This window comes from Anarhichas minor, unplaced genomic scaffold (genome assembly GCF_050575085.1).
Source record: "Anarhichas minor isolate MPS153535 unplaced genomic scaffold, ASM5057508v1 ptg000018l, whole genome shotgun sequence".
NCBI classification, from domain to species: domain Eukaryota; kingdom Metazoa; phylum Chordata; class Actinopteri; order Perciformes; family Anarhichadidae; genus Anarhichas; species Anarhichas minor.
Genome location: NW_027466464.1, coordinates 4,658,942 through 4,711,574, shown reverse-complemented (window position 1 = coordinate 4,711,574; position 52,633 = coordinate 4,658,942). Strand labels below are relative to the sequence as shown.

The 52,633-nt window shown below is 42.3% G+C and overlaps 1 protein-coding gene across 1 annotated transcript; it reads left to right on the top strand.

The window, feature by feature from the left end:
- Positions 1-18,833: 18,833 nt before the first annotated feature.
- Positions 18,834-43,410, top strand: LOC142953034 (double-stranded RNA-specific editase 1-like). Its single transcript, XM_076095102.1, has 10 exons — positions 18,834-18,933; positions 31,885-31,959; positions 34,920-35,854; positions 37,335-37,449; positions 38,172-38,340; positions 38,658-38,812; positions 39,784-39,952; positions 40,765-40,946; positions 41,251-41,429; positions 42,172-43,410. Exons 1-10 carry the CDS (start codon positions 18,834-18,836, stop codon positions 42,346-42,348), a joined length of 2,256 nt encoding a protein of 751 aa, XP_075951217.1. The 3' UTR covers positions 42,349-43,410.
- The last annotated feature ends 9,223 nt before the right edge of the window (positions 43,411-52,633 follow it).

Below are 52,633 nucleotides of genomic sequence, written 5' to 3'. Positions count from 1 at the left end.
TGGATTTTTAGTATCATAAATGTGATTCTTAATGACTTTCTCACATCTGGAACAGAACCCAGTAATTCTGATGTCCCTATGGGTCTCCACTGTAAAGTCTAATCTTTAAATCACACTGATGTGTCTCTGCCGTACGGAAACCAAACACTACTCACATCTCATGGATGGAACAAAAGACAGCATGCAGGAGCAGACAGAAAGCGGCCCACTTCCTGCTTATCTCCTCATTCAAAGCCACCTCCCATCACATGTTATCAGTATGTAACAGAGATCTCACAGGAAGTTAGAGTGCTACTTCAGAAACCACACAACCACAGGTTGGAAGGAACTGGAGTGGAAAGGAAGAAACACTGTGACCAGTTCTGGTAGCACAAAACTCCCAACATCCTTCACTCAGATGTCTGAGATGTTTAACCAGCATGCTTTAGTGCTTTATGATATCTTCAATCTTCTTTGTTCCCCTCACACACGATGTTTCCTTCATTTCTTTCACATTTGAAATATTGTCAGTAGTCTACAGCTTGATTTTGACTGTGCGACAGCGTTTAAGTCACTATGTCATGAACCAGAGCGCTAAACTTGAGACTTGAGCTTCATAAAAGTGACTTCTTGAGACTTGGACTAGTCATAGACTTGACTTTATAACAGACTAACACGTGTCATCACCATGGACAGTTACAGTAAGGGATGACTGAATGCAGCAGAACCACAGATAACATCTTTTTTTATTTCACACATTCTCCTCGCTCGTCAAAACCTGGTTCGCCTGTGCGCCATCTCAGTTTAGCGTGTTAGCATGCTAACAGTTGCTTATTAGCATTAGAGACAAAGTACAGCTGAGGCTGATGGGAATGTATTAGTTCTGGTTCATAAAGCAAAGACTTGGACACATTCAATCGTTGACCTGATGATGGTGCTAGATGAAAAGGGTTTTAATCTTTAATATAATGACCCAAATGAAGCGCTCAGTGCTCAGGGACATTGGCAGAAGGGAACCACTTTCATTTAAATTGAAAAGGACATCAAATGAAATGAAATGAAGTGAACGTCTTGATCGATATCCGTAAATCGTTCAGACTCATCTCCTTTTCTCCGTCTTCAGACCTTTCTTCGCAGCCGCTTGTGTCGATACGCGTTTCGCTGCCTCAGTTTCTGAGACGCTGATGTGAGTATTCCCTGAATCCTCACCTGAGTCAGCGCTACTTCTTCTGCTTTTCCTGCCTCTCTCTCTTTTCCCCCCCTATTGTTTCCTTCTTCCCTTTCTTCTTGCGGGAGGTCAGGCCCCGCTCTGTGTTGCTCCGTGTTGTGCTGCTGTCAGGCTCACTTTAATATTTCATAGGTCGCCACTTTGATGAAGCAGAGGGAACGCCGGCCCTCATTAATAGGAGTCAGGCTATGGAGATGCCTGGCTGCTGAATCATTTATCACTCCGGTTTTCTCCTCACCTGCTCTAATGCCTTCAGGCTCACCGCAGATACACCGAGACAGGCTGCTCCCTCACGCTACTTCACTTGTGTATTTATACACGTGTGAAGAATGCAGCAGATTGACACTGAGTCAGTAATAGCAGCGCTGTGATGCATCAACAGTTTATGATCTGTGTTGATGATTTCATTAGGTCTCAGCTACAATAATTGCACAAAGCCAGCTGAGCAATACCTTCAGCTGCACATCATTAATCACTTCAGAACGTTAACACCCTCTCAGTTGTGACCAGGAGGCTGCTGAAGTCCTCAAGCTAAACACTGTCTTTAGAAGCATTACACAGCCTTTTATTAATATATCTGCTGAGAATTCTTGATCAATACTATTGACCTGACCATTACTTGCTCACACTTGATGCTTTCAAAATTCACTTTTGCCTTATTTCCACTGCATAGTACGGCTCCACTCAAGTAGTGTACGTAGTGCAGGGCATAGAATATAGCGTAGTATACGGTGTAGTGTACGCCGTAGTGTAGGTAGTGTACTGTGTAGTATACGGTGTAGTGTACACCGTAGTGTACGCCGTAGTATACTTCATAGTTTACGTAGTATACTGTGTAGTATACAGCATAGTATACGGTGTAGTGTACGCCGTAGTGTACTTCATAGTGTACTGTGTAGTATACGGTGTAGTGTACGCTCTAGTGTACTTCATAGTGTACTGTGTAGTATATGGTGTGTACGATGTAGTGTACTGTGTAGTGTACACCGTAGTGTACTTCATAGTGTACTTCATAGTGTACGTAGTGTACTGTGTAATGTACGCTGTAGTGTACTGTGTATTATATGGTGTGTACGCTGTAGTGTACTGTGTAGTGTATGCCGTAGTGTACTTCATAGTGTACGTAGTGTACTGTGAAGTGTACGCTGTAGTGTACTTCATAGTGTACTGTGTAGTATATGGTGTGTACGCTGTAGTGTACTGTGTAGTGTACACCGTAGTGTACTTCATAGTGTATGTAGTTTGGTCCAATCAGTGGTCTGCATTGTTCTAACTCCACCTTCTAGTATCAGCTCACGTAGAACCTCGAGGTGGAACCAGAACAAGTAGCAGCTACTATCAACAACTTTGTGTCATGTGAACGAGAGTAATGAAGTAACCAACGAATGAAATAGCTCCTCTTTGGAAGAGCTCAGCGTGGGGAAAATGCACCGTGTAGTAAAAGTTGAACTTAGTAAGATTCATAATTCTTTTAAATATTTAACAACAGTGGGGGGGGGGGGGGGGGGTTGTAGTTACATGTTCAATCAACATGAAGATGTTCATCTGGTACCATTACATGATCAGAAGAGGTTTAGAGTGACTGATCCATATTCAGGTGTTGAGATTGATCTGTTTGATGTTTGTGTGATTCGTTGTTGTTACTGACTGGAGATCAGTAAGATTCATATATTAGTGTGTTTTATTTAAGTTCAGCCATGATAATGATATTACATGTTTACAAGGCTTGAAGTTGTAATATACTCTATTATGTATTCTCATATATATTCAAACTAACATTCAGTAGCTGAATAAAGATGCTTTTCACATCAGCCTCATTACAGCAACATGAAGGAGCAGTTCATAACTGTGTCCAATGTTGTGTTGCTTGTGTATAGTGAATAATACAGAAGAATACGGAATGGCATTATTGATTAAAAAAAGGTTATATTATTTTCACAGCTCTTCTCTCCTCTTATCAGCTCACCAGGGTTATTGTTGCTGGAGCAGCTCACATCAGTATATGAATATATATATATGACAATTAACATTGATCACATTTATGATGCATTTTCATTTCCTATTGACTTGACATGTATATAGCGAAGCTGCTGTAGTTCTTCTTGTTTGGTTGCTGTATTTTTGTTCAGATATTGTACAGGTGATGTATTACTAGTATTTAATGTGTGGTTATTTGCTTGGCTGTATAAACACACCAGTGAGAGGACGTTATCTCTGTCGGTGTGAGATCAATATTGTCTCCATGTGAGGAGAACACGTTCTACTGACGGGAACACGGGACCACTCGTCTGTGTGTCTCAGTTTGTGCGTTTAACGTGAAACCACCCACTGTAGCTTATAGATTTGAGTGTCTCCTAAGGGTCCATTTGGTGGAGAAACAAATGTATTAAAGACCAGCTGTGTGTCCACTGTGATAGAATAATGCTGCTTATTATTATGTTATTATAAGGCGACTTTCTCTTTGCAGATGAGACAGGAAGTAGTCACATTAAACTCCATGAGAAATCTTTCTTTTAGGTTTAGACAGAGACATGTTGCTTTCAGGTGCTCCACGGTGAATCGGACGGCTGAGTGACATTATTAATATTAATAATAATAATAATAATGATAACTTTATTTAAATAGCACCTTTAAAAACATTTACAAAAACAAAGCAGCAAAAGCAAGGCAATAATAATAACAGAAAGCTCAGTGAGACAGTCGAAACGATAAATAAAATAAATAAAATAAATAAAATAAATAAAATAAATAAAATAAATAAAATAAATAAAATAAAATAAAATAACATAAAATAACATAAAATAAAGAACTAACAGACAGCAATGCTGAAAAAGAATTTCAGCTGTCCCGAAGTCAGTGTGATGATAATTCAATACAAAACAATAATACAAAATATTTTGACGGTTTTCTTTCACTACATTATTAATTTTAATTGTACTTTGTTTTATTTTTATTGAAATACTTGCTTCAATTAAAATAAAATGTTGACATCAGTATTTTTAATGTTGAATGTAATCTGCTGAGAGCTAGTGTGAGGAAGTTTATAATTCATTTCTAATACCTCATTTAAAGAATAAACTAGATGAATTCAACTACGGAGCCAAAAACGTCTTCAATTTTACAAGATTACATTTGAACACATCATGATAGCATTTTAATTTACCGTCGCCCATACTCATTTTTACTGAATAGAGCCTGAATGCATCATAATCAAGTCAATGCAACCTCTGACAATATTAGCTGTTTAGCTTCGTGGCTCACTGTGGTTACTCTGAGCAGCATGATGGAATGACTTACAGTATAACAAGTTGTTGCTCTACAGCTTATTTCTTTTTGTCTTCTTCACTCATGCTGAAGAACTTCCACACGATGATGTGTGTGTGTGTGTGTGTGTGTGTGTGTGTGTGTGTGTGTGTGTGTGTGTGTGTGTGCAGCTGTGTGTAAATGTGACCAGCATGGAAATAATATGGGACTGATCGGCCGGTTTTGCCCAATCGAAACACGAAAGGGTTTCCAGCTGATCGGTCATGACTGTAACGTCTCAGCCACACACACACGCACTCACACACACACACACACACTCACACACACACACACACATACATACAACACAACATGTCAGTGTGGAAGCTCTTTAGAATTATAACCTGTTTAACTTCCTAACACTACCTCGCAGCAGTTTATTATATATAATTTAAACTGCTAATGCTAAGATTTTATTAATCAAAGCACATATTTAAATGAAAATACAATCATTTATTTACTAATCATTTGAATTGTGCGTTTTAATTCAAATAACCGTTATAGATGACAATAACAAAGTAAGAAGATTACATTTCAAATCCGTCTTCGGGACGGTTGAGATTATCAAAAGTGTTTTTTAGAAAGTTAGAAATTGGATGGTCAGACTTTTATAAAATCAGAATCAGAATGGGCTAGTAGTTCCTGTGTTCAGCTAATCGATCCCTTCAGTTCATTGATCCATCACTATCACAAAGGTCCCAGCACCCTCTGGCCCTGAGAGCCTGCTGGATCTGATCTGGTGCTCTGCAGGCTGCTGCTTATGCATTTAGAGATGAACCCGTCTGCATCTCCGTCTGTCCACGTGAGGTTGTTGATCCTCTGCCTGCTCCATGTCTTGAACACGCTGCGCTGGAAGTGGATTAAAAAGGCTGCAGATCGAGCTCGGCAGCGAGGACGCGGTTAACTCAGGACTCTGCCACAGGCTGCTTACGCAACCACTGCAGACTGAATCCAGCTTTTTGGTGTAATCATTTCTGACAACACACGGTGCAGTTGTGAGGCGTCTTCAAGTGGTGTGTTGTCACCGTGTGGACTGATGACTCACGGACGGTACGGTCCGTCCACCTGGGAATTAGAATCTTCTTCCACTTCTTTAAAGGGATGAAATGCTGTGAATCCAGACACATTACACATGTATTCCTCTATATTCTGACAGATGGAAAGCAGTCGGGATTAAAAAAGATGGATTCTAATAACTCCTCAAGCATCTTGTTCTGTTGAGGAGTCGAGACGAAAGCCAAACTCAGCAGAGTTCACCCTGTCAGTGTGACCTCGGCATCAGAAAGTGATAATAAATCAGATTTGGACACACTACAAGGAATCCAAAATCTAATTATCAGTTCTATCTCTTTGGAACGATGTCAGCCACAATCACATCACAGCAGATGCTCTGTTGCTTGTTTTCGGAGGGGGGTGGGGAGCCGGGCTCTGTGCGCAGTTCTGTGTCAGTGCGTCAGATGGGGGCCAGCAGGGGCCACGCTGTGACAGGGAGGGCGGGACTGGACCCCTGGGTGCTGCTACTGCAGGGAGACAAGGTGACTTTGTCAGTGCTGTACAGTGGAACAGAGAGGACGCCGTTCACTCTGTGGCTCCCGCTGCAACAGACGCACTGAATCATCTCTGACAGGTGGAGTACTGCATGGCTGTCATTTCTGCATTTATAAAATGGGATGCGTTGCATCGTGGAGTTGTGACTCCTCTTGTCATGTGTGCAGTATGTCTGTATGAGTATGTTCAGTGGGTTTCAAGAGACTACCAGTGGATGCAACGCATTTTACAGTGAAATAGAGCACTCAGCAAATAAACTAGCGAGCCGTTGTGTCAAAATAAGTTGTTGACCTTTATGACTGACCAGTAGTCTGTTCCTTTCCTAGTTCTACACACCAAGGGCGTGAATAAATTACACAAAAATAAGAGATCTTCGCCTACGAATATTTAGCATCAAAACTATTCACACTGTCAGCGATGTTAATTTGTGACGGTTGCAACACTTTATCAATAAAAGGCTCCAATAGATTGGTGCAGGCAGAGAAACAACTAGAACTAGCTACTGTTCCTTCTGGCAAAAAGTTACACAATACGTGTCGGGCTTTTATTGTGAAAGGTAGTAACAATAGGAGTGGATCTGGTCCGCGCTGCCTTTGTCAAGGTTGAACAGAGCAATAGAGTTTGCTTCCCTGGTTGGGACAATGGGCCTCAGTGTTGTTGTGTACTATAGTGTACCATTTGAATATGTTGATGCCTTTATTCCTTTAGTCCACCTTGTTACAGGAAGAAATGATGCCGCTTTTTGGCAGCATAATATTTGCGTTCTGTGTGACAAAAAAACAACAGTTTGAAAACATATATTGATGAATATATTGATGTTTTAATCACAGGAAACAATGTTTGCGAATGCCTTTACTTTGCATCAAGTTACATGTGCAGAACATAGTGCACGCTATGGACTACTTCCTTTTTGAGCATTTAAGTGTATTCTCAACCTGTTTGAGTGAGTTTGGTTTAGTTTAGTTTGGTTTGGTGTCAGCGAGGCGTCGTTCACTGTGCTCCAGCACTGTGGGGTTCTGTGATGTCCCCCCCCCTCCCCGTCAGAAATTCTTTGACTCTCACAAACGCGCTCAGTAAAATCCATTCTGCATCACAGTGATGTCATGTAAAAACCATCACCACTCTATATATATATATATATTTTTTTTTCTCTACAACCATCTGGAGACTAGAGATGATCTCACGACCCCTCGGAGGTCCAGACCCCCAGGTTGAGAACCAGTGATAATGTTTTGTTGTGCTCGGTGCAACAGAAAGCCAGCGGTTAGCAGACATTGAACGAGCTATAAAAGCCGAAGTTCTGGAACCTCCACACATGTGTCTCACACCTCCAGCCTGTGACTGTCGCTGTCTGTACTGCAACGCCTCAAGGAGACAAGCCTCCTCCTCCTCCTTCTCCTCTGCTGGCAGATGACATGACCAGCGGCCGCTCAGAGCAGACAGGCGACTGAGACCGCGTCCATTCTGTCTGCTGCGGACAGCAAAGGCCATATGTAGTTGTGTTGAACACAAGTGTGTTGGTGTGTGTGAACTTTATTCAACTTGAAGCAAAGCTGAGGCTTGTTTTTCTTCATATGTGCATTCAAGTCATCCCCAAACCCCCCTTAACATTTGAACATCTGAAATAACCTGAAACCCTACTGCGGGGGTAAAGCTCACCAGTTGATACGTTCTACCTCAGTTATTTCATCAATACTGAATCAGTCGTGGCTTTAAGGGGAGTTCCATGTTTGAAATATTTCTTGACTGAGTGCGGTGACTTCCTCAAATCTAGTCGGAACAAAGAGAATAATGGGATTGAAGGCAGCCAGCAGGGTCATGTGTCACCTTTGTGAGTGAAGACTGATTGAAGAAGTGAAAAGGACCTTCTCTGGAGGGACGGGGGCTTAATTGGATATAGCTGCTTCAGAGAGAAAGGGAACATTAGAATTTGGTGGAATAATTGGAGACATGAGGGTTGAGGTCAGGGTTTTGAAGCCGCGGTTTGGTCTCTGCTGCTTTTAAAGACATGAAATCAGCAGGTCCTGGGTCAAGTGTCAGACAATGGCGTCTTAAAGTTAGAGCGTCTGCTGTTTCACACCTGTGTTCCAGGTTCTGGTTTTGCGGGGATCAGGGCCTAATTAGCTAATGCAGCGATAATCTCACTGATCCACCCAGTTTTGTGATTAAATCAAAAGGCTTGTTTATTGAGAAGAGAGAGCTGCGTGCAGTGGGGGGTTCTGAGTCATTTCTGCTACCGTGTCGAATTGAAGCTCGGAGTTATCTTCATTGGCATCAGTTCTGACAAACCGGTGACGCTGGAAGCAAAACAGCTCCTAATTCCTCTCTGAGGGTGATAAACTTTGTGGTGATAAGCTCTCCGGCTGCTGACTTCAGTCATTTCGTGTCTTTTCCCTGCAGTACGAGAGCAGCTTGAATTTCTCTTCATTTCTTCCCTTTGACAGCTGAACCTACACTCTTTAACATCAACCATCGCTGAGATTGTTAAAAATAGCCCAAATGATGATTCTACGACTTGTTTTTGTAGTTTCGTCCATCATTCCTGTCTGGGAATGCAAGTATATCACTAAAATGGTGTTCTGTGCTATGAGGGATTATTAGCAACATTTCAGGTTTGTTCTTCTTCAGTTTGAACTCCAAATACAAGAGTTTTTAAAGCCAGGGCACCATGTCATGACATTATTTTTATGGTACCCAATTATAGTTATGTACACGAATTGGCTAAATCAGCCGGATTTGACAGATAAGTGAAATGACCACTACTGTTCATAAATCCTTCATCATGGAGGACACACAAATCCCCAGGTTCAACGGAACTACATGTTAATTCCAGTAGTGATGAGGTCAGGGCGGACGGATGGGTGGAACACAGGACTTTTACCCAGGAGACCTCTGTTTGTGTCCCGTATGAAACCAAAAGCCAACGTTGACTTGTTTGTAATGACGTAGGCTACACAAGTTCATTCACGTAAGAAACATACTTATTTTACACCAAACCAGGATCTTTTCTTTTTCTAGACCTAAACAACTTTATTGCCTAAACCTAAATTGTTTCCGTGTTGATGGAGACACGTGATATTAACGCATTACATGACAACAAGTAACAGATGCTAGCATCTGACAGATGTTAGCATCTGACAGATTTTATTATTGAACGCTGTATACATGGCTGGATTATGGACTGGGCCCCAAGGCTTCAGACTGCCAGGGGCCCTCTGAGCTTCAGGCGGCACGCGGTGCGTTGCTTAAGACTTCCAGAGGAAGTTGAACACCAGGGCCCTCGGAGTGCACGGCACAAGCTGACCACCTCTGGGTGTTATAGTGTGAGATAACCACTGTGGCCCCCCAGACCCCTTGGTGTTTAAAACGTAAGCCCCTCAGTGCTTATGGTGTGAGGGCCCCAAGGCCCTTTGGTGTTTATTTAAGTGTGATCTGACCACTAGGCCCCTCTGCTCCCACAACAATGTCTGGTCTGAAGACTACATGTCTGAGAAACAATCCAGTTAGAAAGAAGTGAGTTTACCAGACCCATGTGCATCGCTGCTGCTGTTACTGGCATAACACGCCGGAATATCTGACCAAGCTAGTGGTGGTTGAGTTGAATTGTGGGTAATGTAGGCACCAGATTTTGACAAAGAAGACACACGTGTGGAATAAAAAAGACTCTGGTTCTGCTCCATCAATCTGATCCTTTTTAACTGTCCATGTGAGTGTGATGTGAGTGACTGGTAGATCAGTGGACCACTCTCAGAACATGGGGAGTGTGATGTCTGAAAACATAAAAATAACTATGAAATTAATGGAAATCTAATATTTTTTCTCATGCATTCTCAAAGTTTCACCGCACAAAAACAACAGAAATGAAGTCTCGTGGCACCTTCTTTGTTGTAGTGATGTCATCATGTTCCCAGATCTCAGCAGTTACTTTGAGGTTAATATTATCAGAACCGATAGATATGATGGATAAATCAATGCACATAAGTTATAAAAAACCGAATCATTCTAAAAGCAATCTTCCCATTAGATTTGAATATTTCTCGTGTATCCGTGAAAATGTAGGCGAGTCTGCGATTGATTTGTTGTAATGTTGAAGGTCACAGGAATGTGACCCGTCCGGTGCACAGTGTCCCCTGGGGGCCCCGCCCCATTTTCCCTTTCATTTTCATCTCAATGTCAATAAATGGGATCCAGTTAATGTGTTAGCGTGTGTGTGTGTTTGCGTGTCAGCAGAGTGTACCCTCGGCCCGGCTGCTCCCATCAAGACAGACGTTTTCCAATACAGTAAGAGACAGCCAATCGAACGGCCCGTGTGCCGGCGTAATTCAACAACGCTCTGGGGACTCATTCAGCAGAGTGGCTGCACAGATAAAAGCTCCCAACATGAAGGAAAAATCCTAAAAGGATGAGAGACACAGAGGGGCTTGATAACGATACCTTTATTCTGAAGGGTACCCCACACACAGAGTCAGGAGAATAAAATGACCCAGCACAGGTAATCTGGGAGGGAAATACAGAATTATGAATTGGCCTTAATTTATCTTATTTTATTTGGCCTATGTTACGGTACATTTGTGTGCTTTGACCATCAAACTAAATAAGTAATTCATCACATTTAAATACCAACACTGAAGATTTCTTTCTTTTCTTAGTGGAATACTGTGGACTTAAACTATTGGTGAAACAAAATAATAAGCTAATGTGCTGCTTGCTTTCCAGTTATGATCACATAGTGCTCACTGAAGTTATTGTGTGATATAACTACAATAAAGTATGACTGGGCAAGAAAAAGGCAAACAGGATTCATTATCGGAGTTCACTGAACATTTGACCAAGCCCTGACTCTGACTTAGTGTTGTTTCAGACTGGATCCAGGGCATCCACAGGTGCTCTGCAAACCTGAGAAATAATTGCCATAATTTGACCTTTCAAACACTTGAACACCTTCAGAGGTGGCAACACGAGTGCTGGGATGAGATCAAATGAGCTCTCCTTGTGTAAAAATAGCACAGCTGACAGCGTTGTGTCAGACGGCGCAGAGGAGGGAAAGAGGGAAGCTGAGGCGAAACAAGGAGAACGATTAGTCAAGGTGACAGTGAAAGCAGCAACATATGGACCAAGATCTCCTTTACAATGAGCCGCTTATTGTTTACAGTCCGATTAGCAACTTGAGCTAATAAAAGCTAACTCATCGCCAGATGATAGCCGATGGGTTCCCGGATTACATCTCCACACCGGCTGTTAGCCAAAACAAGCAATCTGAACACGTCAACTTCGCTTTGGGAAATTGGGATGGGCACTCCTTTTACTGTTTTCATTTACGATGTTTAATGGACCAAACAGTTGAGTGATTATTTGCTAGTTGCAGCCATAAGACAGACAAAAAGTTAATAATAATAATAAGCATGTTTTACTCAAGGGACATGGTCTACCATCATCCCCTGTAACTGTCTGCAAACCCTGACTCTTACTATCGGTGGAGCAGTTTACACTGAGCAGTTATGTAAAAGTGGCAATGCACCAAATACACCACACTGGTATATTTGGATACTGTGGATCAGACCTGATACTGAACTATGTTAAATGCATTGGGCATCGGCCATGACACATTAGATCCAGTTAATGTGTTACTGTCGATATTAAATGTAGCGTTTCCTCTAATGACGGCATGCAGGTTTGTCAGAGGTCACAAAGGAGACATCATTTAGAACTGTTTCTAAATGCTCAGTAAATTGACCTTGATGTGTAAAGTGAGTGGAGCTTTAAGTCAGTAGGCTCTGTGTCCTCATGGAAAGGTGAAGAAGTCCGAGAGGTGATGTTAACACACTGAAACAGGAACACACTCCCCCTGCAAGGTTTGAATAGACATGAGATCTGATTTAGACCTTTAGGACCACACGCCTGATGTGTGTGTTCGTGTCCTCCCCATATTGTTCTTTGGAGTCCCATTATTTCCTCCTCCAGCCTCGGTCCCCTCTCTGCTGCAGATACACTCCTCCGTCAGCAGCGCTCCGACCCGATGAAGGGCATTTTAGACAACGGATCAGATCAGACAACGGGGGAAAGAGAGGCCAACGGGGGAAAGAGAGGCCCCTCCCCCCATAGTTACCAGCTACTGCCTAAATTATGGGATCGGCTGCATTTTCCTTTTCACATGCTGATCCGTGATGAAATATTTACCACTGTAGGAAAATGGTTATGCGCCATTGAAAAGACAACATTCATGAATAAGTGAAGAAAAATGAAGAGCTCTAATTTGAAGAGGTGTTTGGATTGGAGTTTGGTGCTGTGAATACAGTTTGATGTGGTTCCAAATAGATTTATTACACAGCGACCTCGAGGGCTTTGAAATGCTGACTTTGTGTTTCCAGCCGACCTGTCTTGTCCTTGTCAGGCCCCTAAACTCCCCCAACCCCCATCCCATCAACCCCCCTCTCTAGAACTGCCTCTTCCCTCTCTGAATAATATGCAAATGTTTGAAAGTAGGTTACAGACATCCCTTTGCGTTTGCTTCTCATCCGTCTGTGCTGTGGGATTTTGGAAAAAGGAAAGAAAGATGCATCCTCCAGCCTCCGCTCCGTCGCTGCTGCTCCTCCTCTGCACACCCCTGGATCACATTTGGACATTTGATTTCAGTCGACCTCACAGCTTCACTAGCCGGTGGTGTATATCAGAGCGAGGCTGAGGTTTGTGGAGGACCCTTAAGGTGAAAGGAGGCACGAGGAGGCTGCTGCTGCCTGAATGCTGCCTGGACAGACGACAACTGGTTGTGTCCCTTATGAAACCAAAAGTCATTTTACCTTTCTTTTGTTACGTACTAACGTAGTCTACTTGAGTAACGGCAGTTACGTAACAAACACACTTATTTGAGCCCAAACCCCAATGTCTTACTAAACCTGAACAAGTAGTATTGTAGCGTGAGTACCTAACAACTCAGTAACCCTACCATGGAAGTTCATTTTAAAAAGAGACTATGAGTGTCTTTGACGTGTCCAACACTAGAGGGAACCTCGTGTTGTCTGTCGAGGTGCTGCTGTGGCAAGTTCATACGTGCAGAGTCCTGCTGGTTCACTTTGTAATGTGAACACTGTATTTCTACTGTGGTTGTACCAATGAAAGGTACAGGATACAGAACCATTGGTTGCAAAGAACATTCCAGTATGTCAGAAGCACACAGACAGGACGAGACTCAATCTCTTCTCAAGGCCAGTTATGGCTCTAATATTATTCTAATACACTATAACACATAAATATGATTAAAGGTATATTTCTCATGATATGTTCTAATATAATGTAGTTTAATGTAGTTTTAGGTGACAAACACAGTTGTTTGGTGGAGATGTTTTCACAGCAGTTTAAAATAGATATTATAGATATAGCAGTAAACACAATGAATGAAGTGGGAAACAGTGAGTGGTGTGACTGTGCTGGCGTTGGAGGGTAATGGACAGTAAAAGCCTGTGTTTACTCGACCTCGGCTCCTGCTGCTGTTCTTCACCTCCCTGTCCAAACAGATACGTGTTCACGCTTCATGTTGTCTTTGGCTCACATCTGGCTCGTCTTTATCACGTCCGTGTTCTAAGTGACTTTAAAGCCCCGTGGTAGTGACAGGGATGGTGTGTTGTTTCAGGTTGAGTGCACGAAGTCCATCCAGTGTGGGTACCGTTGATGGAGGGTGCTACATGTGTTAGCTTGTGTTAGCATTTCACTGTGACCCGGTGTGTCTTCTAATGGAGGCCTGGTACTAACACCCCAGTGAAAGCAGTTTTAGTTTTGTTATTCCAGAGAGATTATATAATATTAAGGGAAACAAAGTAAATGAAATTCATTCAAAAGCGTTTTCAGAGGGAATTTAATAATTTACAGAACTTTGAGGGAAGATAGGGAAAACAAACAGAATGCAGTTTAATTATTAAATGAAAAAATAAAAACGACAAAGGAGTGTATTGGATCCCATTAATGGGGTTTATTAAAGATTATTCCAATTTTTGTCACAGCTTATTAATCATGACCCTATTTAATAACTTCAACTAAAGAGAGGTTTTTAATTATGCACTTGGAAATATACAATTATTATTATTGTATATGATCTTAAAGGTCTTTGAATAAATGTAAAGGCTCTAACTTCAGATCATTTATGTCGTCACATCATCTTTTATATTCTAATGAGTGGGTTTTTGTTTGAACAATCCCAATGAAAATGAATGCAGTGTACTGTATGTGATGTTTCACTCATTCATACATTCTTCTTCATCCTTTAAAATAATATTCAATTTGTTAGAGAAGAACGTGATACATGACCTATTTTAGATTTTAAAATTTAAATATTATTTGTTGAACTATGAAGCCTTTTGTAAAAAATAAAAAATAAATTATTATAAAGCATTTTATAATGACTCATAAATGTAATTCTCACAATTCTCATAAATCTGCTGGTAATAAATGCTGGTCACTCACTGACTGTAGTGTAATTCCCACAGTGATACATTATAATCCTCACTATATATAATCACTGTTATGTTACATTTTAATGTGATTATTCTCAGTGGTGTCATGCTTTAATGTGTTATGACTATGTTATAAAGCCTTTATATAGATAGATATAATTATACAATGCTATAAAGGGAGGATAACTCATTATCAGTATGTTTATAGTTCATTATAGACATAGAGTCATAGACAGTGTTACCTAAACATCATATTTTCACTTCTTTGTGACTCCAGATCTTGGCTCTTCGTATCTGTGGTCTTGTATTCGTGTTACTGAAGTTTGAACAAAGGGACACATCTTTGTCTCCTGGCTCATCTCTCTCTGACCACTCCTTTAAAGAAACACCGGTCCGTGTTTTAATCCTAGCTGGAGAGGTTCCCAGTGCCTCAATACACCTGGCATCACACCTGACCTCTGACCTTCTCCTCACAGAGTCCTGATGCCATGTTGGGTCCCCCTGGCTCCCGGAATACCCTCTGTGTCTTCTCTAGTATCTTCATTTCTTCACTTCACATCTGAGACACTACTTAAAAGAACGATTTTCCTTGACTTGATAAAACTGAATGAACTAATTCAATGAAAGGATTCCGAGAGGCGTCACTGTGAGACTGACACCAGAAGCTCCTGTGATTTCTGTGTAATTGTAATCTGTGAATATTCTCTCTGCCTGTCAGCACAGGAGCCACACAGTCAGATCACGTGACTGCGTCGTCTCCTCTTCTATGTGGAGTTATTGGAATCTGCTTCTTGCTAACGCCGAGCTCCTTCAGCTGAGATGCATAGAGGAGTGGGAGGAGAGGGAGCAGTGTGTTACATGTAGCTCAGTATCTCACAGTGTGGAGATGTAGAGGACAGCTCCCCCTACAGGCCGCTCTCTGTAACCTCAGCTTTTACCGCTTGGCCTTCAGACGACAGACACGGCTGCATTCATCACAATAACAACATGTTTTCTTCATTTCAGAGCACAATATTGCTGAAGTCCTTCCAGAAGAAGACATAAACCAGGTTGGTTGAGTCTGCGTGCATACTTCCCTTTCACTGCATGTTTATGTTTGAATGGAATATTAAAGAGGCACTCAAGCAAAAGAAAGTTGGGAGGCCTCACAATAATTAAAGGTATTCTGACGTTTAGTCAAACTCTCAAAACACAGGATCCTGCATTTCCCATAATGCATCTTATGCTTTGATCCCCTGCCTATTAAATGTCCACATCTTTCAAACTTCGTGTCATCAAGTTTAGGACACCGGGGTTTCCGTTATAATTGTGCCACCGAGCCCAAGCTGAGAAACTGCTGATGACATCATTGTGACATCATTTCCTCAGACAGAGAAGACATTACACAAGTGTTTTCACGAGCGAAATCCTCGTGGTTCCTCGTTCTAAATGTGTAAAATGATAAAAGTAAAATGACAAAATCATGATCCAGGACAGGAGACGTATAAAGAGAAAGCATTCGACCAATCAGATGCACCCAGGAAGTGTTTGTGTGGTTGAAGTACCCTGCGTGCTTTCTTTGTTGGTCAGTCGTGCAGTAGTCACGTATCGATTCACCACTACTATCCCTCCAATGCTTGGAATACAGCTGGGGCAACGCTGCATTGGGTTTTGATTTCCTGTTTCCTGTCAATGGTGGGAAGCAGCGTGATGTCTCTGGTCTGATCACATTAATGATGTGGCTGTACAGCACAATACCAGGACTGTGGAACACCTAAACTGAATGCAGCCATTATTAATGTCACTAGCTCCACCTGTGCCTGTGTTCCAAACGTCTGCTGAGGGACGGCTGTGTTTCCTCAAGACCATCGTTACAGTTTAATATTCATCTCACTTGCAATCATCGTCGTCGCCATAAACCTGGTAATGAAGAAACAGTGCTGCTGGTATCTCATGTGTGGTGTTGAAGTGTGACTGCAGCCCACCAGGGGGCAGTGCTGACCTTCACACTGTCATAGTAACACTGTTTATGGAACATCATGCCATCATCCTTTATTTCATAACAATTATTTCACTATTGTCGTCCACAAATGTTCCGTTCACAGTGTTTTCTGATTTCTGAACCACTCACACAGAAATGTAACACTGTTCAACACAGTTGAAGTAAGTTTCATCATACAATAGAACATGTAACGAGTTCATATTAATCTCATTATTATTTTCTGCATGTATAAACAGCACTAGAGGACATATTGTCTCACCACCACTAGGAGTCAATTGGTCCTCCATTGGATGCTGCTTCATCAGTGCATGTTTTATTAACCTTGATCCTACCTGTGGGTAGTGCGTCATCTCCCACAGGTGCTTTATTCTATAGTTCCAATCGTTCATGACTTTGTCCATAAATGTGTCAAAAGCAGCAGCATACATCCTGTGTAGTTTTAATAGATAGGGTCCTAATGTAAAGCATCACACACTATCAGTGGGGGAGGGACACTCGGTCACTGTGAAGGAGACACACACATTTCCTCATGTGATCTGTCGCTTTTCATTTTGACACAATATGCGAATCAATTTGGGGAGAAATAAGTGAACATTGTGCCCTGATGGTAGTTCAGTATGTTGAATATGTCGGTAGGATGAGGGTTCAAGTGTCCTGCGACCTGTTGAAGTAAGCAGCGTAGTCCTCTGTGTTAGAGCTGTATTCATTGATTTATGTCCACTTGGGGGCAGCAAAGGAAGTTACAGACACCTTGAAAAATGTGACTCTTAGAATAAAGTTCTTTACAAAGATGAGGGAATTGAACTGAATTGTCTTTGCCCTGCAGCTTTAAATTCAATTCATTCAGGTGAGAAGTGATGTCAATCAAAAAAGCTAAGATATCCATATTCTGCTCATCTTCTAAACGGAGAAAGTTGCGTTCAGGGACTTTATCTGTGGTTATTGAAAGCACAGGTATATATTTTGCTTTGCAGTGACGCTTCACATTGCCCACCAATCGCCACGGTCTCTGAACATATGAGACATACTGGTTTTAAACTGGCCGTAGGAAGAATGAACATGTAAGAGTCTGTTTGCTCTTGGTCTCTCCTGTGTGTGTGTGTGTGTGTAGCTCACTCAAGCTGCAAAGCTTATTCAGTTCAATTCAATCTTGTATAATAAACCGGACCGCGGTCCACCTTTTAGTGACCATGACGTGGAACAAAGAGCGACAGTCCTCTTAGGGAGGAGGTCGGGGTGGATGGGTCAAACAAACACAGGACTTTCACCCAGGAGACCGCCATTTGTGTCCCCTATGAAACCAAAAGTCTACGTTATACTTATTTTATTATACTTTTGTCACCTAACTTACGTACTTATTTCAACCAAAACCAAGATCTTATCCTCAACCTAACTAAATAGTTGTGTTGCCTAAACTTAAAGTTGTTTTGTTTCAAACCACAATGTTTGATTTTGACTTTCCCACCGTGATGGGTGCAGTCTGGCCCATCTAAAGCATTATAATGCTAGTGATAACCTCAGATATTCAATGTGATATAACACTCAACATGTGGTAGGGGTTGTGTTGGTTGCTTTAGGTCCAGGCTCTGAGTTGTAGATCCACATGCTCTGTAATCCAGCGCCCCACTGGACCATCTCTATAGAAATGTGACCTTACTCGTGTCTGCACGGCCAACACAAGTTGAACTCTTTAGCTTTATTATTCAGCCTTAGCCTTCCGTCTCGGCACACTATGTCATGGGGCTCATTGACATGAATGTGGGAGCTGTGTTGATTGTAAAGGACTTACAGGTGTTTGATATGAGAGCAAAGCCGTGGCATTCTTGGTATTAGCTGCCAAACACCTGTGAAAGTATTGTGTGAAAAAGTTGTTGGTGTTTTTGATCCTGCAGTGTTTCCTGTAATGGATGCGCTCTTCTCCTCCAGCTACTCTAAACACTTGTCTCATGTAGTGTCAGATGCATATTCAAAAGGCACTTTTTGGTATTTTTCAAGAGTGCCTATGTGCCAAGTTCATCACAGCCCAGGGTATAAATTTGAGAGGGGGAAAGGGGGGGGGTGTAAAGAGAGGAGAGGTAAGCCAGAGAGAGACAGAGGGGGAGGAGGAGGAGACAAGGAGTCATCCCAGCCCATTTATCTGACAGCCATTTACCACAGCGAGCCAATGTGCCAACAGCTCTCTGGCTGCTTCATGGTAGACTGGCTGCCCCTCCCACTGCCTCCCCCCGCCTCCCCCTGCCTCCCCTCCTCTGTCCAAAGTTGTACAGGCACACTCTGTGTCTGTACTTAGCATTAGGCTGAGAGTGAGGAGCACACCAGAGCCTGCAGGCTGGCTGAGAGGACCCGAGCCATGGCTCTGCTGCTGGACAGCTCTGGCACCACGGCAGCCTACTGCTGCCTGATCCGCCGCAGGTGCAAGAGGAGGAGGAAGAAACGCTCCGAGCGCAAAGGTATTCCTCCGTGCTGTACCTGCTGCTCTGCTCTGTTTGAGAGGAGTGTGGTAGTGAGTGTGGAGCAGCTGCTGTTTGCAGGGTCGTGTTAGTTCTGTGTTGTTTGGTCGTCATCAGGGAAGGAGCTGCTTGTTGTCCTGGACTTTCTGTTGAGATGTCCTGATGCTCTTCATGAATGTGCTGCTTAGGACAGACATTTCACTTTTATTGATCTCATCTCACTGGTTACTGGCTATCTTTCTTTTGTTGATTTTTATTTCAGCTCTATAGGAATCAACTTTATCATGGAAATAGCACAAGATAATACATGGCGAGTGTAAATGATGCTTGTGGTGACTGACAGGTTTTAATCCTAACTTAATGTACTTGAGGTCTGAAGTGTAAACGTTGAACAGAAAGGGAAATCTCATGAAGAGGTTCAAGTGCATTGATTTTAGAGCCAGATGGATACTGGATTTTTGAGACAATATCAATATTTTAAAGTAAAAAGGAAGATAACATGAACACATAGGGTAATCATTATTAAGAACTTAAGTTTCTCTGCCCAGTTTCTTCGGGCTGAGAAGTCGATTCACAGTAAACGTGGACTTCTTACAATCTGCACTGAATTTAAAGTCGTGTGAAAAGAACAAAAGTCACGTAATCTGCATTTCAGTGCAGAAGCAGTTTATATGTCACAGTGATATTCAGTAATAAATAGTCAGCAACACCACCAAGTTCCTACTGAAAGCATGTTTCTGCAAAGTGATCAGTGTTGACATTCTGTTGTGTCAGCCGCCTCAGACTAAACTAAAAATGATCAGTTATGAAAACGTCCTGGAATGAAGGCACCTTAAAAGGTCTGGTGCTGGAAACTGCAGTGCACCCTGGGAATTTGTTTTGGCCTGGGCCTGACATACTTTAACCAAGTGCTAGAGACGGCTCAGTCAGGTGGAGCAGATGTGCGAGTTCAAAATGTCTCAAAATGTCTCATAAGTAGTTACGTAAAACACAATGAACACATGTTATATCTGTGCCTCGATAATAATAATGTATCATTTGAACATCCTGCTGAATGAGCGTCTGGAGAATATTCTGCTCTCCGTCTGCAGACACCTGAAGCTGGCAGGTATCTGGAGGGATGATGTCACTGTCAACTTCTAGAGATGGTTGAAGTATCTGGAGAGTAATTATCTTCCAGTTTTTATGATTAAAAAGCCACTCACCAGCTAACAGTCAAATCTTTCTTTTATATGAATGCATGAGTAATAATAATCTCATGATAACGAGTCACGGGAATACTTTTCTGCAAGAGTACTTTTACTTTAATACTTGAAGTACTTTTACATATTTTTACTGAAGTAACATTTTTTGACTTTTACTACTAACAGATATTTTAACTTTTTAGTACTTTTTTCTTAAATAAAGGATATGAATCCCTCTTCCACCACTGTGTATATATAATAATATGAATATTTGTCAGGAAACATACAGTATGTCTCATTTGCGCACAGCCACTGTTGATATCCTCTAACTGTGCCAGACATTTGTCAAATGAATCATTAATAAGAAAATGCACTTTGCAGCAGCTTAACTTCATGGCTCAGTGAATGTCAGACATGTGAGTGTTTAGTCTTGGTTGTAGTGGAACATGTGCTGGAACAGACCAGCACCACAGCGCTGCTGGGCTCTGGACTGTCCTGCTTCATTTGCTCTGTGCATGATTCCAAACGTCTGCTAATATTTTCACTAACTGCAAAAGTCAAGTGCACTTAATCCTCACATTAATTCAAATTCCAGCTATCGGCCACAAAAAGCCAAAGCAGCAGGTGTATATCTTTTTATCCCACTCGGGAATATTCAATTTAGCCTAACTGTTATTCATGGAGAGTGTGGTAAACAGTATTAATGTGTAAAAAAAAAAGAATGGAGCCATTGTACATACTTTGCATGCGGGGCGAGTAAGAAGCCCATCCTCTCCGTGCCCCTGCTAAGCGGGGTGTTGTGAGATGAACTGAAGTGTGAGTTTAATCTACTGGGAGCAAAAGTGAATTTCAGACGAGGTATAAGCCGATGTGCTCTGTGAGGCGTGTACGCCACGCTGCCGCTAAGGGATGTGTCTGTCGGCCCAAAACCGCAGCCGCAGATCTCTGTCTAGCAAACAGCCGGCGCTCTGTGATGTGGAGGGGTTGATACAGACCCCCCCCCTCCACCCTGCAGCCGGGTTGGCCTGAAGCTCTGCTGATAACTCCGACTCTCCTCAGGGCTCAGGGTTGTGAGCTCTGCTGAGGGCCCCCCCCCCCCCATGTCCGTCAGACAGGTAGAGAAGGAGCAGCACACAGCATGAAGGGCAGACTCATGCATCACTTTTGATAATATTGACTTTTACTTTAAGCCAGATTCAATGCAAGATTTGTATCAGAAAATCATCCCATGTTGCATGTTCCTGTCATGTGTCAAGTCTTCATCATATATACTTCATCAAAATGAACAATGAAATAGAAAATAGATAGATACATTATGTCTGATGATTCCTACAAATCTGGTTGCATGATAGCTGCTTCAGTCACTGCACCTCCAGGACAACCCTTGTACAGTGGTGGGAGAAGTATTTAGATTCTTTGCTTAAAGGTTAACTTCTATGTTTTTCTCATGTCTCTGTGTCTAAGTGACTAATGAGAACAACATGTTTTCAAAGTGGTCCAGTATTAAGGTAGAACGCTGCAGATGGCAGCAATGTAATTATATCGTTAAAAGTCACATGACACAATTACAAATAGAATAGATCGCTTTTATCTAAATTGTTCATCAAATGTGCTTTAGATTTGTAGCATATCTTTGGATCAAAAAGCATCAATATCCATGAATCAGCAGTCCGGACCATGCGTCCTCCTCATTACTGGATACAGACTCGGTTCGCTGTCAAAGGTCCTGGCGGCTGAGAGCCTGGACGGTAACTGGGAAGCATGCAGAGACGTACCTTTTAGGCATCAGTAGACAGCACCAACCTTCCACCTCCACACGGCTGTCCATCAGCTCCTGGTCTCGCTAATCCTGATACCATGGGGTGTGAAATTCAACATCAGCCCTGAGCTTCCCGTCCCCTCCCCCCCTCACTCTGAGAGATAGCGGAGGGCCTGGCCCGGCCTTGACTGCGGTGAAGAGAACAGTGATAGCCATCTGTTGTGAGCGGCGAGACCAGTGATGCAGAGAGAATGGGGTGGAGGAGGGTCAGTGGGTGCGATGGGGAACCTGGAATCTCTGATGCCGACCTTTAGAGACCTTATGAAAAATGAAAAAGTCAAAAATAAGCTCTAGCGAAATCAAAGCCTGTCACCAGAGATCAGCTGGTCAGAGGCTGACATTGTGACTAGAAGGGAACTCAGTGCTCCGGCTCTAGAACCGTTACATAAGATCTTTCTTTAACGTTGTTTCACCAAAGACTGTGTGACCTGTACGTCCCGGAGGTTTCTGAAGAGCCCAGATTAAGGATAGAGGTGGAGCGTGGATGGAGCCGAGGCAGGCCGAGTGGAGTCTGGTAGCTGAAATACGCCCACCTAGCTCAAAGCTACCAAGCTAGCTAAGGCTAACAAGCCAGTACGAAGTGAGGCGATTGTGCTACTATGTGTTGCTAGCTGGCTAGCGTTAACCCTGTGGTTGCCGGTTGTGAAATCTCAGAAGGTAACTTTACAACAACTGTGAAATCTGACCCTGTCAGCTCCTTCACTTTGTGCATTCACATTAACTTTATTCACCATGAAGAATACGCCAGAGTAAAAATACACATTCAATCAACTCCAAGTCACCACGACATCCAAGAGTCAACTATATTTAGTAACGAGCCTATAATCTCAATAATCGTTGTAGTCAGAGTAGTATTGGCCAGTCACGGGGTTTGGTTCGGGCAAATGCAGGTCGGTTTACGCCACCATTCATATTTCTGCAACTAATAAAATTAATAGTAGAGCACAGTGAAAAAATTACTCTGTAAGTAGAAGTCCTGCATTCAAGATGTTACTTAAGTAAAAGTATTAGCATCAAAATATACTTAGAGTACCAAAGGTTAAAGTATACGCATTATGTAGATTGGCCCATTTCATTTATGGTAGACCCAAATCTCTGCGTTATAAATATTGATGCATTGTGTTTATCGCTTTATTTGTTGCAGCTGCTACTTTAAATACTTTAAAATTATGGATTTATAATATTTGGATAAAATCTGAATCTGCAAAGTAGCCTAACTTCAACTTCTGTTGTCAAATGAATGTAGTGAGGTTAAAAGTACAATGTTTCCCTCTGAGATGTACAGGGTAACTTAGTTACAGTACAGCCTCTCATCAGATTGATGTATTTAGCTTTAAAAAGTAAATTTTCTTCTGGGGGAGCATGAGGACCACCGTAGAGGGTCTGAGGTCTCACTAAATCCTGTGGGAGGAACTGTGCCCCCTGAGGCTAGATGCTCGTCAGACCTAAAGCCGATGGGTTCGGAGATTGTGTTACTATAGGCCAAGGAAAGCATAAGCTTATCGCACCAAAAAACAAAATGCTGTCTTATTTTTGGTTTCAACAGATGGTGAGTTCTTCCTCTTGTTTCATGCTCCTGGACTACCAGAGAGAACAACACTACAGCTCAGAAACTTCTCAATTGAGCAGGAACTCTGGAAAAAGATTTTTTTTAAAAGAAGTAGAAAGTAAAATTACCACTGTAAGGAGATGTTCTCTCATGGGAGAACATTCCTGCTCTACTGGTCCCAGCTGGCCACCACCAGCACAACTTTCACAGGCATCTAGTCGGCAGCAATTTTCAGCCCCAGGAGGCCCGAGCTACCTGTGATAGCGTTAAATGAAAATGAGAGTGTGTGCCAGGGGAACAGTGGGGGGGGGGGGGGGGGGGGGGGGGGGGGGAACTGGCAAAGTAGACAACAGAGAGTCCTGAGGCTCACAGCCAAATATCTCACTGCAACATTCACAGCTGCAATGGAACTCTAGATAGCTCACATACAATAGAACAGCAACATTTTGGGATGTAAACCACAGTGTAGGTCTGGATTAAAGGATGTTTATCCGTCCATGGATGCTGCTGGTTTTTGTTCTACAGTTCTGCATATTTCATTATTCAAACATGAACACGCCTTGTATATCCACAAAGGGACCCAGGTCGGTATATTTTCACCCTGTCAAGTTCAGGTCAGCCTGACAGAGTGGGAAAGAAAATGGAACAAAAATGGTGAAAAGCTGTTTTGAAAGAACAGTTAGAGGTTGTGTTGAGAAACGCATCAGTCTCTGGGTTTTTGTCGGCTTTCTGGTTTCTTAGCTGTGTGTGAAAGTCCCAGTCTCTGTAATCACGGAAAAGACCTGCAGAAACCCAACTCTCCCTTCTGGAGAATAATTCATTCTATAAATAAATACATGCAAGTGAGTTTCTAATTGGCTTCTTACATGTGACCATTTGCATGTGGAAGAGGTCAGACAGGGGAAGTGAGTGCAGTGCACAACATGAGAGATAATTACATGTCAAATCAGGTTTAAACTGACTACAAAGGTGTGCAGCTAAACATTTGAATATTTGTGTAATTCAGACTCACACATTGAAGAGAGTACCTTGACCTTGAACTCAATACGTGAGCTTTATTTCCTAAAGGACTCCTGTGGCTGTTGGCCCTGAGGCTTCACTTACAATGCGCTACCCAAGCATTCTCCCCCGCAGTATGGAAGGAGATAATCCACTTAATTGCTTTACCTTCAGGAAGGCTGGCACTTCTCCTTGGCCACCAGTGGAGAGGGCACTACAGCGCTTTGAATAGTTTGCTGTCAGCAGCACAAATGTGAGGGGGGGCTGTGTGTTGGTCTGCATGGAAGCCCTGTTGGTTAAGTGAGTCGCATTAGCGTGTGGAATTGATGCAGCATTGACCCTGCCCTCCAGCTCCTGACTGGGCCACACAGCAAATTAAAGCCGTCATAAAGATTTCACAGAGTCCCTGTGAGAATGTTCCAGGGATGGCTGGAGCCTGCCAGTGTCCTTGGGAAGCAGTGAGGGATTTCTTTCCCGTAGTCCAGCAGCGATGGTACAACACACCAACGTTTCTCTGACATACAAGACAGACGAAGTGAACATCTCTGTTGTTGATCACAAGTGCACAAGACTTATTGACAGTCTTTAGAACAGAAGAAGCTAAAGGAGGGTATGGTCCCTCCATTCCTACCCTTTAGACTGAAATGAAAGTCAAAAAGTGTGACAATAAACTCCCTTACTAAATTGTTTTCCCAATTATGTTGTTGTGTGTCGCTGCGTGCCTTACGTTCAGAGACAATATGAGGGTTTACACCCCCCAGCCCTCCGGCCATGTTCATGTCTGTCCTTGTGTGATTGAATATGATGGGTTTGCCGTTACATTAGGCAGATTCTGTTATGATTTTCTTGTAACCTGCTGCAAATGTCACATTTCCATCAGGAGCCTGTGAAAAGTGAAGTAAAATTCAAAGGGAAACTTCCAGAGAGTTGCAGGTTAATAAGCTTTCTGTTTGTACCTGCCAAGCTGAAAAGGTCAGGCAACGATCTCGTTGAGTCGAGCAGACTTTACTGAAATGTCTTCATTTTGTGATAGTCTTGTTCAAAGTCAAAATGTCACATTGAATTACATTTACTCTTTGGTACAATACCCAACTATTATTTGATTCATGGCAGTTACATTTTTGAATGTTAGCTCTATCCAGTGTCTTTAACCCAATTTCTTTAGAGGCACAACAACATTTTCCCCACCTGATGTGACTGTATGATACAGGCAGAACCTTCCCTCCAGTGTCTCCTCTCTGTCCCCTCTCATCCACCAACTCATCACCTGTCCCTGGCCTATCAAAGTGTCACACCCCGGCCCGTCAGGGTCCAATTTCTGCGAGTCTCAAAATGTAATTTCATGGGGAGAAAATGGAGTTTGTATGTGAGAAAAGCATTGTGCTGCCGGCAATGTTCAAGAAAGTTTTTTTGTCTGCATCACATGTTTAAGGCCACCGTTTTCCCCTCCCCGCTGTCTGCATCTCCTCAGGGTCGATCCATCTGCATTAGGCCACTAAAGGAGTCCTCTGACAGCTGTTTGCAGTTGTTTTCCCTCTCGGGCTATGATTGTAACTCGCCTCAAGCACCAGAAAAAGGCTCCTAAATCCATTTATCACTGTCGGCTCAGTCGCTAGTTACCACTGATGGCTGGTGTCCAGATTCTGTGTTCTTGTTGATGGGGTTTGCCGAGGGCTGCACGAGAGGCTGACATACCGGCTAATGCTGCCGAGCTGGTGTTTCTGACATGTCTAGAATGTATGGAGCGTATTATTTATATTTCTTCCCCACAGCAGTGAGCCACAAAGCCATGACTGAAGGTATAGCTGCTGTCCAGTTAATAAGACCAATAGATTTTGCATGCCTAGTGGATCATCTACCAAAGATCCTGTCAGTTTTCAGATCGATTTCTTTTCCGGGCAGTTATTAGTTTCCATTTATTGAGGTGAATCATGAAAATCCACTTCTAACATAATACATATAGCCTGTATTAATAATGGGGTAGAGAGTGGCTGTGGCCAATTTGCAAATTCGCCCGTTCGAAAATGCTCCGATGCCCAAAATCAAAAGTTGCAAAACGCAAAATTCAAATAATATCTATTGCCTCTCAACATGTAGACGGCTGAGCCGGTGGCCTCACAGCTAACAGCGCTAACAGTGCAAACAACGCTAGCAATCAGTTGGCATTGATTAAATGGAAGTGTATTAATTGAACGGATCGGTCAGCTAGTGACATGTTGTTGTTCCTGTGTAGCGTAAATGAGCTGATAAATGATATCATATCGGATCCATGCACAGACTTGTCTATCGCTGATAACCATCCAGCATTTTAGGCTCTATTGGAGGCCTTTCCGATAGTAGTATCTGTCTGGGAACAACTTTAGGATAGACGTAATGTTACGTATGTCTGCTGATGGTGATCCCAGCCGATGGCTCCAGCCTCCCCTCACCCTTAATAGGATGATAAACGGATGTATTTTCACCACATCTATGTTTGCTCCTCACTTGGTTTTTACTTCAAGTAACACGGAAGGGTTGTTGATTGAAGCTTATTCTCTATTATAGTGTATTGTCTCCTGCGCCTGTTCCTAACCTTGTTTGAATGTTCACAGCATCGGCCTTCTCTCCGTGTAAATGTGTTTAGCTGTTGTGGTTAGTGTGCTGTGATGCATGATCTGAGGCGGCAGTGTGTTGGAGCGTGGCAATAGAGTCAATTATTTATTATTTATTTTGTCCCGCTTGTCTGATAAACTTATTCTCCACGCGACATGGATGGTAGGCCACAGATTCCTTTAATATACATGCCACTTTCCATTCCTGCCGGCTGTTTATCCTCCACAATCCTCCTTGTTTTTCCAATTTGTTGATGGCGCTTTGTATTACTGCAGAACATATAATGTTTCATACACTCTGCCATTGAAAAGTTACGAATCTCCTGCCACCAAAGCTTGTTTGCGTACAGTCAGAAGACTGGGAGCACGATCTCTGAACCCATAAGCAATCAGTCTGACAACAGATAAGCCTCTGGGGGCAAGGGACTATATTTCTAGACTTCCTCTTCCTGCTGCTCTTTGTGCACAGTTCCATTATCTACTTGAGATGCCAGACTGGAGTTGGAGTTGAGAGACTACTGGATTGTTTCACAGCCGGTGTACAAGCTCATTTTAAGCTGTTAAAAGGCTAGATACTAAGACGATAGCCGATGGGTTCCGAGATTGCATTTGTCAATGTCAAAGAAACTGGAACTTCGATTCAAACAGGAACAGTTTCCTGTTTCAGTGTCAAGTGTTTCACAATAAAGCACCCTAGGAGGAGCTGGAATTAACAGGCAACGTGTTGCTTTAGCAAAGCTCTTCTTCAGACTTCACAATAGAAGGTTAGTCGAGGGTTAGAACTGTTGGAATATCAGCTGAACTAATCACAGTTAAAACCTCTTCAATGAAAGAGACTCACTCAACAGTTCAATAATGAAACTAATTCAACAAGTTCAACAGTAACACTGTAGGGACAAACACCCAATGGACGTTTGAATCATTTAATTCTCCTTCTTCCTCCTTTGAGGCCAAAACTATTTCAAAATATAAATAATACATTTGGTGTCTGAGTTATTGTGTTTTAGTTATTATTTAAGGAAAGAAGAAGAACGTCATTGTAACAGCTGATTGTAAACGTTTAAAACAGCAGTGTGTGACGGATCAGATACATACGATTCTGTAGTAAACCAGTCACCTTGTATGTGATTCAGACAGTCAATAATGAGGTAAACAAGGTTTCTGAATAAGCATAATGCAATATTCAAACCCTCAAAAGTTTCTGTGACAAGCCTTGCTGATAACTACATTTGTTGACATTTTACTTCCTCTGAGTTCATTTTCTTCTTCCATTATCTTGAGAAAGGCAACCGAAGCCCTGTTCTCCTTCCACCCGCCTCACACAATAGAGCCAGAACAGCCTGATAACATTGTCACGTCTAATGTTTGGAGCCACACAGCTGAGTGGCAGCGGGGCAGGAGGCCATATCTGCCAACAGAGGAGCGATTAAACAGACCAAGTATGAAGACTTTCCTGTCAATCCCATTGGCTTGGAGTTTTGCTCTGTTCTTCTTCCAGAGGAAAGCTGATTAGCCATTTCATTGGGTCTAATTGAGGTCCTCTCACTTGTAGCAGAATATAGAAAAACATTGTGAACCAAAGCTTTCTATAAATGGATTTCCTATACGGACACAACAACAGCGTCACAGGATTTCATGGAATAATCTCAACTCTGACGATGTGTTTCAGACATAAATGATGCAAGAATTTGTTTCTCCACTATGTTGCCAAAGTTACCTCATGGATTTAGTTTTGCAATGGACTGTCTTCTGGCCAATGTGTTCTGCCTCTATAGCTCTCCACACAGACTGTTTACCTGCATTCAACCACAGCCTGCTCTAACCTGATTGGTCAACGCTACTCAGACCTCAAATGGAAACCAGAACGCTTCCGATGGCAAAGTCTTGTCCCGTTGCCTACATCTGTTTATAGAGATGATGGTTACTACAACCCAGCCTGTTGTATAATGTTGTATAACAGGTGGCGTGGAGTAACGAATGGGAGTTTACCAGATCTGTTATGTAAGTGAAAGTCCAAACTGGTAGAACAGACTTAAATCTATACAGAGGCACTTTATTTTTCATCTTTTCGTCTAAAGGACCTTCATCAGAGCATACTAAAGTAAAAATCACAATACAATTAAAATACTTAGTTATGAGTTAAAGTATTAGCATTAAAATATACTTAAAGTAGTCATGATAAAGAATGGTTCATTTGAGATTAATATGTATATTATATTATTGGATTGTTGCAGCTGGAAAATGTGGAGCTCATTTGAATGACTTTATATACTGCTGGTAGTTAAATAATACATCAGAATTCATTAGTATTTTGGAGTAAAAGTATATTAAATACATTAGCATATAAGCATATAATATATATATGTTAAATGCACGTTGGTTTGTTGCCACGGTAACGATGCTGTGCTTTTTGTTATTGGAGGATCAGAGCTGTTTGCATTCCTCGTCTACTTTACATGCTGATTGAGTTACATATTTATTTGTGCTCCACTTGTCACACATGCAACAAACTCAGCGAATGTAAAAGAACATCTGGTTTGGTACGCTGCCACTGTCTGACATACCCGCGTTAATCTGGACACATTCCCCAAATCACTGTAATCATGCCAATTATTTAATTCGACCTACAATTGAATTAACACCACAAAATCTAACCTTATTCTCTTCGTATTCTATAAATCAGTGGAAAACATGTTTTGTTATGGAATGGTCAATTCCTGTTGGACAGATGTTTAGAGTTGTTTCATGTGCTGCTGTTCTTTGGTCATGTGCTGAAGCCGTGATGTGAACATCAGTCAGGCTGCCGTCCGTCCCCATCCGAGATGAGAAGCCAGGGTTGGTCTAAAAGCTGACAACCAGTAGGATCTCTGCGTTCTCGGATCAGAGGAGTGAAACTCCGCCTCCGCCATCTCTGTAAATCGAAGCTAATTATTGCGGGATTTCTGCCGGCCTCCGTTTGTTTATTTATGTCCAGGGACGGCACGCTGAGCGACAGTTTCCTGATTACACCGGAGGAAGTAACGGCAGCTTGGTGTCTCTTATCAGCCTGAGAGACGAGTACCTCTGTCTGACAGGAGTAGCTTAGGGCAGGACGGCGGAGGAGGGGGCTAGCTGAAGGGGAGAATAAGCTGGGTGACATATGAGCAAGGAGGTGTTGAGGGAACAGGGTTTGGATTGGTTCCAACAAGAAAATGCAGATGCCTAAAAAAATGCCTAAAAGCTTTGTAACGACATCTACACGGTTGGCTTTAATGGTATGCTGAGTTCTACTTTGTGTCATGAAGCTCGTAAAGCCAAACATGGAGGAAGGAAGTGTCACATCATCAGATCCTGTTTCACATTTCTTCTATTGGTAGAGAAAAAAGTCATAAAATCATGTTGGAGAAATAAATAAAAGAAAGTGGGTAAATTCACAAGCTATGGAAACAATACTAATCACAGAGAAATTGAATCGAAGAAAACAGTCAAGGTGCATTGTGGGAAATGAAGGTGCCAGGAAGAAGAATGTGTTTCTTTTTTTCGTTGAACTGTCCATCATGAGTCAGACAGTGTCATCGGAGTGCAACGCTGTCTCAGTCGAGTACTCTTTTAATTAAGCCACTGAATGAAATTAGCAATCTCCCCTCATATTTTATGATTATTCATTTGTTTGTATGGAGGCTAATAGATCTCACTACACCTCTGCTAAACTGTGACGAGGTGGATGATATCAGTAGTCACATGTCATCACCTTCTAATCTTTAATTAGCTCACACTCCACCAAACACACTGTACTACCATGAAACTAGATAGTGTCTCCATGATGCCTCAATTTCCTCATGAAGCACTCCCAACGCTTGGTCAATGCGTAAATTTGTATGTTTGTTACGTAGCTTATGTACGGGGCGTGAGTTAAGTACGTGTTGAAAAGTATGGAAAAATAAGTCAATGTTGACATGGTTTTACATGAAAGAAGAATAGCGGCCCCCTGTGTGTTTAGGGAGGTCATAGTGGATGGATGCGTCAAACTAAAACTGAAAGATGTAACAAACATTCTCAAACTGACCAAAACCACCATTTATTTTGAAAAGACACTGTATTTATGTAACGAGCGTGAACACGGAAGTTTATTTTGAAAAAGACGCCATACATGTAACGAGAGGAAACGGACACGTTATCCCTGACACGAGAGGGTTCCACACTGACCAAGCATGAGTTTAGAGTGAGAATGTGTTGTCCAAAGACAAAGAATCCTATGTGGACACACTCTTATGTGTCCACATAGGATTACACACTTATGTGATACCAACAACCTTTCCCACCTTCAAAGCGTGCACATCAGCATCTTCATGTTTCCTGAACTTAGTGAAATCAAATAAAAAGCTTTCCTTTTTTAAATGTTCAGTGTGTTATAAGGAATGAATATAAAGCTGTTAGAATATGAGGGTTAGTCAAATGTATCAGTCTCAAAAGGCTGCTCAGGCTTCTCTGGCTGCTGTCTGCTGAATGTTAATGCTTCCAACAAGAACTCTGTTTCACCTGCCAGTCAGTGTTTGTCTTCTCTGCCAAGCTGGTTAGCATTGAGCACATGTCTGTTAGTGCATCTGTCTGTCTGTGCTGTGTGTTTCATTTTGTTCTGATCGATGTATAATTACGTTCTTGGACTTTTCTATATATGTACTGTGTTTTTAGGCTCCGTTATTGAATTTAACAAAGATTTATATTCATGTTTGTGTTAATGGGGTGAGATTCATTGTCCCAGTGAATCCAGAGAGCAGAGCCTTCATCACTAAATCCACCTGTATTGTTTGCTTTGTGTGTTTCCTCCAGGCCGAGTGGGAGATCGGCTTCCTCGAACCCAACAGAGGCTGCTCACCGTAGAAGGGGGCGAAGTAAAAAGCATGAGTGAGTCAATTTATGCATTTCAAGTCTAACCAAGACGGCAATTTCAGATCTGAACCAAAAGCATTGACAAAAACCTTTTTTCAGCTCCAAGTAAAGATTCATCTTTTATTCTTGTGTTGAGTATATGAGACACATGCATATGGGCATTAGGATATACAGAATCCTGAGCTTAAATACCTCTGGTGCATTGTATTACTGTCGGACTGTCCTTGAAAATGTTCTTTTTGGCCAACTCGGGAGGCAGGATCAGAGCTTAATCCCAGGGTCAGGGTGTATCTACTGTGAGATTTCAGTCCATTTTGATGACAAATTCTAAGCTTGTCCTCTTGCTCTTAACAAAAAAGCTCCCTAAAGCCCCCTGAGAGACACCTCTGGATTTGAAATGTAGGTCTATTTCAGCCCTAAAACCACCTGACCCATGATAAGCTTCAACAGGATTTTACAGAAAAGATGGATGTGTCAAGATTGTAAGGGACGTTAATATGCAGCAAGCAAAACAAGTTAACACAAAGCTTTACTTTCATCTGACACCAGTTATGTAGCTGCTTTTGCTGATAAGTTGGCTATTTATTTACAAAGACGATACGATCAAGCATCAAGCTGACATGACATTCTATGTTCAAGAGTGAGCGAGTCTGGCTGTTTGTCAGGGTAGGCTGAAAGGAGTCTGTGTGCTTGAAGACCTGAACCAGATAGACTGAATTGTCTGTTGTGATTGGGCCTGCTGATGCTTGTGACGGACTCTTTAAACTATTTATTATTTGTGTCCACACAGCAGTAATCCTGTCCCTGTTCTGTGTAAGCCAAAGTGAAACCAGTTGGGAGAACATGTGGATTATGCCTGACAGTGTAGGGAGAGTTGGTCGCAGGCTGATGATGGAAGTGCTCAAGGTTATTCAAGTTTGTTAAAATTATAAACAGCAAGTCAAAAAAGAAAAGAAGTCAGATGCCAGGTAACGCACTGACATCACATCTGGACATGTAGACCCCCAGACAGACCTTTCCATTGGATTCACTTCTCGATCTAATGAAGAGAAATTCTCTTTCTGCTTGTGACTATTTGTGCTTGCTGAGCCGCAGCGTTGGCTGTTTCAGTAGAGGAACAATAACAGTATGTTCCCTCTTCCCCAACAGACCTATAATCACCCCCCCCCCCTTGTTACTCAGGGCATTATCTGCCATTGTGTTTCTCATGTTTGAGTTCAGTTCCCCTCTCGCATGCTTGTTATTTACTTGTCGTCGACTGGCTGTGATTGAACGCCGAACACAACTCTGTACACTTTGATTAAGGAGGAAGTGAAGAACATTTTGTTTTTAGAATATATAAAGCTAAACTTATGATGACAGTGGTTAGGGATGGGGTTATTTGTGTCTTACTGCAATTCAGAATCCTTTTCAATCCATTATCAAATCTGTTCAGGTAGTTTGTTTGGAGGGGAATGAAGACATCTTGGCTGAAAACAATGTTCTGTTTTTATTTCAGTCAGAGTACCTTCACTAATTCCACTGTGCTTAAAGGGTCTAAGGCATTCGCCACATATTCCATCACTGGACTGATTTTCATTAACCCTGTCCTCACTCATGTTTCCTGTCGCTGCGAGGGGAAGCGGTGTTTGCTCCTCACTGGGCTACAGCTGCAGAAGTAATGACACTAAAGTAAAAACAACACAGTGGAAATATCAGTCTACTTTATCGTTGAGTTTTCCTAACCTGACCGGAAGTTGAAATGGTTGTTGCACTGCTACAGGTCACAAAATCAGACAGGTCACAGAATACGATGTAACACCGGCAGTAGGCTGAGGCCAAGTACTCGTCTTGTTCTTATTTTAACATGATGGACAAGTGATCAATGTTTAAACAGGGACGTGTTGTTCCACCAAATATTGCATTTCACAGTAGTTTGGTTGGAATGTTCAAATTCAGGCGATCTGACATGTTCACTCAGTGTTTTTACACGTTACCATGTGTTTTTTTATATAGTGTCAGAAAGAGGTAAAAGAGACTGAAAGAGAGTCTGTACATGAAAGATTCAATAAGGGGTCGTTGGATCTTGGAACCAGATTCAAAATGGAAGTTGTTATTGAAACCCATCCCTATAGTTGGCACATAATTCTGTGAAATTACATATTGTAGGTTTTACTTACCTGCAGTGCCTGAACTGTGCATGATAATAAACACAAGGTTGTATTTTGTATTTATACCCAAATGTTTTGTAATGCACAACAGCTGCTGATTGTCTGTCTGAAAGGGACATATTTAATCAATCAAATGCTAAAAGTTAATATCCTTTCTCTGGTGTTTTTCTTCAGGCTCAGTTGAAGTGCAGAATTATTTTGGGAAAAGTTGACACCCTTGTTTGCACCCCCACCTTTCCCCACTACCCCTCTAAGCCTGCAATTTATAGGATTGTTTTCTGTCCTGAGCACCGAAAGGAGTAACCTATCGAGCTTTTGCTGGAGGATGTTATAAATGGAAATTTACATTAAGTTCCATCAGCTTTGTTAACAGGGCCTGGTGATATGTGTTCCCAAAACACAGAGCATCGTCCTGAGGAAGACATTTAAAAATACATTTTGTTCTGTAATTTGCTAAATTTCAGTACTGCAACAAATAGCTTATATTAATGTTTTGCTTCTCATGGTAATTAAGGTTAGACTTATCAGTCGAGTATTACATGTAGACAGTTTTATTGCTCAAACCTAATTAAACCTACATTTTCCTCTTGAGCTGTAAACGGATTAGTCCTGATTGTGTATAACATCTTTGATGTCATAAATGAATGAATGTGTTTGAAATACACTTGGACCAATATAATGGACCTACTTGACACCACATAAGTATTGATTAAGGAACACACATCACTTGTTCAGTTGCAAAGAGAGGTAAAGGAATCTCTAAATTTTACATTTACAAGATCCTGCAACGAAGGCATTGTAAGTTACTCTTTCTGGGCACCGCAGGTTCATGCAGCACAGATGTTAAGGAAAATCGGAACTTGGACAACCTCTTCTCCAAAGAGGGGGTTGCAGCTGAGGCTGCTCAACTCCCCAATGGGAGTGCTGGGGGTGGGAGGAAGCGTCCCTTAGAGGAGGGCAATAATGGGCATGCACATTCCAAGTACAGGCCCAAGAAGCGTAAGAAAGTCCCTGGGCCCATTCTGCCTAAGAATGCCCTAATGCAGCTGAATGAGATCAAGCCAGGGCTGCAGTACAAACTGCTCTCTCAGACTGGGCCCGTCCATGCGCCCGTCTTTGTGATGACTGTGGAGGTCAACGGGCAGCTCTTCGAGGGTTCTGGTCCTACCAAGAAGAAGGCAAAGCTGAATGCAGCAGAGAAGGCCTTGCGCTCCTTCGTCCAGTTCCCAAATGCGTCCGAAGCCCACATGGCCATGGGCCGGACTCTGTCTGTTCACACGGACTTCACCTCGGACCAGGCTGACTTTCCAGACATGCTCTTTAATGCCTTTGAGACCTCCACTCCTGCAGATGACCCGTTTTACCTCGCATCCAACAGTAATGGTTCCTTCAGCTCATTGGGAATAGAGTACCCGTTGCTACCCTCCCCTGTCCCAAACCTGGTCCAGGCCCCCTTACCTCCAGTCCCCTCCCCCTTCATCTCCCCTACAAGCGGCAAGAATCCAGTCATGATCCTCAATGAGTTACGGCCGGGCCTAAAGTATGAATTTGTGTCAGAGAGCGGGGAGAGCCATGCCAAGAACTTTGTAATGTCAGTGTCAGTCGATGCTCAGATTTTCCAGGGTTCTGGGCGGAACAAGAAGCTGGCCAAGGCCCGGGCTGCCCAGGCTGCTTTGTCTGCTCTGTTTAACATGCAGCTGGATCAGGCTCCGTCAAGTCAGCCTATACCCAGAGAAGGACTGCAGCTTCACCTGCCACAGGTAAGCATGGACGAAGGTAAATGACCCCATTACTTTCTTCCTTACTCTACCGTTTTCGTCTTGTGTTGTTCAAAGATAGGATCAAAGTAAGGAAGTACACCGACTTCTTAAAGAATGGCACCAGCTACTTTGTTCCCTTTCTTTTCAATTGTTCTGTGCTACTCATAATTATTCTCTCTGCTCTGCATCCCTTGGGTGCTACAAGTTGAAAATATGCAACGCAAAGCCCATTATCTAATGACATAAGCAATTTTTTTAAAGTTTGGTTCCGGCATAATATGAATAGTAAACAGGGACTGATGAATGTTAGTGTAGTCAAACCCACATTATCAATCAATTTTATAAGAGCAGGCCAAGATATTGATTTCTGCGTTGTTTCTAGGGCCGGATGCGTTAGCTTGCACATCAAATCATCTGCTAAGTCTGTAACTTCACCAAATGTTTGGCCATTAACCAGAACCAAGCAAACTACCCATACACACAGGTCTCTATTCTTACTGTTGGACCGGAGTCATGTGATGGTGTGTGGTAATAATATGCCAATGATGCATAATACTAGAAGAAGAAAAAGTGCACTTGTAGCTTGTAGAAAGTCCTCTTTACTGATAGATGTTGTTTTGTTTTGTACCTGGATAACAATGTGTATATATATGTGTGTGTGTGTGTGTATATATATATATATATATGTGTGTGTATATATATATATATATATATATATGTGTGTGTATATATATATATACGTATATATACGTTTTGATATTGGCACAGACTCATTTCCTGATAGTCCTTCAACATTACAACACAACACAAAATTAAGTAGTAACAAAATATTGGAAGAGAAAGGTATGACAATAGTCACCTATGAAGATAAGCGTTTTGAGAGAGGTCATAGCCAGGAGTTGTCAGTGGCCTGTTTGATCGTATGCTGCAAACACTTCCTCGTAATATCTGTGTCGTCTAACGGAAAGCTCGTCTACTTTGTCACCGCTCACGGCCAACCTGACAAAGTCTGATTGAAGAGCTTCAGGAGAGACAAGTTCAATACACTAGGAATCTATTTACACGTGAATTGATCCCTGCCTGTAATCCCTGCACACTGATAACAAAGCTGCTATCTTAATTACCATCACCCTCTGAGTGCTATTCAAACACTGCTGTTCATTATACCAGCCTTTCCAAGTCGCTCTGCTTTACTTCCAGAGCAGTCAGTGAAGCGGAGGATGTGACTTTTTTAAGCTGCTCACAACCCTGACTGTCATTCACACCCGTGCAGCATTCCTAATTGAAATATTCAATAATCGTTGCAGTGCAGATGAGAAGAGCTTTCACTTTATTTTTATCACACGTGGGCATTGTTCTTTTCTCATATTCGTATTACATACGAGAGTCAGTCGGCCCACGTTTTCAACCTGCTTCATTTTGTTCAAAGACTTTATTTTCTGAAATCATTTTCACGTATTTGTTTGGGTTGCCATCTCAGGTCCTGGCAGACGCCGTCTCTCGCCTCGTCGTCGACAAGTTCAGCGAGCTGACGGAAAACTTCACGTCTCCGCACTCCAGACGGAAAGTATTGGCAGGTGTCGTCATGACAACAGGTGATTGTTTTTTTTCCGTCAGTCAAACTAAATGTTTCTCCACTCTCTTTGCATCAGCAGGGACCTGATTCAGCTGCATTACCATACCTTGAGCTGTGATTGGGATGCATTTGTGTTTTATGTAAGATATTATAGCTAACACGACTCTGACCTCAGCTTTTGTTTCCCATTAAGTCAGTCTCCAGTTTCTCTAGTCTAAACCTCCGTCTAGAGTCCTTCACGGAAATGTGAAGAAAGGTTCTGTTCTTTGTTTGAGAGGCAAAGTTTTGCCACACTTCCTGGTTAGCTTCTGTCCAATTAGCATTTGGTTTCAGAGTAACATGCCTTAGTTGGTTCCTTTTGATTTCTCAAAAGAAAAATGTGAGCTATTGCGTATTCTGTCCATCTTCAAGTGGTTATCTACTGCTTTGCTGGATGGTACGTGATCATCAATGCTGATTTAGAATGGCTCCTATGAGTTGTAAGGGGGATTAATAACTGTCAAGGGGCAGGTCACGGATGTACTGGAGGACCTGGATACCGAACAGAAAGATGGCACACCTGGCACATAAGCCAAAACGTTTTTCTTTGTTTACTTCTGCATTGTGTGGCCTTCTGCACATGCTCATTGGTTGTTCTTTGGGTTGATCTCTGATTTTTGGGTTTCTGCACAGCTGTTTGTGGATGATTACATCAGATCAATATCCCACTTTAGACTTCTATCCTCGTGCTTTCTTGTACAGGTGCAGATGTGAAGGAGGCACAGGTCATCTGCGTGTCCACAGGAACAAAGTGCATCAATGGTGAATACATGAGTGATAGAGGTTTGGCCCTCAATGACTGCCATGCTGAGATTGTGGCTCGTCGCTCGCTCATCAGGTACCTGTACTCCCAGCTGGAGCATTTCCTCAGGTGAGAACTGGTGTCTGAATTCTGTGGCCTATATTTCTACTACTCTACTATTTAGTAAAGACCTGGCTATTCTCCATGATAAGGGAGGATAACATTCATAGTGAACCTGTCAATTTAAACACCCAAATGTCAGAAATCCAATAAAATAAAGTCTTATCATGCAACACAGTTTTTTTTCTCCTGCATGTCAAACACTGACCAAAGTTGAGTGAGTCCTTCTGACATACAGTTTAAAGGCTACCTGCCAGCCAATTTGGAAACTTTACGTAGCATTCTGTATGGTATAATGTCACTTGATTTCTCATTTGTGTCTCCAGTAACCACGAAGAGGAGCAGCTGACATCCGTCTTTACCAGGTGTGACAACAGACAAGGCTTCAGACTGAAGGAAAATGTCCAGTTCCACCTGTACATCAGCACCTCCCCCTGTGGAGACGCCCGTATCTTTTCTCCCCATGAAGCTGGAATGGAGGGTGAGCGGATGAAGAACAAGAGAAAGGCTGGACTTGTTTAGTATGGGAGTGTGTCGATGTTTCCAGGGTCCTATGATCCCTGATTCAATATTATGTAACACACATAAAGTAAACTCTGCAAAAGGTTTTGTTTTGTCAGGGATTCAGTTTCCCAGTTTCTATGTTCATATCTATGCTCCTTTTAAAGAGTTCCCACAATGGCCCATGTCGTATAAAGGGAATAGAGCTGGGGAGCATCTTTTTCAGGTTCCCATTATGTGCTATATAGAGCTGGGGAACCATGATCTTCTCCTGAACCTAACCAAATACAATTGTTGCCTAAACCTAAGTGATGCCAAGGGGTACCCAGTGTGTTTATAAGTAATGCCGAGGGGTCCTGACCAAGCGTCCGTATGTGACGAGTTGGAAATGAGAACGGGTTGGGGTAACATATGATCTTGGCAAAAATAAGACCCTTTGAGAAAACATATGTAGAACTGGGGAACATAGGACCCTTTATCGTGTTCCCATTATGTGCTATATAACTCTGGGGAACATATGACCCTAGGAACTTAGGACCTTGGAGCATAGAACCTTGGGAATATATGACCATGGGAACTTAGGATCCTTAGAACACAGGACCCTGGGAACATAGGATCCTGGGAAACATAGGGTATTGGGAACATAGGACCCTGGGAACATAGAACAACTGGAATATATGACATTGGGAATGTATTGGTAGAATAGGACCTTGTACAACTGGACAACTTAGGACCCTTGGTCATGGACCCTTTCTCATGCAATATAAACTTGGGGACATAGAGATGGTCCCTTCATGATATGCCCTGATGAAGATTTAAGACTTAAAAAACATGTGAGAGTTCCTCAGATTAGAAAGAAGATATCTCTTAAATATGAATATTTTGCATGAGAATGTATTGCTTACCATAAGATTCTTCAAGTGTCTGTAATTGTTTTTCTTCCTGTCTCAGACCACGGGGATAGACACCCGAACAGAAAAGCCCGTGGGCAGCTCCGCACTAAAATTGAGTCTGGTGAAGGAACCATCCCAGTACGCTCCACTAACACCATTCAGACATGGGACGGGGTTCTTCAGGGTGAGAGGCTGCTCACCATGTCCTGCAGTGACAAGATAGCCAGGTTTGTGTTGTTCTACTTCCTGTTGACACACACAATGTCTGCGTACAGAAGTGAGAGCAGCGCATTGGCAGAGCCGCCGCTTTAGTGCTCCATCAGCGTCACCACAGGATATGTTCAGGCACAGTATTGAGTGTAGGTCACCTGTGTTTTGGTAGCGCTCAAAGCCAAAATTACAATCACTGTATTTATGCATGTGCATTGAAAGAAAATAGACAAGTCAGCTCAACTACAGCAGTTGCTATCAGAAGTTTAGAGCTTTGTGATTTTGTGAAATTCAAATGTACCAGTGCACCAGCACGGATACGTACGTTATCTTGCTTTCATACATACTAATTCTATTTAAAAGAAATGTTTTAAAACAGTACCTGTCATAGCACATACTGTAGTTTTCCTTGTCAAACTATTAAACACAGCCCTACAGACCCACTTGAGGTGTTTTTCAGCAGACCATTAGGAATCCTGATGATTATGTGCATGTGTAGAGAGGATGAATTGTCTCGACGTCATGCTGCAATCACTCTATCTCTGTGTCTTCTGTCAGCTGCAGTTCTCAGGTGTCATTAGGCCACTGGAGCTTTGATTAGGCTGCTTGATGAATCTCCAGCTCAGCACTCCTCTGAGCTGGAATGACATCTGTGTTTTCATCAGATATAGCTGAAAGAACCATGTTGATTTTTGCAGATTTGTATGTTTTCATTGTTTAACCAACTTCGTCTCTTTGTCTCTGTGGTTCATAAAAAGAAGACGAGAGCTGACAAACTGAATGGCTATTTGCCTAAATGAGTAAATGTGTCCATTCTGTCCCCCTTCAGGTGGAATGTAGTCGGATTGCAAGGCTCTCTGATGAGCTACTTCACTGAGGCCATCTACTTCTCCAGCATCATTCTGGGCAGCCTGTACCATGCTGACCACCTCTCCAGAGCCATGTACCAGAGGATTACCGAGATCGAGGACCTGCCACAGTCCTTCAGCTTGAACAAACCACTGCTCAGCGGTGAGAAACAGACTGCCCTTTCACTAAGGACTGATTTCCACTGATTGGTTTTCCACACTGCATTTGTAGGTCCTTCGGAAGTCTGAAAAGCAGGGTTCTCACTGGTCAAGGGTGTTATGCAATCTCAGTGAAGTTTGAGGGTAGTATTATAGGCAGAGACAGTTGGATAAACTCCGAGGAAGTCAGACAATTCATAGTATTTTCCTTTTTTTAGCTTTTTTAGCTTTTTTGGTTGTGTTTTATGAAATGGATTTGGCCTTCCATTCTTGTTAATGTCCACTGTGAACTCAAACTCTGCCTACAGGAATAAGCAACGCAGAGGCTCGTCAGCCAGGAAAAGCACCCAACTTCAGTGTGAACTGGACGGTGGGAGACCCAGGCTTAGAGGTGATCAACGCCACCACCGGGAAAGACGATCTGAGTCGACCCTCCAGGCTCTGTAAACACGCTCTCTACAGCCGCTGGATGCGCCTGCACTGCAAGGTAACACTGCATACTGTACTGGTCTTCAATGCACAGTAAAGCTACAGTGCTCGTATAGGGAGGAGGTCGGAGTGGGTGGATGGGTCCAACAAACACAGGACTTTCACTCAGTAGACAGCTCTTTGTGTCGAGGACGAACGAGTACTTACTTTTGTTCCTTAATTTACGTACCTTACTAACGCCACATATGTAAGTTCATTTTAAAACTCATTTTAACCCAAACCACATCTTTTCCTGAACATAACCAAGTAGTTTTGTTGCCTGAACTTCAGGTTCTTCTGTTTTCAATTAAAAAAACCTCTCCGGATCTGTAATAACTGACACTATTGCATCTATCTACAAGCCGCCATTGTTGTTAGAATGAACAGTCGCACACACAAACCTATCGCAAGAAAATTCTTCTTCTCAATATGAAAAAGAAATGAAGGCCACTGGAAACAAAACCTCTTCAGTACTGATAAGAAGACTACGATTACTACTACTACTATAACTGCTGCTCTGTCATTAGCTTAGCTGTGGTTTAAGGTTTAAGCCCGGTATCACATAGTTTCATCAGGTTCCCTGATGCCATCAGAATCCTGAACGCTGGTGAAGACAACTAGTTAGGCAAAAGTTGGTACTGAAATGATACTGCAAGTCTTATTGAAATACGAATAGTTTGGCCGAGCATCCTCTCTGAAGGCACTCTGTACTTTTACAGCTAAGACAATTTTGTTGTGTAATTTCTGTCCATGACCCGTAGCTGTCCTCCACCCTGCGGATCAAAACAGTGAGGCCCAGCAGCTACCACGATGCCAAGCAGGCAGCGGTGGAGTACCACGGCGCCAAGCAGGCGCTCTTCAGAGCCTTCCACAAAGCAGCACTGGGCGCCTGGGTGAAGAAACCTATAGAGCAGGACCAGTTTGCACCCACCACCTGAGCTAGTGCGATGGGTCTTTGACAGAAAACATGTCTGCTCGCTCTATGTTCTGGGTCAGTTTCCCTGGTGGAATAATTTCCCTCTGGATTGCCATGGACTGGACTGTGTTTCACTGGGAGGGAAGAGGCACCACATCCAGATGTCAGAATCCATGGATTTAACATTCCACCTTCATCTTTCTAGCCTCGTGCTACTTCCTCTCAGCCAGCACTACACATTCAAAAAGATTATTATTCAGTCAGTTATGCAACTTTATACAAAAGGACAAATGTAAAAAGAGACTTTGGGAATGGAAACTTGTAAACAGCATTGTTAGTTTTAATGGCACTTGTTTATATAAGAATAGTGATGTGTTCATTTTGCATGTGTGTTTATACCAAATTCATAGGAAGTCTCCAGTAAAAGGTTTGTTATCAAGTATCAGTGTTGTAATAATTTCAGAATGTCCACTTGCAGTTTGTGAAAGTGTTCTCTCTGCTTTGTTGCAGTTGTTTGAGGTCACAAAGATGTTTTCTTTGCTAAGGATATGCGCACTGAGATGACTTTAGAATGACTTTAGAAGATAGTCATCCACAGCGCCACCCTCCCTTTCAAACACAGCTTTACTCTGATGTGTTTTCTGTACGTGGTGCAGTCTAAATTAAATGGACTCACAATGCTGCCACATTAGGTCGGCATGTATGGTGGATTATACTGTAAATGTGTCGGTCCAGACTGTAAATAACATAGGTGGAGTGTCTATGGTGTCAAACTCAACTTTCTGAAGAGATGTTTTAAATGCTGCGCTGCTCACTCACCAGAAAATCCAAATTTGGTCAAAGGTGAGGAAGCCTTGACGAGAGGCAAGCGACAACCACAACTACTGACTGTGATAGGCTGACACATCTGTCAATCAAAGAAATACAACCAAAAACATTGTTCTGTTAAAGCTAGGCCTTTGTCCTTCTGCATTATTGTCTTCTCGTTTCCCCCCTAACAAACAAGCTTACTGTATCAATATCAATATGATATATGATATATCAATACAATGAGATATATATATATATTTATATATATATTAGTGTTATTTCTTCTTTTAAATGTTACTTGTTCTGTTACAGTGACAGTAATGATCTTTCTTGATGTCACCATTAAGATGGTTGAAAGTGAAATTAGCCCATGTATGACCGTTCCTAATCCAGACATACGGCCTCCTTCTTTTCCACAATACAAGCAAAACATAGAATGTTTATTTTTGTATGAAAATATGAAATATCGGAGAGAAACATAAATATACATGTATACCGATATAAGTGGTACTACATATTGTTATTTTACTTTACGTTGTAGAAATTGAGTAAGGTCATTTAAGCTTCCTTCTTTGTTAAGGAAACAGAGTCACACCAATGAAATGTTGTTTCCCGATGGTTACGGGAGTCTTTGGGATTCTGCAAATATACTCCTTGAGAACAGCGGTGATTGTTGTTCATGACTGAATCGTTCAGCCATTCTGGTTTGTCCACTTGATGCTTTTCAAAGAATTAGCTGACTGTCAGAATCGGTCTCCTCATACCCTTTAATCCTTGTAGTTTGGGGTCATTTCCTCTAGTTGGATGACACCAAACAGGAGTGACACATTTGAGTAGGAATAGCCTGGTTCACACAGGAAACACTCCAGAGGTTAAACACACATGTTGGGTGTGAACATCTCTCCTAATATGAGCCCTGTTGCACTAGATCACGGTCACAACCTTATGCAACGAAACTCCACACACATTTCAGTCTGTGAATCTCTCATACAGTGATAGTCCCTATGCAGTAACTACAGTAAACCCAGCTAGTGTTGTTGCTGTTAACACTTCAGTCGCTATTACCACCAGTAAAAGCTCACCAAAGATGATGTCAGCATCTGTCAAATCTTTGACAGTTTTTTTTTATGTTCCGTGTTGTTTTCCACACATTCAGATGTTGTTTTATATGACTGTATTCTGCCTCTACTACTCGTGATGATGTGTGACGTGATGTTTTATGTGTGATGTTCTACTCTTTCAAAAACCAAACAACACCTTTTTCCTCTAAAAAAAAAAGAATCAATATTTCATGTCCTGATCGAGCTTGTATTTAGGGCTGGGTTTTAAGTTGACTTGTTGTCTGTAACTTTTAAATTTCAAATGATTTTCTAATTCTTTATTTGCTGTAAAAGTGCTCGGGATGTAAACCTCCAGCCTCAAACACACACAGGGCATCTTTAACTTATTTACTTTGAATATAGGTTGATTTCCTTTCTTTGTATATTTTGAATGTGTATCCTTTCTGCTTCTATTTACTTGCTGAAAATGCGTCTTAACTTTGAGCATGTGCAGACCTGTTCCTGTCTCAGCTATCCTGGCTCCAGACTTGGGCCCTCAGGGTTTTTGGAGGTGCCGCCAATTATGTTTCCATTGTATATGCACTTTTTAAAAAGGGAAAGGATTACTTTTTCCATAGACTTTGAGGTAAAGCAAAAGTAAATGGATGAATGGTAACATATGGTCCACTGTATTTTGTTCCTACCTTTCCATATGTTGGTGCTTGGTGAGCCTCCACAATTCTTATGGGTTCATGCATTATGTTATTGATTTCCCCCATAAAATATAGCAAGACTGCGGGGCCTAATGCATGAGCTCTACCTGTAAAGCATGAACACTATGAATATAAATTATGTAGAAACTGAGTCAAGTCACTGAGCTAGAGATTCAATAAAATGCTGTTACAGTCATTTTGTACGGTGTCTTTGCTTTTAAAGGATTATGGCTGTGGTGCTTTAGAATAAATATTAAAGAAAGACTCTTCAGTATGAAAGATGTCCTAAGGAATAATAATTTCAATCTTAGTAATTACATTACATTACAGCTAAGAATCAAAGTATCTGCTACCGTATTCATACATAATGACAGTGCACAATCACACAGGGAGACAAGCGACGATCATTAGCATTTAGCACAGTTAGCCATTTAACTGCAAGCATCTAGTTATTTAAATGAATCATTTTCTTTAACTCTACAACACTCTACTTACACTTATTGTGGGTTTTGTGTTCATTATCAGCTGTTGCCCTCCTGTCTGTCTGCCACTCATCTACAGGTGACAGATTTCCTCTGACAATAACAGTTTGTTATAACCTATAACAAAAGCAAATTAAAATGCCATGTTCTTCTCACTACAATCTTTAGTTTTCGTCATCATTTGTGTGATCTTGGCCACTGGAACATTTGTTTATTTGCAGCTATCAGCTGTAATTCCGAAAGCCTAAACCTCCAAAGCCTGTCATGGACTAACAGGGCTTCACTCTCCTTGCAGAATATCAACAGAAACGCTGTCTTTGACAGCCATTTCAGGCTGACGGACTCAAGGGGTTCAAAGGGGTCACGCTGTAGAGCCTTCAGGACCAACTCCAGGTCCCAAGGCAGAGCTGCAGGAGGGGAAAAAGGACAGCTTGTGCACAAGTCTGCAAAGGCGAGGGAAGGCAAGGCTTCCCTGCCTGTTGATGTAAGCTAATGCAATTGTGCTGTCCGTCCTTCGCAGGATCACCTGGTGGCTACCCTGCTCTTCTGTCCAGGCACGTACTAGCCAATCATCAGGAGCATTTTGAATTCTGAGTCCATCATGCTGCAGGGACTAAGCATGCACCCAGTGAAGGTGCGACGGGCAAGCAAGATCCCGTAGGGGATAACACAGAATTCAAAGATCTTAGAAACAGCCTGTGGCCCTCCCAGATGGGAATCTGAAAGGTATCCCTGAGGTCTATGGTGGCAAACTAATCTCCTGCCTGGATCACCGGCCTCACCCTGGGAATTGTTAACGTTTTGAATTTCAGGGGCTGGAGAAACCTGAAGGCTCAGTAGGTTCAGTCTCCCATCCTTTTTGAGGATGAGAAAATAGCCCGCTGATACCCTGGCTCTACCTTCCTGACTGCTGTTGCTGATCTTGCCAGCGACAGCAACAGCGACAGATCTTGGGGGGGTCTGAGCAGAATGAAGCCGGTGACCCTGAGTTCACCCAGGGGTGCATGCCCAGGGCTGCCCAGACCAAGCGAGGGGCTGAGGAGATGCGGTAGTTCTTGCTGATATCACGAGGAAGGCGGTGGCTTCAAGGATCCTCGGTCCACGCCCTTCCCTCACGCCAGCCTGCCTAGAGTCTTCCAAAGAGGACCTCAGATTCTCAGGGTGTTGCAGAGGACATTCAGCCTAAGCCGTTGATGACCCTAGGCCCATCCCAGTGGTGGCCAAAGGTACACCTCCCGAGCACAACGGTGGGTCTCCTGAGGTTGTCACAGCAAGGCACTGGCCTGGCACAGGCCAATCATATCTGATGGCTCCACAAGCAGCATCATTAGACAGCCTGGATTGAGACAACCACAAGTGGCGCCACACCAACCAGAGGGCCACAGCCTTGCCAAGGATTCTTCACCCGCGTTACCACCCTGGCAAGGCTGTGGCTTCACTGCAGTGGGTGTATGTATATATGCTAATGTTACCCACTTTGGTATATTTTAACAAGCGTAACTTTGACACTAAGACATTATGACAATACAAAAAGACTGACAGTAACAGATTGTGTCTGAAACTGGAGCAGAGCTGTGGAAAAGGTATTCAGAACCTTTGTTTCGGTAGAATTTGCTATACAACTGTGAAAAAATACTCCATTACAAGTAACAATGCAATGCACTGATCATTTTGTTCTCAAATCTTAATATGTAAAGTAATTAGTAGCCTAATTACAGCTGTCAGATAAATATAAAGGAGCAGAAAGTACAATAGGCTACTTCCCTCTGAAATGTAGTGTAGAATAAGTACATAGGATATCGTTATCACAAACAAGCTGGTTGGTTGCTCTCCACAGCAGTCAGCAGCTTCTCACACAGGTGAAGTGATAGGTGTCAGCTGGTTCAAACCGGTTGGTGAAAGCCCCCCTGAAGAAGTGTTGTAAGATTACATCAGGTAGCCAAAGATCCTTCCACCCAACCCCGGCTCCTAAATGTCATCGTCTTTCAAACCCCCACAATGACATCATCATTGCTATTTATTTATTTATTTGCACACTGCGCAACATCATTCAGCTACTTGTCAGATCCATATGATACACACACAGCAAATATTCCATAACACAAACCTAATAGGACAGATTGATGACTATAAAAGCAAAAACATATTAGGTGTAATGTCAAAATGAGGGCGTTGAGTAAAGTCACGTGACTGCTGCACTGCTGTTGTTGTTGACACAATGCCAGGTAGCTGCTGTGTATCTGCGTCTATCTAAAGCTGTTCTGACCGCCATCTCCACATGGGCTGTTCGAGGCCTATTACTTTGTCGTATCAGCCACTGGCACCTGTGCAACATGAGAGAGCCACATAATCTCACTGTGGATTACCTGTCCTGCATCACCAGGGAGCAGTCAGACCCCCTGCAAAAAGACAGACCTTTCAGTGAAGACAGTTGTTTATTTCTTCAAGAACCACTGGCTGCATTCCCCTTACTAGTCCACACACAAGAGCATGGTTTAAAAGTTCTTGGCCATGGGATTTTAGCTGATAGAGTCTGGCTAAAAATGAGAGAATAGAGAAGTCAAACAGCTTCAAGGTGAAGTGGGATTAGTGAACAGCTCTTCATACCTCTCCACCTCGCCTCATTTATCTGCAAATTATGCTCCCAGGCTAAGCCTCTGACAGGGGCCACATAAAACGGACGTTGTCCTCGAAAAGTTGCAATACTTGAATTTGTCATTTCTTAGCAATTTTATACCATCACACTTCTGTCTCTTCTCCTCTCACATGATGTTTCTTAGTGCATATGTAAAACCAGGTTCAAACAAACGAGCAATAGTAATTCAGGCAGACATAAATGATGACAAATATGTGCCACAGCTGTGGCGTTGGCACATATTTAGTCTGCTTTTGCCCCAGGCTCTGCTGAAGGGGGAAACAGCTTAGAGGAATCACTAGTGTGCCTACGTGATATTCACCTCAAATCATGTGGGCTCCAGTAACTATCAATATGTCCAAACACACTCTCCATTTCTCCTGCTCATGTTTTTGCCAAAATGCGGTTTATTCATCTGCGTCTTTTGCAGTTGCTCATGCATGACCCCATCAAGCAGGTCAATTCAATGTGGAGGTTTTTAGGTTTTGTAACCATGGCGACTGCAACGCCTGCTGATGCATCAGCCAGTCGCTGCCATTAACTTGACTACATTTTGTTTTAATTTGTTTCCTTTTCGCCTTTATTTCCAAAGCAGGAATACACTCATCAGCCTTACCGCAGGGATTGGGTTAACTGCAGCGGATTATGAGAGATCACTGCCCCACACCATCAAACTCAAGATCCCGACTAGTGATGAGAACGCTGGTTCTTTTAAGTTACCCAATTTGTGTCGTTTGCGATTTCAGTGTGAATGGGCTAACGTTGTTTGGCTCAGTGGGTGTGCTTTGTGCAACTGGGTTAGCCCGCTGAGCAGAGGCTTTCACTCGTTCTCCATTCAGCTCAGTGTGCAAAGGAAAAACTGCTCTTTAACAGATGACAAACCTTGAGCAGAGACGGGCTCGGAGTGGGCGGCCATCTGCCTCGACTGCTTAGACAGAGGCAGCAACAACAATATGACCACAATCAGTGTATGAATGGGTGAATGATGGCATGTAGTGTGAAAGCGCTTTGAGTGGTCTAGAAAAGCGCTGGACAAGTACAAGTTTACAATTTGCCATTTACCACAGATCCCCTCGCGCTTGCCGCTGGCTGGCCCTCACCGTGCACATTTCCTCGTGTGCACTGCGACCAGCTCGGTTTGGAAAGGCTCGCGGGGAAGATGATTAGCGGCCATGAGCATAGCAGCACCCCCGGACCTCGCTGCTTCCTGGGGCTGTGGACTTAGTGCTATTGCACCCTCTCGCCCTGCGGGCACCAGATTTATGCATTTAATTTAAAATACAACATTTCCTTTGAGATCCACCCACAATCGCCTCAGAGAATCCTGTCAGAAAAACTTACATCAGCCAAGAAAATGGTCAAATAAGATTTTGTGTTGCTGTGGTGGTATAAATGTTATTTAGCTATTGAGCTGTGACCGCAACGAAAGTACCGTTTTTGAAAGGCTAAATTCCAAATATGGATTAAAGCTAAACAATAAACATCTTGTGAAATTTGGAAATGATTATGTCTGTCTTCAACCTCTTCCTGACAGCTCCCTCACTGGTCTGCTGTGGCTCACAGGCAGGCTAAAAGCATGTTATAGTTGCCATATAAAAGTTTCAAGTGTCATTGTATCAAGTAATAAATATGTCATAAACATGTCATAGTATAGTATGTGAGGAAAATGTCATAACAATTGACATAGTATCGTATGTCACACAAATGTCATAGTAAAATATGTCCTAAAGATGTCACCGTATGGTTAAAAATAAGTCAATATGTCATAAAACCTGCCATAAGAAGGTCATAGTATAGTTTGCCAAAAAAATCATTATGCATACTACAAGATGATATTTTTAAAGAAGTAACAGAAAATCTGAGAATGATATGTCAAATAAATAGCAGATAAAAATGTCATAGATAAGTATGCCATAGGAAAAAAGTTATAGTATAGTATGCTTATGAAATGTCATAAAATGTCAGCACAAATCATATTATAGTATGTCATTAAAATATCATGGTAAAGTATGCCATATCGTTAAAAATATCCGAGAATATTATGCAATAAAAAAGTCATAAAAATCTCATTGTGGTTATATTTTTTAATTATATCCATAAATTTACCCCAAATACGTATTGAAACATTTTCTGATTCATTTTTCAAAACATAATTCAACTATCTTCTCTTTTTTAACACGGGCGTGATGAAAAAATAAACTTCAGAAAATGAATTTATAGATTACTACTAACAGGAAAACGTGTGTCTGCGTGTTGCTAATCCTAAATATTGTGCTTTAATGGGGATGAAAAGAAACGAAGGCACAATGCTGCCTTGCTGCCGCTGACATCTTGACAAAGCTCTGCTGGACGGTTCCACTGTTGTGTCGGTGCGTTACAGTTGTACTGCTGTGATGTTCTAAAATACTATTTTTTGAGCTGCAGCTTGTGCTATGAAATGCTTTGACCGAGTGAAGCCATTCCTGCAATTCTTAATGTAACCTTGCACGGCAGCTGGATTCTCCAGATATCATTTGAATACTGACTTGATACAAATGATTCTTTCTCTGTGAAAACAGAATATTGCAGCTGAAGAAGCACACAGCCGGAGTGTCCCGTCCCCCTCCATCAAACTCTCTGGCTCGGTGGCAGAAGTTGTCCATCCATTAGGACATCTTCTCATTTGTCGCAGCTCGTTTCCCCCACAATCAAACCCCATTAGCCACGTAATGGGCCTCTGCATGAACTTAATGTATATACAGTACAGCAGCACTCAGCAGATGGTCAGAAAAATGCTCCGACCCCAGTTAGCTTTTTCTCTGAGACGTAAAACCACAGTGTAAAAGTATACATTGATAGCTTTAAAATGTATAATATTGTCAGACATTGATTTTTCTTCAACGCTTATTGATTCTTCTCATTTTATTATAAGTACAGTTCTCAATGATTCCCAAAACATGAATCCTATTGTGTTTCTGTATTTTGTGTCTCTCCAGCTGTTGCAAATAGAGCTCCTTGAGGAGTCAACACATGACACTGTGTGGTCTAAAGATAGCATGTGGTCATCCTTGTATCTTGAAAGGAGGATCCTTCCTTGAAATTGAGAAACACAAACGTGAGATCAAAATCTTCTCATCTCACTCCCAGAAAGGAAGCGGATAATTACTGTTTGAGATATTTTTTGTGATGATGAATAAACCGTTCAATATTCAAAACTTAGCAAACTTTGTGTCTGGCTGTGGACTATAAGAACAGAAAGCAGGTATCTGTGCTCTTCAGGGACAATCAGAGCAATGAGAAATCCTTGGAATCAAATTTGGTACAAAGACTTTTAGCCTCACTAACGGTGAGGGAAGCCTCACCAGGGCTCGGCCTGGCGGAGCCGTGGCCAGTGATCCGTCTGCCTCGAGTCACCGTCCTGTAACCAATCCTTCACTTCTTCTATTGATCCTTCTAGTTCCTCCCATGTTGCTCCAGTGGGGCTGTTTGGTTGATGGAACAACCTTGACATCATCATCGGGCTGTGCATTTCCAGGCTAATATTTTGTCACCTGCTTGTAAACATGGTAGACGGCAGACGCAAACAGTTCTGTTTTACGTTGATTTTGTGTCAAAATTCTTCTGATGCTGAGCAGCAGTGTCCTCTGTACCTGCAGAGAAGGTAATGACCCGACACAAGGTAACATGAGTCATGTGTCTGTGTTCGTTATGTCTCCTATCAGTAGCTATTGATGTAGTACAGTACATCATATTTAGTTTCTACTGTGACCAAAAGACTGTGAAATAATAAAAGAGCTGATGACCTAAAAGCTTGTATTTCTTTCACTGGGGGGGAATTGCTTTCACACCTGCTGTGAAGTGCATGATGTTGGGGTTATCAGTTCTCATCTTGACCATTCTGAGGCTTCGGATGAGCAAACTGCACCAACCTGAACGTGGTGAAAGTTTTAACGTAGCCTACTTAAGCTATTTGGCTCGTTATGCACGTTAACTTTGACGCAACACACAAACAGCGATCTCCTAAAAACGCCCTGTTTATTTGATCCACCCATCCATTTTTAAGAGTGGGGTTAGCTCTGCTAATCCTATGTTTTGGTTTTCATTTTACCGATGGACTGTAAACATATCTAAGATCATGAGAGGACTCTTCTTAACTTCATCTGGCAACAGTTGGCCTTTTCTGTTGTGTTGCACAACACAACAGGGCAATCACAGATACTGTATGCCCTTATGAAAAGATCCAATATTACTGCTCAGTTTGTTCAAAGCTCTCAGGAATAATCTAATTCCCACCCTACATGCTGTGTGACATTTGTCTTCACTGGATAGGAAATGTCTTGTGTGACTGTGGTGCACGCCTACCTGTCCCCTCATGTGAGAGAGTCTAGTATTACAGATCCAGAAAGGAAAGGTCACCGTCGTATAACAATACATAGAAGGGAGTGGAGAGCCTGGCTACTCACTGTGTCCCTACATACATCAACTCCACTGAGCAGAAAATTAAAATGGAAATTTAGGCCTTGAACGGAGCCGGGGGTCCCATTAACCTGTGCTGTGTGATTTATGGCAGGTGATTACATCACCTGCATGCTAGCTGAACCGCTGAGCTCATTCAGTGCTCCCACTCATAACATCCATTTGAAAATAG

Excerpts from the sequence above, each read along its gene's own strand:
- LOC142953034 (XM_076095102.1), top strand. The coding sequence starts at position 18,834 with ATGGCTCTGCTGCTGGACAGCTCTGGCACCACGGCAGCCTACTGCTGC. Across the intron at positions 18,934-31,884 it reads GAAACGCTCCGAGCGCAAAG|GCCGAGTGGGAGATCGGCTT; the intron begins GTATTCCTCCGT and ends TGTTTCCTCCAG. Across the intron at positions 35,855-37,334 it reads TGCAGCTTCACCTGCCACAG|GTCCTGGCAGACGCCGTCTC; the intron begins GTAAGCATGGAC and ends TTGCCATCTCAG.